Genomic DNA, 69,946 nt, shown 5'->3' with positions numbered 1-69,946 from the left:
AAAATAAACTTAACTTAAGTTACTCTGATATTTTAAAACAATTTATGTTGTTTTTGTTTGGAAATAACGTCTTCGCTTAAATAAACGTCTATTGACGCCACCGATAAATAGTTATCTAGCGAATGTCACTAGTTTATCTAAATCAGTACGAGGCCTTGATTTACATACTTTCCTCTAAATCAAATTGCTTCAAACTTAACCAAACAAGATCTGCGAAAATATGAGTTATACACAATATAGAAAAGTAAATGAATGAATTAGAAAAAAGAAAAAAAAACCTAATGAGCCTATCGACCTTAATTTTTTTTTTAATCAAAGGATTAGTTAGTGTCTATCTTTGCTTGTTCCAATGTAGTTTGAAGCTGAGAATAAGAATATCCCTCAACTGCTTGGTTGACAGTTCTTATTCTTCCTTTGGAGAGGCGTAGGACAGCTAATCATTAGCAAGATAAAGTTCCTTGGACACATCGTTGCTGGAGGATAAAGATGATGACCTGTGGTGTCTCATCTTCCTTCACCACCGATCATGAGAGAAAGAGAGAGGATCCAAACTCTGATTTCGGATAATGTTCGTTTGAACCTATATTATATCCAGAAATTTACAAACACTGCATAGGATACTTCAAATCCTATTCTATCCTTGTGCTATTCGACTTTATCATATTCGGTAAAAATGTTCGCACAATCAAACAACAGCCTTTTATATTTAATTCAATCTGGAAAAACTCATGAAGTGCTGAGGGAGCAAGCGTGAGATCGAATAAGAGCGAGAGAGAATAAAGAGAGAGTTACAGAGATAAGTTGGATATAAGTAAGTAATAAATCAATTTAGAATTCATTTACGATTCATTTAATACTCATTGTTATAATGTATGCACATGTTCATTATTTAGAAAACTTAGTTTGTATCGTCCTTAAGGAGGTGACAACGTCGTGTGGAGGTGGCGGATTTCCTCTGTTGACCGGGTTGGCTGCAAGTGCCGTTTGGAAGTCAATCCATTCAATATTTTGTCCTCGCCGGTCCACGTGCTCTTGCGAGCCCAATTCATATACACCGTTAGATGAAGCAAGTCCCACATAAAAATCATAAGATCTGACAGTGTACGCGCATTGGCTTCACGTGCGCCATGATCATTGTAATAACCGAGGAAAAATTATAAAAAAAAGTGCTAAATCTATTGAACTTTTTATCAATTTAGCCCCAAACCTTTTTCTTGCTTTTCTTTCGATTTTTGGGCGAGGCCAGAGAGGGCTTGGTAGCCCTTACCTGATGCCCTCGTTGTGGCCATTGAGGGCTTGGGCGAGAGCTCGCGTGCCCTCGTTTTGGCCAGCCAAGCCCTTGTTTGGCCACAATGAGGCTGTCAAGCCCTTGCTTGGCCATAGCGAGGGCCGCGATGCGAGCTTTCACCCGATCCTTAGTCAAAATCAAGGGAAAAAAAAATAAGGAAAAGGGAAAAAAGAAAAAAATCAGAAAATTCAAAAATATTAAAATATTATTTAAAATGTTTATGTTAGTGCCGATTATGCCGCATAGAACAATCGACGCCTACGTTAGCTCTCGATTTTCTCACAGTCTTTTGTGCAATGCGACCACCATGAGCTCACATTTCGACGGTTGCGCAAATCATGATAACAGCATTTCCCAACATAAACTCCGTCCATTTTGCGCTTTTTGTCTGTGTATCCATCGAATAATCATTTGTCCTTTACTAGGCTTCCATTTGAATGTAAAAAAAAAAAATTCTATGCGAAACTTCTTGCCCTCTCCCTGGAACTGAAGAAATATCGCCACATTAAGGCCTATTGTTTATGTTGTAACTAATATGCGAAAACTAATCAAGACCTTGTAATTTGTGTCAATGCTAGGAATTAGAGAAAAAAAAATAAGGAACAATAAAAGGACATAAAAAATTTACGTGATTCCATTCAAATATCGATATTTACATTCATGGAAAGAACCAACATCAAATAATTCACTATAACAGAGAAATAGAGTTTTGTTTACAAAAAAACTCACGGTGCAAATTCGTGTATTCGGTAGGGGTGAGCATGGTTCTAGTGTAGAACCGAGAACCTGAAACCGGAACCCGTAAGATCCAGTCTGGTTTCGGATTCCAAGGTATGCAGAGTAGATTCTAGGTTCCAAAAATTGAGGAACCTGTTCCAATAGGTAGGTTCCAGGTTCCACTACCCGGAACTTGGAACTTGGACCATAGATCCTGAAATATATTTTTATATTTTCCTTGGTATATATTTTTGCACGATCCGACAATGTTCCGTGGCGTCTGATGATGAATGTATAATCTAGAGCCAAACAAATTTTTAAGTTTCAGGTTCCAAAAAATGATAAACGTGTTCCAATGGATTGGTTTCGGGTGCTAAATGTAACCTATACGGAACTTAAAACCATTCACCACTACTTTCTCTTAGATGTTGTAGAGTTCACTCTCATTTTGCTTAACTAAAAATGAAAAAAGAAAAGAAAATAAAATAAAAGAAATTGATAGGTTCTCGGGTACCACGAAACCGACCCTAGAACTTGTGACAGAGTTGATTGTAGGTTTTAAGGTATGATGGGTAGGTTCTAGGTTCCAAGTTCCAGGTTTCAAGTTTCAGATTTCAGATTCCAAGTGGAACTTGTAAGGAACCTAGAACCGCTTACCCCTAGTATTCGGTGTCTTCATGCATCCCTCAAAGAGCCCTATGTTCGGCTTCTTTCCTTTCAAATAAAAACACACGAAAGGAAGTAGGGGCGGTTGCACTCCTAAAGTATATTTCCTTTTTTGTTTTTCTTTTCTTCTCACAAAGACTTTGTCCAGAGTGCTTTTCTCCACATCCTTTCTTTTCAGTTGTTTGGTATGAAAAATCCGATTTGATTTTTCTCCATGCACTTACTTTAATATATTTTTATTTTTATTTTAAAAAAATCAAATATTTAACGATTTTTAATTTTTTACGTTTTTTTTTTCTATTCATGTTTTCTGCTGGTCGCCAGCCATGACGGCAACCGGCGATTGACCGTGAGGCTCAAACTCACTAGTGAGGCCGGTAACAGCTTGCTAGGCCTCTTTCGAGGTTGTCGATGCCTCGCCTGTGGCCGGTCACTGTCCATGGCCGTGGCTGGTGACTAGTCAAAGAAGAAGGGAATAGAAAAAAAAGAAATATTAAAATTTTTAAAAAATAAATGAATAATGAAAATAAAGTAAGAAACTGTTAAAAATATGGGAAATGTGAAAGAGAGGAGGAAGAATACAAAAAGAGGAAAATATTTTCCCCACTTTTGAAGGAGTTTTTTCCATGGGTGAAAAATGTTTTGCTTGACTATCTTATTTCACTTGTGACATAAATATTAGTTTGGGGCAAATGTGGTATGAGTACACAAATTTAGGATAAATGTGGCACGACTGTACAAATTCGGTAGTTTTTGTGATACAAAAATTAGTTTGGAAGTAAATGTGGCACAGATGTACGAGTTTGGAGTTCTTGGTGGTGTTAATTCTAAAATTGATTTTAAACATTGCTATTCACTCTCTAAAAGACTAAAGTACCATCATTTTCAATTTTTTTTTAAACATGACAACGATTAAAGAGCAAATTGATATTGAGTATTTGTATCTCTTGGCATGAAACTCTGCGTGATCAAAACTAAGAGTGTACGTCGATGATGCTTTGTTCTAGTTTTCCAAGGTGGTCGACGTTATGCAATACATTGAACGCATGCGAATTAGTATTTAATTTCCCCCTCTCTTTTTTTAATGGTAGTCGTTTTTCTCCATCATAGACCGGTGGACCGTGTCACCGTGCGCATGCACTCCCGTTCGATGCATTGCGCCGTCCTAACTTATTTGTCCGCCTAAATGTAGCCGACTTCTACCAATTTTGATAAATGGATAAGTTCGAGAAAACTGACGCGTGATAAGTTCCTATATGAGTGGTGATGCGTGAACAAATTTTTAATTGTGGAAAGTGGATACATTCCATGAATTAATTGAGCAAAGTTGTAATTCCATCATTATTTACACAAAAAATCTCACGCTTGAGATAAGAAACAGAATTTGGGCAATCACAGAATCTCCTCTTCTTCTTATTCTTCTCTGGCATTTGTTGTTCTTGAGCGAGAGATTTGCGCTCTCATGAGCTTTTATGAACGTGGATATAGGGAAGGCGACAGACAGGAGATCTAGAAGATAACTGAAAACTGATTTAATCTACACAAAAGTCTGGCCAGACCAGCGATGCCGGCGGTTAGAAAGATTCCTGTCTTTGGGGAGCGAGGAGGAGGATTGGTGTAGGCTTTGACAGGTGGGCCGACTATTTTAAATATGACCAACTCTACAAAAGAACACGACCACACGTTCGCACGTAAAACGGAACGGGTGATCTGGCTCAACCAGCAGGAATGAACATAAGTTAGGTGCAGAGAGAGAGAGAGAAGGTGAATGAGCTTCGTACGTTTCGTCAGGAATTCACTCGGAGCCCCACGCGAACACGACCGCACCTCAGGAATTCACTCCGAGCCCCACACTGAAAATTTTGCGGAGCTATAAGAAAGCTTCTATCCTGGGGTTGTAGTGCTTGTGTCCGTGAGCCATTGATCAAGAATATGAATGGTGATTCTCTCCCCGAGAAGGCCTTGTCGCCTCGAGAATTCGTTCCCAACGAATTTGAGAAATTCATTTGCCACCACTGCGGCATGGTCAACGACCAGAATATAGACGCCCCAATATTGCCCAAAGAGCCGGAGACCTCTGTCGCAACGGACAAAGGTCCTAAGCGTAAGTCTCCGGATAGACCTGAGTCGGCCAGAGAGAGAGTGATGTCAACTCTAGCGCTGTACAGAGAGATTATCCGGGAGCTTTTTTTGGAAAAAACAAAAGCGGATAAAGAGAGCATCTTCGTCAGAAGGATAGACCTTTATGCCGCGAGAGAAGTCAAGAAACGAGTTGGATACGTCCACGGCACAGCTCGATTTATCGGAGATGTTCCAGGAGTGGAAGTGGGAGACCAGTTCCGATACAGGATGGAATTGGCCGTTGTTGGACTCCATCGCCCTCTACAGGGTGGCATCGATTACATGGGATCTCACCAGGATGTCCTAGCCACAAGCATTGTCGCTTCCTGGGATTATACAGATGATTTGACAAAACCAGACGAGCTGGTTTATTTGGGCCAAGGTGGAACGCTTAGTTACGACAAGAGGGCCGAAGATCAAAGTCTTACTCGAGGGAATTTAGCCCTAGTGAATAGCATGAAGAAAAACCAGCCGGTGAGAGTGATCCGTAAAGATATGGGTCACACCTTCACGTACGATGGGCTGTATGTGGTAGACAGGTACCGAAAGATACCCGGAGCTAGTGGAAAGATGATTTCCGAGTTTGTGTTGAAGAGACTGCCGAGCCAACTCGAGATGCTTCAGCATAAGAGGATGAAAGTAGTCGAGTCGTCGGGACAGGAATAGTCTATTCCGTTGAAAATAGTCATGGACGAAAGACCTTTCATCTAAGGATTGGTCTTTCGTTCTTTGACATTTATTAATGTAATATTTAACTATTGTATTATATTTTTATCTAACAGCTTAAGTTTTCGGAACAATTGATTATGCTCCGAAAAAATCTCACATGGTATCAAGGTTCTAAGTTCAAATCTAGCATGAGAGAGAGTGACATAATATTTAAATATTATACAATGCTTTTATTTAATAACTTAAGTTTTTATAACGGTCAATTCATGCCCAGCTTGCCGAGATGCCGGATATGAGGAGCAAGGAAAGTAGTGATAACGAAATGAGGAATGCTCGGGAAACCCATGGAAGGAGGAATCGCCTATCCTCTTTCGGGGCCCCTTTATCTATTAAAAAATCGACATTCTGCTGTTCACTTTTTCTCGTTAGATCCTTAGATGTTGCGAAGTTCGAGATAAGAAACAAACTTTTGCCAATCAGAGAATTTCCTCTTTCGTCTTGTTCTTCTCCAGCTTTTGTTGTTCTTGACCGAGAGATTTGCGCTCTCATGTCCTTTTATGTACATAGACAGACTTAATCTACACAAAATTTGGCCAGAGCAGTGCAATTAGAATGAATCCTGTCTTTGGGGAGTGAGGAGGGGGGTTGGTGTGGGCGCTAACAGGTGGGCTCAATATTGACATTTTCCCAAGTTGATGAAGATGGTGGTGGCGGTGGGAAACCATGGACGGCGCTCGCGGCTAGCCATGAGCCCTCCCTCACCCCCTGCATTTTCGAGGTGCCTTGCGGCTTCAATGTCTTCACCTCCCTCCATAGGTCGTCCGTCGCCCCTCCCGGTTCCACGAACAAGCCCAAGCCCCTCATCATCATCACATGTGACCCCAAGTGCTCCCTGTTGACACCTAAATTTTGACTAAACTTTTCAATCATTTTTGCATAGAAAATTAGAGCTAATCTTTTAGTTCTAGACAAAAATAATTAATTCATTTTTCATTCATGCATTGCATCAGCATTTATCTGGATCGGTGGTGCGAGATCGAGCTTAATTTGTCGGGCGATTTGGACTTAAACCGATGGGCAAATTTTTTAGCAATTCATGGACATATGTGCCGAAAATTTAAAACTATTTTGGAGCTTATATTTTAGGAAAAAGGTTTTATTTAAAATGCCAATTATTTGAAAAAAGCCTAATTAAGCTCACAATTGACATGAAAAATCGACTAGCCCATCTATATGGCTAGGCCAAAATTTTCAGCTCATTCAAGGATCAATTTGTGCAATTACACCCTTGGGGACTTAATTTAAGTTATATCTTGAGCCCGGGTTTATTTGACAAAAATTAAGAAACTTTAGGCACTTGATTTGGAACACTTTTATCTATAAATACAAGTATTATGCCTAGGGTTGAGGAGGCCAATTCATTGTCAAACACAGCACTTTTTGAGGTAAAAGAAAGAGAGAGGGTCCTCTGTCTTGCCGTTTTTTTTTTCTGCAGGTTTGGGGGCCAATCCTTTGAATATACGGCCATAGGCAACTGGAGATTCAAGGAACAGTGAGAGAGCTTCATAAACCAATGGAGAACTCGTGTTCTCCATGGTGAGATCAGAGAAAAGAAAGTGGTTGGGTGTTTCCATCGTTAAAAAATTCATTACGCAATTTCGAAGGTGCCAATTACAAAGAGAGAGGAAAGGGACAAGGAAGAAGGGGAAGTGATCCTTCATCAGTATCACGTTATTCCAATTCCTCTATTGTTTTGCATTTTCTCACTTTCTTTTAGGTTCCCTTTGTGGATTCCACTTGCAGCTTAATTGAGGTTAATATTATTTTGTAGGTGTACTGAGACCAACCACGCCCACATGGTGTGCTCTGGGCTGTGATTGCTTGAAAGAGCAAACAAAATAGAAAAGGCCACATTATTGGGAATCATGGCAGAGAAGAGGACAAAGTCTGGGCGGTTGATCGTGAATTCCGAAGCTCACTACTGTCCCTCTTGTGGTTTGCCTCTTTGAAAATCCTTGGTGATCTGTAGTTTTGTCCATGAATAAACGAGTTCAACAAGTCCTCGCTTCCATGGTCAAGATCAAGTGGTGTCCTTGCTTCCCTGAAGTCTACGGTCAAAGAAAGCAATTGGGGTTGCGGCTACTCAAGCTTAAATTCTATGCGATTATTGCAAGTTTTCTGTCCAGCAGCTTCCGCACCACTGTTCAGCTCTGCTCAGGGCTGATTTAGCATCGTTTTTGCTTGGAATTCAACGACTAACTTGTTTGCTATTTGGTGCTAGATTGCCTTGCTGTTTAGAGCCCGAATTCAGCTCAAAAGGAGCAAGCTTTTTGCGACTAATTGAGGTTTATTCGAAGCTGGTGGTTGTGAATAACGAGCACACGAGTTTACGGCAATTCGGAGTTGATTTTGAAGCTGTTCATCATCGTTTTAACAGCTGTCCATCCCAAAAACAGCAGCTGTTGTGCCCAGTTTATTTGCTATTTTGTGCAGATTTTTGTCTCACTGTTTAGGGACAATTACTTCGTTGTCTCACTCAAAAAGTTTGCTATTCGGTGCTGGATTGTAGGTGTATCCATGCTCAAAGTTGCTGTTGCGAAACAAGCCTTTACGAAAGCACAAAAATCACCCTTGGCGAAGCTCCTAGGTAGCCGATCAGTCCACTTTTCGAGCTTGGTATGCAATCTTTGAACAAAGTTCGAATTAGGAAATCGCAATCGCAAGATAAGGTAAAATTCTACCCCTTGAATGTTAAGATTATCTTGTTTTCCTAATTTGATTTGTTTGAATTATTTGAGCATATCTACAAGGATTTAATTGCCTAATCTGAATTGGATAATATCTATGTTGTGGATAATCCTTTTGCTCTAGATAATTATCTGAAGCTCATTGAATTGATTGAATTGAACTTATTCGTTGGCTATTTGATGTTATCTCTATGTTGCAGATGAGGTTTAATAAACTGAACTTTATCTAATCTTTGAATACATTTGAATTGGATAAAATCATATTTGCTATGGATAATTCTTGGCTTTGAATGTTTATCTTTAACATGTGAGTTAGTTGGATGCCTTGTTTGATCTTATCTTTTGTGGTTTGAATGGATATCTAATCTTAAGGATAATGTTTGAGTTCAAATAGACAATATCTGATTTCTTTTTTGAGAATTATCTGAAATTAAATTTTCAAATCCTAAAAATAATTTTCTCAAATTAAAAGTGGATCAAGTTATTTTAGATGAGGAAAGGTGGACCCCAATCTCATATTTTCGGCCACCCCTCTAAATTTTCGTAATTTCAAGCTCAATTGATTTTCATTTTCATTTTATTTTTGTCATGCTTGTTTGTTTTGATTGTCTATTTTTGATTTGTTATAAAATTTGCACATCTTTAAACAAACATGCCCATAATATACGCTCCCTATGTGCCTAGACCCTTCAGAAAAATTAAATCAACGCCTTAGCCACGATCTCGTGGAATGGGATGTGATTTAGTACAGAAATTCGTGTTCTGCCCTTTGGCGAGAAGGGACGTTGTTTTTCTATACACATATCCGCATACTGGCTCGAATCCTCGAGGATATAGCGGATAAAATCTCGCTCTAGCCCGGATCTTTGGGAATGAGAGGATTTTCGGAAAAATCGAAAATTAAAAGGTATATTATGGGCATTTTTGTTTATTTTTGTTCAGATTTTTGATTGCTTTTGTTTTCTTTTATTGCCGAAAATACCAAAAAAAAATCATCCTCTGAGCACTTAATATATGGTCCTCATGTAACATTTTTTCAATTAATCATCAAATTCACACCGATCAATCAGAAAGGCTTTTTCATGAAATTGGTACCGAAAGGGCGTTAATTTTTAATTAACGTAACCAAGTCCCCGAACCCAATCTCTCCGGTTCGTAGAGATAAAATAGTTCTCCCGCTATTTTATATAGGTTTCTAATCAACCTACCTTAAATGATTAGTGGCGGCACCAATTGAATTTTTTCGTGAATAAACCTAAGTTGCGATTCGGTAGGACTTGGGAGGGTCCGAATTAGGTTAGTTGATTTAATTGACCCGATAATCCGTTAGCCTGATTTTAGGTCGCGACACTCCCCCAATCGTCGCATCATTGAAGTCCCCCGGGGCTCCGATGTGGTTGCCTCCATCACAGCTTCCGGATCTGACGAGGCTGCCCTTGCCAAGCCGCGGGGTCGAGCCCTTGCTCTGGCCGTGAGGGTTGAGCCCTCACCAAATCCGGCGAAAGCAAACTTTGCCTGTGGTCAGCGGGGGCCGCGAGACCATCGCTGGCAATGGCCAAGTACCGGCCATAGATTAAAGGGAATACTAAGGAGGGATCCAGCACATATATGAATCAATAGGTAAAATGGTTAGAGGGTAGACAAGAACCGTTCTTCATGTGCCATGTTCATTCACAGCCGGTTTGTAAATTACAAATCGTTATCTACATTGTTGAGAAGATGTAAAAAGAAGATGGTAATACACCATGAAATAGAACGGAACCTACACATTTGATAGGAACAATATCATAATTAAAAAACTTGTAAAATCCACTTTGAAACGTTAGAAATGGCGAATCGATAGATATGTTAAGATACGGCATTACATAGATTCTCTTCAAAGATAGGCATTATTTAAATCTCGAATCAAATCGAATCATAGGTTGAAATTTATACAAGATATTGATAACAATTACGGTAAATGGTAAAACAAGACCAGAAAAAAATGACAAGCAAATGAGTATGATGTCCATTGAATGTTCAGGTAGTGATTGAGATGAGACGTTTAAACCTTTAGAGAGTTGGTAGTGACAAAGCTTTCGTTGTTTTTTTCAGCTTATCTTAAAAAACGTCTCCCCAACTTTAGAAATTTCTCCAATTAATTTATTTTTATTTATTAATTTTTAGATTGGCTAACAGGACCACAAATTTTGTTTTGCTTAGGATGGGCGACCGAAGCATTGGTTTCGACAAGTGAAAATCTATTTGTAAATTCTTGAAATACAACCGTAAATATCAAGTGCTAGCCAAGTCCTTTAAATGTCCAACGCTAGTTTCAAATGTGTTCTATTTCACGTCACACAATTTTAGAGAAAAGGAATAATGATATCTAAGAATTGATAAACGAGAAAAGTAAATTGTGGACTATCAATTCTTTCAATTTTTTCTGATCATGTACACGTCAATTAAATAAATGTACAGTTTAACTCTTATAAATTCATACATTTTATAATGTTTATATAAAAAAGCTATATTTAACGCCAGATTTTTAAACTTGTATAAAAGGAAAAATAGTAATGAAAGTATAATTCCTTAAAATGTGATTGAAGATTGATGTAAACAAAATAAAAGATAAATCACCCTAAAATTTATCACTACTATACTAAATATCATTTAATATAGTGAAAGTATACTTTTTTTTATCTAAAAAATAACTAAATATAATTTCATATTTGTGATTATCTAAATTTTTGTCATTAATATTTCTAGGTTCTTTTAGGAAAAAAAAAAAAGATTCATGGGAATGAAATCCCAACGAGTGGGATTTTGATTTTCCAAGAAACCGGAAAAAAAAGTTTTCTGATTTCCTTGAGAAATTGTGGGGGTGTAGATTGCACTGTTGCTCCTTTAACCAATCAATGCACAAGATATTGTACTTTATTTGGAGCTGATCTTATATGTAAAATCTGATCCCAATGTAAAATAGGAAAACTGTAAAAGGTAAAATGGGAATTCTGATTCCAGAGTGAAAGGAAACAAAAAGAAAAGGTTATATATGTAAGACAAGTTGACGACTTCCGGTATCCTCCATTCCGGTATTCTCATTAGTATCCTTTGGCTGAAAATTTCCTTTATCCCCCTCGCCTTGGCCAAAATTTTCTTTCGATTACCCTTGATATTGATTTGTTTCGTTTCCAATTTAGAAAACCACACATTGCGCATGTAAATTTCGGCTAGGCTAGGGAAAGGGGCGTGAGGTTAAATTCCTCAGGGGGGCCGGGCTCAAGTGGGCTAGACTCTGAAATTTCAATGAATTTAGAGCCCAATTTAAACGACGTTCACAATACCGCATTTGCTCAAATAGGATGGTGACACGCTATTTCTAAACAAATATGTTTCACATTAACATGATGAAGAACGCAGTGAAGAATGGAAATGCAAGACTATGCAGTATTGTTATTTTCTGTTTACGAGTGAAATCCTGTCATTATCCATGGATTTGATCCCTAATTTTCATTAAATGCAAGTCAGACCTCTATGTGTCAACAGCATAGTGCATTGCAATCCAAGCACGATGATCTCGGAGTCCAATATTTAACGAGCATATGGGGATTAGGATTTGAAATACATTTGTTTGGGAGGAAGGGGTTCGTTGGCGACTTTTCATGGTCGGATCAGTTTCTCAAACTTGATTTATCCAGTCAAAAGAGGGAAGGAAGAGCTTGCAACCTGTATTTGGAAGATCTCACCTAGTGGCTCGTGTAGGTTTCACATATACATCAGAGACTATATTGATTGTTATCCATGGAAGCCTATTCGGAGCAAGACATGTTGAGATGTTTAATAATTTGCTGGTTAACACTAGTCAAAAAATGCATTGCAAATCCAAGCAAGACAATTTCAGAGTCCAATACCTAACGACCATACAAGGATCCAGATTTAAAACCCATTTGTTTATGACCGGGTCAATTTAACTGGTTTGACATATATAAGCAACAGAGCAATGAAAGAGCTTTGCGACCTGTGTGTTTCAAAGATCTCGCCCAATGGTCATGGTAGGTTTGATATACACACCTGAGACTATACTGATAGTTATCCATGTAAGCTTGTTTGGAGCAAAAAATATGTTGGGATGTTTAACAATTTGCCGGTTAACACTACTCTAACAATGCATTGCAAATCCAAACAAGATGAACTTCGAATCCAATACGTAGCAACCATCTGGGGATTTAGATTCAAAACCTATTTGTTTGGGAAGAAGTTCATTCATGACTTTTTGGTGGCTTGGTCAATTTCACCGGTTTGACGTATATAAGCAAAAGAGGGATAAAAGATTTTGCGATCTATGCGTTTGGAAGATCTCACCCAAGGGTCCTTATAGGTTTGATATACACACCGAAGACTATACTGATTGTTATCCATGGAAGCCTGTTTGGAGCAAGACATAATTTGAGATGTTTAATAATTTGCCAGTTAACACTATTCTAAAAGTGCATTGCAAATCCAAGCAAGACAATCTTGGAGTCCAGTAAGTAAAGATCATTTGGAGAATCAGATTTAAACTCATTTGTTTGGGAAGAAGTCGTTCGTTTGTTAATTTTCATGGCCAGGTCAATTTGACCAGTTTGGCATATGTAAGTAAAAGAGGGACGAACGAGCTTGCGACTTGTGTGTTTGGAAGATCTCATGCAATGGTCCTTGTAGGTTTGATATACACATTGAAGACTGTATTGATTGTTATCCATAGAAGTCTCCTACACAAATGGGAAGGAAGACTTCTATGGGAAAAAAAAAAGAATCGACAGGAGGTAAAATCCTAAAGGCCTCTCTAATCAGCCTTGGGTGAGGCTCGTCGAGATTGGGCAAGCTCGGCCGATGGCCTTGAGGCTTGGCAGTGGCCATTGCCAACTAGTCGTGGCAAGGGAAGAAAAGAAAAGAAAAACAAAAAAGTACCAAGAAAATATTAAAATATTAAAAAATAATGAGGAGCAATTTCAGAAAGGGTTTTCACCTCTTTAGATTGTGGAATTTATGGTTTGTATGATAACGTTTATGTTCCTGAGAACATATTTGTAACATAAACACTTTTTTTGTGTTTCTGTTCCCAACTACGACTTTCAAGAGCAGAAATGCGTTTGGCAAGTACAAAAAAAAAAAAAAAACTTTTTTCACCAAAAGGAAGGATTTGCAATCGGTAGCTAGCGGCGGACGGCGGCGGAGGCCGGCGGGGGCGGGGCGGTGGTGGCGGCCGGCGACCGGCAGCGGGCTGCGTGGGGGTGGCGGGCAACGGCGGCAGGTGATGGCGGACGGTCGGCAACCGACGGTCGGTGATAGGCGGCGGCGGCTACTTCGACTCCTCGCCGACGATGGTGGGCGATGACGGCTTGCATAAGCTCGCCCTCGAGTTATTTCTATAAAGTATTCCAAAATCCAGAAATAAGTTTTTCTTGTTTCTTATTTTTGCTCTAAAAGTGCTTTTATTTCTCAAAAGTGTTCTCTTTTGGAACAATTTTTTACCATATGCGTTTCTAGAGTGTTAGGCTGTGTATGGTAACGTTTCTGTTCCTGGGAATATATTTGGAACAGAAACATTTTTTTTGTATTTCTATTCTCGGCTATGATTTTCGAGAACAGAAACGCGTTTGGCGAGTACAAAAAAAAAAATACTTTTTTCACCAAAAGGGAGGATCCGCAACCGGCAGCGGGCGGTGGCGGTCGGCGGGGGATCGGCGGCGACGGGCAGTGATTGGCGGTAGCGGGTAGCGGCGGCCATTTCAACTCCTCGCCGACGATGCTGGGCGGTGGAGGCTTGTACAAGCTCGCCCTCGAGTTATTTCTAAAAAGTGTTCCAAAATCCAGAAATAATTTTTTTTTGTTTCTCATTTTTGCTCCAAAAGTGTTTTTTGTTTCTCACAAATGTTCTCGGAACACTTTTGAAATAATTTTTTACCATACGCGTTTCTAGAGTATTACTATACAAACCCTTACTTTCCTGATTTTATACATAAACTTTCCATCAATCAAAAAGTGTTTTCCGTTGACTGAATCATTTTCCCATAACCAAACGGGTGAAAGTCCGGAAAACCGAGAAAACATTTTCCCTAAAACAAACACATCCTTAGATTCAATTAAAATCCATCATCCTTCGCAGGCCCTCGCCACCACCTGGTCACTTGCCTCCTCTACCGGTCGGGCACCACCGCCCAGTCACACTCTGCCGATGCCCATGGGTCCTAACTTAGGCAGCACTCCATTCAGATCTCATCATCCATTTCGTTTCTGAAGTGGGTTGAGACCCGAGGGTAGGGAAAGAATTGGGATTTTTATTTTTATAAATTTTGCTCTTTTTTTTATTGAAAATATGTTTGGACAAAAATGTTCTTGTTCCGGTTACCATGAAAATTGAAATCACGTATACGGACTTGTGATCTATGATCAACTGTAACTTTTGTTTCAATAAAAAAAATTGATGTTATAACTTCTTATGCATAGGGGATTATTACTCACACTCGAAATTAAGATTTTTATTTCCAAGATCATAATTCTTGCTGATACCCTCGGCATGATGTTCTTCTTTTTGCGCCATGTCATAGCTAGGTCAAGTTCATTGTTTCGACATTTATATGTATGGAAAAGGGGCAAAGATCAACACGCCGAGTGTCTCTGGAGTGTTTGATATTTTCTGTCCCAGCTCTCTCCCCTGGTGATGGACATGTAACGTCTCTGATCACCACGAGACAAGGAGATGATGATCGTGGCAGAATTTAGCAGGAAGGAAGGTCCGGCAGAGGCGGTGAAGTAGAGGTTTTTAGCGGGATTTTAAATCGGTGGAGAAGGGTGTACATAGGCAAAGCTAACAAAACTTCAACTACACATTAAGCATATCATAGTAATGGTCATGTGTCATATCATTCACAGCCGGTTTGTAAATTACAAATTTTTATCTACGTTGTTGAGAAGAAGTAAAAAGAATATGGTAACACACCATGAAGTAGAAGGAAACCTACATATTTGATAATTAAGTACAATATGACAAATATGAACTAGTAAAATCAATATCGAAACGACCGAATCAATAGTGAACTGATAAATACGTTAAGATATGGTATTGCATATATTCGCCGATAGATACGCATTGTTTAATCTCGAATCAAATCGAATTGTAAGTTCGAATTGATATAAGATATTGGTAACAATGTAGATAAATGGTAAAACAAGGCCCGGAAATAATAACAATCAAATGAGTATGATGTCAATCGCATTGTTTAGGTAGTGACTCAGACGAAATGCTTAAACATTCTAGAGAGTTGATTACCTTGGAATTGTCCCGAAGTTTTCTGAAATTCAGTGAAACTGATAGAGAAAGTTCTTACACCTCACAGAGAACCTCTATAGAGGGAGGATTGAAGATTCAAAAACCAATAAATAAAAAATACACAACAGTTGGTACAGTATATGGCAAAATTTCAACATATACTGTCTTGCATACAGGGATCTTGCTGTGGTGTGCAAGACTGGAATTCTTTCCTGCGATGTCAATATATGGAAATAACTAAAATAAAAGGTAACATGGCAATTCTTATGCGAGGGCAAAAGGAACGAGGTGTAAAAGGTGATATGGAAAAGCAAAAGGTAATTCGGAATTCTTACGCTCGACCAATAATGAAGGAAGAACAAGAGGGTATTGAAAAAAGTGATGTCTTCCTTTTCTCTCCTTTAACTAATCTATGCACAATATCCTATAATTGATTTGGCGCTGATGTTACTCTAGATAGAGTAACGGTGCAGTCAGCTAAGCATTTTCCAAGAAGAGTCCATTGTTTTCATTGTCTGTCCTTTAGTTAATCAATGCACAAGATATTATACTTGATTCGGAGCTGATCTTATGTGAATATCCAAATGTAAAAAGGGAAAAGTGTAAAAGGTAATATGGGAATTCTCATCGCAGTGTAAAAAGGAACAAAAGAAAAAGGTTATAGGATTATACCAAGTTGGCAACATCTGAGATCCTCTATTCTTGATTGATGTTGAAATTGGAGCAAAGTCAGCTAAGCTCATGTTTATTTGTTCTTTGTTGCTTACTAGTTATGCAGGAGATGTTTGGGGCTAGACAAATGTTGTGATCAAGAACTATTTGCCAGTTGGAACTATTCTAACAGTTCATTACAAATCCAAGAACGATGATATCAGTGTTCAACACATAATGAGTGAGTGGAAATTCTCATTCAAACCCAATATTTGGGGAAAGACTGTGACAGTCTGATTTTCCTGTCATTTCGAGATCTTTGACTGTAAGATATCCGTTGAAGTATTTCAGTTATATCTCACTCGGATCTGATCAATCGCAAGTTAACTAACTGAAGGGGAAAGGCTAACGCGTGACGAGATACGTGGACCTAGGAAATTCATTTCAAAAACGGCATTTTGACCATAAGGGTCGTTGAGGGAATATTTAGAGCTGAGGCTGATCCGAGAACGATTAAGGGATTCATTGCTAGTGTTATACGATTGGGACGCGGGTGATGCCGCATAACCAACGTATGATTTGCGAATTTCCCTAAATCGATTTATGACGATCGCGGCCGTCGGGGCTAGTAATAGACCATTGCGATCTCATGACAACCAAGATAGCCGTGATTTGAATTTTCCTAAGTGTGATGAGAATCACATAGTCAATACGCGTAATGTCCGCAAAAGCCGTCCGTTAGTTCGAGATAAATTGAAATTACGGACGACGAGAAATCGATCACGAAATGGGATTCTCAGAAATGGAAAAAAAATGTAAATGAAGATTTTTAAAAAATGAGTTTGGATTGGACGATGCCTAGTCGGGGATGAAAGTAAAAAAAAAAAAAAAAGAATTTTCGGACGAAGGGTGTGAAAAGACGATTTTGCCCTTGGAGCTTCGACCCTATTTTTATTAATTGGACAAGGGAATTCTTGTCATTTGATTATTCCATTTATATCAGCTGAAATTGGAGGGGCAAAATTGGAAGGAAAGTGTGATATTATGTGTATAATGCCAAATGTCATTAATTCATGGAGCTCAATTAATGAGCTTGACACCTAAGAGGATTTGGATGAGAATGAGCCATCTTCTTCTTCTACCTTCTGGATACTCACATTCAAGAGCATAACAGCACCACCATCACCTCCATTTTCTCCCTTCACTCCCTCACGCACAGAAACAGTCTGCCCTGACCAGTTCTGATCGCCAACTTCCCAGCCGTCCAACCTTTCAACCGTCGACAACCAGCCAGTGAGCCTCCTACCACTACGAAGATCAGCCTGTTGTCGAACTTTTCCAGGTGGAAGTGCGCCGTTTGAGCCACTGTGGAATTCAGGACGGCCAATCTCCCGCGAGTCGCCGGAAACTGACTCAACCGGAGGTAGGCTGCTGTTGGTATTTCATTGGACCACCAAACGGACGAATTTTGAGCTCAAATTTTGGTGATGTTTAGTAGACATGTATGTGATATTGCTGTAAATTTTTGGGCGAAAAAGAATGATATCTTGACCCTGAACCACTGTTGTGTTCAAAGGAGCAGAAACAGTCCAATGGCGGATTAGAAGGAATTAGCGCCAAACGAAGACCAACCGGTGTCGCCTTGAGCCAAAATTTTTGGTGAGGCCCCTTAATGCATATAACTTGGTGTTAACAAGAATATTGATGGATAAATTGAAGGATTAGGTTGAGTTGTGGACTGTTTGAGCTGGATTGAAACAGAACGTGGGGTACCCTGTTTCGGTTCTGTTCTTACTGAGTTAGAGGGGGCTGTTTGTGATGGAATTGAGATTTAATTTGATCCTTGAGGCTTGTTAGGGTGTGGAGTGATATGTTGAGGAAGTGTATGATCGATGATTTGGTGTTTAGGCGAAGGAATATTGATGAATTGATTGATTTTCTCTAGGCTGCTTGCTGTCCTGTTATGAAATTGAGGGAGCCGAGGTGTTTAAGTGCTAGGAAAGAAGTGTTTTGCTGATTAAGCTTAAAGTAAGAAAGTTCTTATACCTTGGCTAGAACGATTGGGTTTAATTGGTGAATACGATGAGGATTGTGCAAATTTTGGTGAGTTACGGTGATGTTATTTGATATATGATTTCGTGTTGTGCCAATTGCTTAAAGACTCATTGAATAGCCTTGTATTTATTGATTGCCTCTTGTTTGTTGAAAATTTATGTTCTCGCATGCCTTTTATTGTTAGCTCTATGTGTGAGCTATATTTGAACTTGAAGTCATGATTATGATGAATTGCTGGCATGCTTGAGCAACCGTAGTATCCTGATGCGTAAAGACGCGGGGTGGAAATGGCCAACGTCTTGATGCGTAAGTGACGCGGGATGGAAATTTTGATGTATCGACACAGGCCCGAGATGATTTGAAAACCTGAGGAGTATTACGTGGGTTTTATCGATGAGACGGTCTGATGCGTAAGTACGCGGACCTAGCCCGAGGCGTTTCACACGCGGGCTTGAATCGAATGAAGGTGGAAAGAAAGGAAGGCGTGGCTTGGTTTCGTTATGTGCACCGTCTTAAATAAAGTGATGAGATATATTGCCATGATTGAGTAATTGATACTTATCGTTATACATGTACTTTGTATGGTTGTTGTATGCATCACATTACTGTGCACATTGAGCTTATGTTACTTTTACCCGAATGAACTGTCGGTCTAACCTAGGGATAGGACTTGCCTTACCGAGATGTAAATCTCACCCCGTCGTGGGACCTTTCTTTTTCAGATCCTAGAAATTGAAGATGTTGCTCGTCCGATTGGGTGAACCCCAAGAAATGACTAGGTATATTGAGGAGTTTCCTGAAGGAGGAGATGTAGTATATGTTAGAAGGACGACCGTAGTTTGGGTAGATGAGCCTGAAGCACCTTATAAGCCTCATAGGTTCGAGGCATGATTCCGTAGAGTAAACGGAGTCGTATCTGAACAATTAAGGCCCCAAGATGTGTTAGAAGGGGTTGTGCCTTCTTGATGCCACCCTACCAGGGATGAAATAGAAGTTGAAGTGTCCACCGTAGGTTCAAGGAATATACCCGAAAAAGAACCAGTGGGAGAGGAAAATATAGAAGTAATAGAGATTTTGGATTCAGAGGATGACGAGGTGGACGAGGATTCAATCGAAGTGCAGTTGGAGTCTTTCTCCGAGTATGATCCCGACGAGGACGCGAGTCAAGCTGAGGACACTAGTACTTTCTAGAGTCTCCGTTGTTGGTCGACTTTGATGCTACTTTTTGTTGGAGACGGTGTTAGGTTAGGGCTTGGTGGTTTCATTTTTGGTTTGCCGTCTTGTCTCCATGACCTCGGTAGTGCATATGTTAGTTTTTTTTTTTGTATCGTTTGTACGGACCTGTATGTATTTATTTATTTGTATTTTTTTTTTATGGATAAAGTCTTTTAGTTTCCCCACATCTCATTAAGTGGATGTATTGAGACGATGGACTGGAGTTGGGTTTATTTTCTTTCGTTTTTCGCTTGCAAGTTTTATTTCATTCGCCGTACATGAAGAGTATCCTAGGATAGTACTTACGGCGTGTTATGGATGTACATGCTCGTAAGGGAAGCGGGGCGTTACAAAGACGTTCTTCTTTTGTAGCTTTTCATGGCCGGGTCAATTTCACAAATTTGATATATATGATGACCATAGGGACAGAACAAAATGTGATATGTGCTAGTCAAAGATCTTGCCTAATGGTCCTTGTAGGTTTGTGAAAGACACCAAAGACTACACTGCTTGTTATCCATGGAATCGTCCCACACAATTAGGGAGGAAGCCTCTCATGTAAATGTATGACAGCGAAAGAAGATGTTGTGAATTGATGCAATACAATTTAGATGTAATAAGAATCATCTTGTTTATGTTTTATACATATATATACACATAAACACATTTTCTTCTAATATCCACATCATTTCACTTTCGATTGGCCTCTCTTTCTTTAAATTGTTGTCTCTTCGTTCTTTGTCATTTTATTTGCACTTATTACTTGTATTGTTTCTTATCTCTATCCAAATTGTAGGCAATATTATTTGGAATCGAGTGCTGCTTGAAAATGTTTTGGCACAATCGTAAATGGCGCTATGCTTCTAAAAAAGAAAGGTATGGAGTTGGCATTGTCGTGCGTAGTAGGGGTGAGCATGGACCAGGTGGATAGGATCCATACCTAAACCTTGAAACCGACTTTGTTATAATTGGTTCTCAATTTTTAAACCGAGAACCACCCTATTTTTCAATCCGGTTCCTGGGTCTACTCGAGAATTTATTTTCCTTTTGTTTCCTTTTCTGATTTTATTTGTTCCATCAAAATAATATGAGTAACGATGAAATGATCCAAATTAAAAGGTGAATAATAAAATTCATTATTCGCCAAAAGCAACAATTCCTAATATTAGCAATAAAACGACAATTCATCAAAAGCAACAATCCAAAATATAATAATAGAAATTATAATCCACCAAAAGCAATAATGATTCTACAAAATGCTGAATTAACCAGTGCAATTCTTCCTATCGCACTACCACCAAAATCCGCTAATAGTCTCTCCTTTTTGTCCGGCAAGTCAAAAGACTCGAAGCCCACTTTGAAACTTGGAAAGTTGGCAAGGTTGGCAAAAGAAGTGAGATATGATTTTTTTTTTTAAAACAGTAGCTAAAACCGACTCTAAAATCGGTCCGGGTGGGTCTTCACCTAGGATCGGGAACCGGACCAGTTTCAATCGGTTCCAAAAAATTGGAACCAATTTAAGTAGGAATCGATTCCCGACCCTGTTTTTTGGGTGATCCAATCTGGGTTCCGGATAAATTCGGTCCGGTTGCACACCCCTAGTGCGCAGAATAGAAGGGATAGCTCTTGACACAAACGGTGCCATTGTCAGCCGTTTGAGACAATGATGAATGATAGTTTTGGAAAAATTGAAAAGGTCACAAATAGGGTGTTTTCTTGCTCTTATACAACGCTAAAATGAATTGGACATAGAGGGATTTAAAACAAATGATTGGATAACGATCTATATAGATTCGCTTGATAGATACGCATTATTTGAATCTCAAATCAGATAGAATAATAAGTTGGAATTGCGAATTATATGATATTAATAATAATGTCGGCAAAGGGCAAAAGAAGGCCCGGAAATAATGACAATCAAACTAGCATGATGTCACTTAAAGGGAAACATGTATTTATAGCTAGTTGACTGATTAATCTACAACCAAATGTAAATGGAAAATTCTCTTATATACACATATTCTTGTTAGCCAATGACCAAGTAGAAACATTTGAGCATCTTAAAAGTTGATTACACCTATAGTGAAAGTGACAAAATTGAAACTAATAGAAAGTAGGAATATACGAATTTGGATAAGTAGAAATATACAAAAAGGTGCTAATGCAGATGGAAAAATTTCAACAAATACTGTCTTGCGTGCAAGGATCTTGCGGCGGTGTACAAGACAGCAATTCTGTCGCGCGGCGTCAAAATAGGAGATCTTAACAAAACCAAAGCCACCGTTACTCTTATTTCTTAATCTTGAGTAATCTTGTAAACATCATAATTTCATTTTAAGAGTTGTGATTGACTAAAAATTTGTAAAAACACGGTGTGGTGCAAAGTAAATGGTTAACATTTAAATTTCGTCTTTACATTTTCCTATTTAAAAAAGGCAATTTATTGGGGGATATCAAATTAAACATTTTAATTTTTATGGTATAAGTAAATATAGTAGGCTACCGTCTTATACAAATATCACTTTTTCTTTCGTAGGTTCTCTAAAATGAAAACTGAGAGATTAAATATAATAATTGGTGATTTATGAAAAAATGCAGCTCTAAGCACAACATCAATAATCTCAAGTATTTTAATTCATTTTAGCGCGAATTATGTTGATCTGAAAGTGTTCCGTTGGTTCATTAATAATAGATAATGACGGCCCAAGAAATCGTACGCCGGTGGTGGATTGGCGACCACCTTAATTTGTAGCTAATTTACTTACTAAACAAGCTAAAAAAAATGACAAATGCAAGCACTACTTAAAAAAAATAACTACGAGGAATAAGAAGAAGAAGAAGAAGAAGAAAAAGGGCTCCTGTTCAAGAAGATGCTTTTCAAATGGCATTCTTGACAAAGTTAACAGCACAAAAAATGAAGACAAAGGGCTTAAATAGTTTGAAGACCACGAGCACTTTAATCTATAATCAAAGTAATTAAATAGTTTGCATCATCAATTTTCCCGGAGGTCGGCAAATCAGCTGGAACTCCTCCCGGTGGTCGTTCCTTGCATGGAGAGCTCGAGCGCGATCCTTGACGGCCTTACAAAGGAGGTACTTGACTAACGGAGTGAATTCCATATTCTTCAACTGATTCGTCCATTCCCAGTTGAGCACGGAAATCAGCAGCGCAGTCGATGTCCTTTGGCACGGTCTTTTTCGTCGCTGCAACATGTGAATTGAGGTTGGCATCGCCAGCAAAATCCAGGGAAGTGGGGCCACAAATGTTTTGCGGAACGACAACGTCATCGTCGTTGAAAGGCAGGGAAGCCGTTGGTTGAGCTTGAGTGGTGGCGGGAGTTGATGGAGGCGATGCGGCAGAAGGAATGTCGTCGGCATTTGTGCGATCATCATGGCGGGCGGGCGTGCCTTCTTCGCTTGTCGATTCTCTTCCTCAAGATGCACTCGGCCATGCGGATTCTGACACACCTTCGTGCTTGCTTCCTCGACGTGTTTGTTGCTGATAATGCATAAGACACGCTCCGTGTCCTGCATTATATATACAAACAAAATAAATCATTGTTTCTTTTGAGAAAAAAGGGAAAACAGAATATTAAACAACAAAAAATACGTGTATGAAATAAGAAGAGACTATTTGTGCCAAATCGAAATGTACATGCAATCTATAGCGAGAGCCAAATTGGTGCTACGACAAAAGCAAATTTTCTAGATCATCCACACCATAATGAAAATTGTTATTTGTGGCTTTTTTGCAATTAACCAATTGATCAAAGAACACATTATACATAAAAGATTGTCCAACATCGACAAACTTGACATGGAACGGTTATCGTGTCCAAGGAATTCATATACAAAAGTATTAAGGACGTGTATTTAGAATAATTAATAACCTAAAAGAAAAGGGAAAGAAACACATATATTGTGTGGATGCCTCGAGTACTCGTACATGATCCAGTGTCCATTATTGGCCTTGTCGGCTTCCGCGCTCGAGCTGGCTTTAGGTTCGAAAGTAAAGAGTTTCTTGTAGCCAACTACCTCACCTTGCGAATCTTTGATTTTGTAACTCCGTTCGCCCTTCCAAGTACCCGAGCCAACAGTCCTATCCACTCTCGATTTGCTCTTCTTCTTCAGCATGGTGAAAACATATGACTTCTCATCCCGATCTTTGCCAAAATTCTTCCAGGGATCGCCGTCGCCGTACAAGTCGTAATCGTGGATGACGTCCGGATCGGGCAGCGGTTCTCAGTGCAGACTCGGAATCAAGTAATGGAAAAAGAGTTCATCATCGGTGGGAAGAAAGCGGAGCCCGCGATACCTAACCGCCATCTTAATGAACTCAAAAATCTCCCCTTCTTCTTCGCTGGCTTTTGCTGCTTTTGATAGAGAGATTTTTGCTTGCGTTTATAAATGGGGAACCGAATGCGGACATCTCACCAGCTTAAAGTGAACCAAGTTTAGGAACTTTGTCCTCAAATGAAAAGCTTCTGGATGAATACTCTATGGGTTAACAAAAAATGTCTTTCCTTTGTTAGCAAGAAAACTTTTATTTAAATTCCGCTGATTATCTTCAAAATCTAGTCAATAACGATAAACGAAAATGCAGAGAAAAGTTTGCACTTTCTCGCTTTTTGTTCTTGATTGTATTTTTTTATATACCTACCTAATCCTCTATAAGGGATGACGTAAAAAAAAGGCTAAATTTGACAAATCAAATTAGTACTTTTATCCTATGCCCGCAGCGTGGGCCAGTGTGCCCAATTGGACCACCTTACGAAATCACTGCTTTGCTAAATTCGCAAACTTTAAGACACATAATTACAAACACGTAATGCTGGTCATAATTTCACACAAAAAGTACATCATTGGAACATTAGGAAGGTGCATGGAATGTTGACCGGTTTCAAATTTGAACGAGGGTCCATTATCATGGCATGGAAGGAGCATGTGTAACATTCTTTGATCCCTTGATAAATGCTTAAGTTTGCACAAAGAGAGAGTTCTAAAACTCTTACCATAGACATTGCTTATCAAATAACATAACTTTTTGACCACCAAAAAGAAAATAAACTTAACTTAAGTTACTCTGATATTTTAAAACAATTTATGTTGTTTTTGTTTGGAAATAACGTCTTCGCTTAAATAAACGTCTGTTGTCGCCACCGATAAATAGTTATCTAGCGAATGTCACTAGTTTATCTAAATCAGTATGAGGCCTTGATTTACATACTTTCCTCTAAATCAAATTGCTTCAAACTTAACCAGACAAGTTCTGCGAAAATATGAGTTATACACAATATACAAAAGTAAACGCATGAATTAGAAAAAAGAAAAAAACCTAATGAGCCTATCGACCTTAATTTTTTTTAATCAAAGGATTAGTTAGTGTCTATCTTTGCTTGTTCCAATGGAGTTTGAAGCTGAGAATAAGAATATCCCTCAACTGCTTGGTTGACAGTTCTTATTCTTCCTTTGGAGAGGCCTAGGACAGCTAATCATTAGCATGATAAAGTTCCTGGGACACGTCGTTGCTGAAGGATAAAGATGGACGATCTGTGGTGTCTCATCTTACTTCACCACCGATCATGAGAGAAAGAGAGAGGATCCAAACTCTGATTTCGGATAATGTTTATTTGAATCTATTTTATATCCAGAAATTACCAAACACTGCATAGGATATTTCAAATCCTATTTGGTAAAAATGTCCGACCGACCAAACAGCAGCCTTTCATATTTAATTAAATGCGGAAAAATTCATGGAGTGTGGAGAGAGCAAGTGCGAGATCGAGTAAAAGCAAGAGAGAATGAAAAGAGAGTTACAGAGGTAAGTTGAATTTAAGTAAGTTGTAAATTAATTTATGATCTATTTACGATTTATTTGATACTCATTGTTATAATGTATGTACATGTTCATTATTTAGAAAACATAGTTCGTATTGTCCTTGAGGAGGTGTCAACGTCGTGTCGAGGTGGCGGATTTGCTCTGTTGGCATGGTTGGTTGCAAGTGTCGTTTGGAAGTCAATCCATTCAATATTTTGTGCTCACGGGTCCACGTGCTCTTGCGAGCCTAATTCATATACACCGTTAGATAAGGCAAGTCCCACATAAAAATCATGAGATCTGACAGTGTATGCGCATTGGCTTCACGTGGGCCATGATCATTGTAATAACCGAGGAAAAATTACCAAAAAAAGTGCTAAATCTATTGAACTTTTTATCAATTCATCCCCAAACCTTTTTTGTGTTTTTCTTTTGATTTTTGGGTGAGGCCAGGGAGGGCTTGGCGGCCCTTACCCGATGCCCTCGCTGTGGCCGTTGAGGGCTAGGGCGAGAGCTCGCGTGCCCTCGTTTTGGTCGGCCAAGCCCTTGCTTGGCCATAGCGAGGGCCGGGACGCGAGCTTTCACTTGACCGTTAGTCAAAATCAAGGGAAAAAGAAATATGGAAAAGGAAAAAAGGAAAAAAAAAATCACAAAATTTAAAAATATTAAAATATCATTAAAAATGTTCATGTTAGTGTTGATTATGCCGTATAGAACAACCGATGCCTACGTTAGTTCTCGATTGTCTCCCAGAGTCTTTTAGCCAATGCTCACATTTCGACGGTTGCGCGAATCATGATAACAGCATTTTCCAACTTAAACTCCGTCGATTTTGCGCTCTTTGTCTGTGTATCCATCAAATAATCATTTGTCCTTTACTAGGCTTCCATTTGGATGTAAAAAAAAAATGTTGTAATTAATACGCGAAAACTAATCAAGACCTTGTAATTTGTGTCAATGCTAGAGGATTAGAGGAAAAAAAAAACAATAAAGGACATAAAAAATTTACGTAATTCCATTCAAATATTGATATCTACATTCATGGAGAGAGCCAACATCAAATAATTCACTATAACGGAGAAATAGAGTTTTGTTTGCAAAAAAAATCGAGACTTTGTCCAGACTGCTTTTCTCCGCATCCTTTCTTTTCCATTATTTGGTACGAAAAATCCGATTTTATTTTTATTTTTTAAAAAATCAAATATTTAACTATTTTTAATTTTTTACATTTTTTCTTTTTTTTTTCTATTCATGTTTTCTACCGGTGGCCAGCCACGACGGCAACCGGTGACCGACTGTGAGGCTCAAACTCGCCGGTGAGGCCGGTAATGGCTCGCCAAGCCTCGTTCGAGGCTAGCGATGCCTCGCTCATGGCTGGTCACCATCCATGGCCGTGGCTGGTGACTAGTCAAAGAAGAAGGGAATAGAAAAAAAAAGAAATTAAAAAAAGAGAAATTAAAAATTAACAAGAAAAAAAATTAAAAATTAAAATTTTTAAAAATAAATGAATAATGAAAATAAAGTAAGAAACTGTTAAAAATATGGGAAATGTGAAAGAGAGGAGGAAGAATATAAAAAGAGGAAAATATTTTCCTCACTTTTAAAGGAGCTTTTTCCATGGGTGAAAAATGTTTTGCTTGACTATCTTATTTTACGTGAACCAAATGCCAAAAAATCCAAAAAAAATATTTTCTTGAAAGTTGTTTCCTGCTAACAAGACAGAGCCTAAGTCATACTCATAAATCCAGTTGCCTTTTTACTTTCTCACTTTTCAAATGATATGCGATGATCTTATTATTTGGAAATAAAGTTTAGGGCACCTTTGTTCTTGATTGAGCAAAAGTGAAAGATATTTTTTCATATTTCCCTCCAACATTTGAAATACAATTCATATTTAGAAAAAAGTATGCCAAAAGTTTATGGGAATTTATGTTCGGATATTTGTACGTTGTGAAAGTTTAAGATGTTTTAGAATGAAAATAAGTCAATACATATTCTACTAACATTTATATTAAGAAAGTAAGGTACAAAATCAATCTGGCCATACACATCATGTTGTGTTTAAGTTACCGTGCACTAATAGATTCTCAATAGGAAAAGTATAAAAAAAAATCATATAAGCTTATTACACCTGTGCCAATTCAGCCTTAACTTTTCAATTCTACCTACTTTTTGAGTCAAAAATTGTATCAATTGAATTATAAATCTTTTGATGATTTGCTAATGTAGTCCACCAAAATATTTTTGGCCGAAAATCATTGACATGGACACCGGCAATTCTACATGGCACATTCAAAGCTGATGTGAACAAATTTTACAGTTTTTAAGTATTTTACTTAATTTTCTTTTCATATGATAACCGATATAGCATGTTTTCTTATGCATGGTAGAAAATCAATACCATATAATGGTATTGTATATTTAATATGGCTAATACTACCAAAAACTTCAAATTGGTACACTTGTGGCTTATTAGCTCTAAACTAATTTTTGTTTCATAAAAACTTCCAAACCAGTACACTCGTGTCACATTTACCACAACTAAGAGTGTACGTCGATGATGCTTTGTTCTAGTTTTCCAAGGTGGTCGACGTTATGCAATACATTGAACGCATGCGAATTAGTATTTAATTTCCCCCACTTTTTTTTAATGCTAGTCGTTTTTCTCCATCACTGACCCGTGGACCGTAGACAATGCCAAATGGACCCGTGGGCCCGGAACCGGCCCATTGACCGGCCCGGAACCGGCCCGTTGACCGGGCCCACGGTTCCAACCCGGTTTTTTTTTTTTTTTTTAAAAAAGGGAATAGGTTTGATAAAAAGAGTAATTGGGCTTTGGAACCGGCGGTTCCGAACCGGAACCTGAACCGGCCCGGAACCGGCGGTTCCAAACCCGGAACCGGAACCGGCTCTTCAAGGGCCGGTTCTCGAACCTGAACCGGCGGTTCCGTCGAACCGGCCCCCTCTAGTGGACCGTGTCACCATGCGCATGCACTCCCGTTCGATGCATTGCGCCGTCCTAACTTATTTGTCCGCCTAAATGTAGCCGACTTCTACCAATTTTGATAAATGGATAACTTCGAGAAAACTGAAGCGTGATAAGTTCCTATATGAGTGGCAATGCGTGAACAAATTTTAATTGTGGAAAGTGGATACATTCCATTAATTAATTGAGCAAAGTTGCAATTTCATCATTATTTACACAAAAAATCTCACGCTCGAGATAAGAAACAGAATTTGGGCAATCACAGAATCTCCTCTTCTTCTTATTCTTCTCTGGCATTTGTTATTCTTGAGCGCGAGATTTGTGCTCTCATGTGCTTTTATGAACGTTGATATGGGGAAGGCGACAAAGATAGGAGTTCTAGGAGATAACTGAAAACAGATTTAATCTACACAAAAGTCTGGCCAGACCAGCGATGCCGGCGATTAGAAAGATTCCTGTCTTTGGGGAGCGAGGAGGAGGGTTGGTGTAGGCTTTGACAGGTGGGCCGACTATTTTAAATATGACCAACTCTACAAAAGAACACCACCACACGTTCGCATGTAAAACGGAACGGGTGATCTGGCTCAGCCAGCAGGAAGAACAGAAGTTAGCTGGAGAGAGAGAGAAGGTGAATGAGCTTCGTACATTTCGTCAGGAATTCACTCGCAGCCCCACGTGGACACGACCGCACCTCAGGAATTCACGCCGAGCCCCACACTGAAAATTTTGCGGAGCTATAAGAAAGCTTCTATCCGTGGGTTGTAGTGCTTGTATCCGTGAGCCATTGATCAAGAACATGAATGGTGATTCTCTGCCAGAGAAGGCCTTGTTGCCTCGAGAATTCGTTCCCGACGAATTTGAGAAATTCATTTGCCACCACTGCGGCATGGTCAACGACGATGTCCAAATATTCCCCAAAGAGCCGGAGACCTCTGTTGCGAGGGACAAAGGTCCTAAGCGCAAGTCTCCGGACAGACATGAGCCGGCCAGACATAGAGTAATGTCAACTCTAGCACTGTACAGAGAGATTATCCGGGAGCTTTTTTTGGAAAAAACAAAAGCGGATAAAGAGAGCATCTTCATCAGAAGGATAGACCTTTATGCTGCGAGAGAAGTCAAGAAACGAGTTGGATATGTCCACGGCACAGCTCAATTTATCGGAGAAGTTCCAGGAGTGGAAGTGGGAGACCAGTTCCGATACAGGATGGAATTAGTCGTTGTTGGACTCCATCGCCCTCCACAGGGCGGCATCGATTACATGGGATCTCACCAGGACGTCCTAGCCACAAGCATTGTCGCTTCCTGGGATTATACGGATGATTTGACAAATCCAGGCGAGCTGGTTTATTTGGGCCAAGGTGGAACGCTTAGTTACGACAAGAGGGCCGAAGATCAAAGTCTTACTCGGGGGAATTTAGCCCTAGTGAACAGCATGAAGAGAAACCAGCCGGTGAGAGTGATCCGTAAAGATATGGGTCACACCTTCACGTACGATGGGCTGTATGTGGTAGACAGGTATCGAAAGATACCCGGAGCTAGTGGAAAGATGATTTTTGAGTTTGTATTGAAGAGACTACCAAGCCAACTCGAGATGCTCCAGCATAAGAGGATGAAAGTAGTCGAGTCGTCGGGATAGGAAGAGTCTATTTTGTTGAAAATAGTCGTGGACGAAAGACCTTTTGACCTAAGGATTGGTCTTTCGTTCTTTGACATTTATTAATGTAATATTTAGCTATTGTCTTTACCAAAAAAAAAATATTTAACTATTGTATCATATTTTTATCTTACAGCTTAAGCTTTCGAAATGATTGCTTATGCTCCAAAAAAAATCTTACATGGTATCAAGGTCCTAAGTTCAAATCTAGCATAAGAGAGAGTGATATAATATTTAAATTTTATACAATACTTTTATTTAACATCTTAAGTTTTTATAACGGTCAATTCATGCCCAGCTTGTCGAGATGCCGGATATGAGAAGCAAGGAAAGTAGTGATAACGAAACGAGGAACGCTCGGGAAACCCATGGAAGGAGGAATCGCCTATCTTCTTTCAGCGGCCCCTTTATCTATTAAAAAATCGACATTCTACTATTCACATTTTCTCGTTAGATCCTTAGATGTTGCGAAGTTCGAGATAAGAAACAAACTTTTACCAATCAGAGAATCTCCTCTTTCTTCTTATTCTTCTCCAGCTTTTGTTGTTCTTGACTGACAGATTTGTGCTCTCATGTCCTTTTATGAACATAGACAGACTTAATCTCCACAAAATTTGGCCAGAGCAGTGCAATTAGAAAGATTCCTGTCTTTGGGGAGCGAGGAGGGGGGTTGGCGTGGGCTCTAACAAGTGGGCTCAATATTGACACATGTGATTCATCGAATAAGATATTTTAAATATAACATGGCACAATAGTTGTATCCAATAATTTTCCGATTGCGAGTAAGGATTGAGAAAATATTAGGTACACAAGTCGTACGACATAGCCCATGTACAAGTCCACTCGTTGATTGCCACGCGTTCAAGTAGGGCTCACTTTCAAATTCTCTCTCTCTCTTCTCACTATTTTCTTGCTGTTCTTTTCGCCTTTTTAGGCCATGACCACGATGCTTGTGAGGGTCATCGGCCAGCCATGGACGACCCGCTCACGGGGGAGGATTGCTTGAGGCCTCGATGCAGTTGAGGGTGACGACGAGGGGGAGGACTAGTGAGGCACAACACGGTGAAAGATCGGGCCTTTGTTGTAGGGGTGGTGGTAGACAGGGACAAATGAGATTAGGGTTTTAGTGTCGCAAGATTTGGGGTATTTTCCCAAGTTGATTCAGATGGTGGTGGCGGTGGGCAACCATGGACGGCGCTCGTGGCTAGCCATGAGCCCTCCCTCACCCCCTGCATTTTCGAGGTGCCTTGCGGCTCCAATGTCTTCACCTCCCTCCACAGGTCGTCCGTCACCCCTCCCGGGTCCAAGAACAAGCCCAAGCCCCCCTCGTCATCATCACATGCGACCTGAGTGCTCCCCCAATCCTTGCATCATCGAAGTCCCCTGGGGCTCTGATGAGGTTGCCTCCATCACAGCTTTCGGATCTGACGAGGCCACCCTTGCCAGGCCGCGGGGTCAAGGCCTTGCTCTGGCCGCAAGGGTCGAGCCCTCACCAAATCCGGCCAATGCAAACCTTGCCTGTGGTCAGCGAGATCATCGCTGGCAATGGCCGAGTACGGGCCGCAGATTAAAGGGAATATTAAGGAGGCATCCGGCCCATATATGAATCAATAGGTAAAATGGGTAGAGGGTAGACAAGAACCGTTCTTCTTAAAGCGTCGAATGAACAAACCAACAACAGATTCTTGGATAAATAACCTATAGGAAAACCAAAGAAACTTCTTAAGGTCAAATAACGATGGACAAAAAATGATGAGAAAAGAGTGAGTGAAGATATTCGTTAATGGTTAATGCCTGGCCAACTAATTATAAGTATCTTTTCCAAAGTTTTCTTTCTGATATACGCAAAAATTAATAGGAGATTAGTGTGTCAATCTACGGTCAAGAATAACGGATAATACTGTCAGACCGTCAGAGAAGCTCTTTCTTATTTGAAAATAAGGTCAATAACGATGAACAAAAAATGCTGAGAAAAGAGCGAGTGAAGATATTCATTCATGGTTAATGCCTGGCCAACTAAATATGAGTATCTTTTCCAAAATTTTCTCTTTGATATACGCAAAAATTAATAGGAGATTAGTCTGTGCACGGTAAGAGTAATGTGGCTAGACTCATAAATTCTGGAAACTAATGGATTGCAAGTAAGAATGATTACATGAAAATCTTTATATATCTGTTTAAGTCGGACTCATAAATCCCAATTGCCTTTGTACTTTGTACTTTTCAATTATTGTTTTTTAACTTCTGGATGGCATGCCACTCACTTTCTTTTCATGCGCTAAATATGCTCTAATACGTGGTAAAAGCAACTTAGGCTCTTTTCTTTCGTAAAAAATGATTGATTTGAAAAATATTTTTATAAAAATTATCGCTCATGTCGCTCAAAATAATTAAGCAATGAAAATTGTCGACAACAATACTTGTCTAAATATTTTCATAAATGATAAAAAAAAAATTTGTCCACTTATTTTTCTAAGCGATATAAGCGATTATTTCTAGAAAAATATTTTTCAAATCATGTATTTTTCGGAAAATAAATGGAGCCATTTTACCCACCATAGTGTCTGTTATTATTGCCGGTTTGGATGTGTAAGGTACGAAAGAAATTCCTTTGTAGCTATAACGATACTAGTGACATTACGTAATATTCTTGTTTGTATATTGATGTTACGTATAAAGCTACTGTTCGAGAAGATGCTTGTCAAAAGGAATTCTTGACAAAGTTAACAATACACAAAATGAAGATAATGGGTTTAAATACGATGGTAAGTACTCAACGCCAATAAAAATAAGAGGCTGTATTGCTTAATGTATAATCCGGAGCTACATGAGCAAACCTATTTTGAAGATCACGAACATTTAATCTATAATCGAATCTGTAATAGCTTGCATCATCCGAAGGAGCAGAAAAATTAGTAATATTGCAATTAAGAACGTGATGTTCATCAATGCTCCTAATATCAGGCAAATTGGCTGGAACTCCTCCCGGGTTCGATTCAATGAGGTCGTTCCTTGCATAGAGAGCTCGAGCGAGATCCTTGAGAATTGTACAAAAGCGGTACTTGATTAACGGACTTATTTTCATGTTCTTCAACTGATCCGCCCATTCCCTGTAGAGCGAGGATACTGTCGTGCTCATCGTGGAAAGTGGACGGGCATTTGCGCCGCCAAAGGCCGGGAAATTAGCGATGCAGCGGATGTCCTCCGGTACGGCCATTATCGTCGCCGCAGGATGCGAATTGAGGTTGGCGTCACCAGCAAAATCCAGGAGTGTGGGACCGCAGATGTTTCGTGGAATGACAACAATCGTCTTCGTTGAAAGGCGGGGAAGTGGATGGTTGAGCTCGAGCGGTGGCGATGGTTGAGGGTGGTGAGGCGATGGAAGGAAGGGCGAAGGTTTTTGTCTGATCACCGCAGAACAGGCGTGCCTTCTTTGCTCGTCGATTCTCTTCCCCAAATTGCGCTCGGCCCTGTAGATTTCCGCACACTTTCTTGCTTGCTTCCTTGGCATTTTTGTTGCTGATTACGCATCAGACACAGTCCATTCCCTGCATTATGTATAGAGAAAATAAATTATCATTTTCCTTTGACATAACAGGGAAAACAAGATATGAAACAACAAAAAATTACTGTATGAAAAAATGACAGAATATTTATGCCCAAAAATTGGTGTCATGACAAAACGCACACTAGATCAACCGCGGTTATTTTGTGACTTTTTGCAATTGACCGATTGATCAAACAAGTCCTTCTATATCCTAATCTTTTTTTGCGGTCCACTGTCGATGGACCATAAACACATTTATATCATCGAAATCGTAAGGAGTTTAGGGAATTCATATCAACAAAAGCATTAACCGGGATATACCAACCAAGCCTGTATTTGGGATTATTAGTAACCTAAAAGGAAAGGGAAAGAAACACATATATTGTAGGGATACTTCGAGATTATCAGTCTTGTCAACTTCCGCGCTCAAGTTGACTTTCGGTGCGAAAGAACAGAGTTTCTTGTAGCCAACTATCTCACCTTGCAGAACCTTGATTTTGTAACTTTGTTCGCCCTTCCAACTACCTCGAGCTGGCAGTCCTATCCACTCGATTTGCTCTTCTTCTTCAGCATGGTGAAAACATAGGACTTCTTGTCCTAATCCTTGCCAAAGATCTTCCAAGGATCGCTGCCGCCATAAGCGTCGCATTCGCGGAAAAGGTCCGGATTGGGCAGTGGTTCTCAGTGTAGCCTTAGCATTAAGTAATCGAAAAAGAGTTCGTCGACGGAGGGAAGAAAATGAAGCCCGTGGTACCTAATCGCCATCGTAATGAACTCGAAAATGATGATTGAATCTCTTCTTTCTTTTACTCTGGCGTTATTTCCTTTCGAGAGAGTTTCGCTCTCCTGTGCTTTTATAAGCACGGACCAAATTCGGAAATCTCATTGACTTAAAGTCAACCAAGTTTACGAACTTTATCCGTAAGCAGATTCTTGGATAAATAGTTGGTAGGTTAAAGTAAAACGTCTTTCCTTTTAGCAAGAATCCCGGCACGACCAATAATATTATTGGAGTTTCTTTGATTATTTTCAAAATCTGGTCAATAACGATAAACAAAAAATACAGCGAAACATTCTAGAGATATGTTGCTTAAATAAGGGATTAAGAGTCTTAGATTGTTAGTATTCAACGAATGATAGTAATTTCTCAAATGTGTTAACAAATGTCAAGTGAATCGGTTACATATTACTAAAAAGGGTCTTGTTAATCACCGTTCTAGCGGTGCTCGTTAAATATGTTTATAGAAGAAATTTTCGATCTTCAATGTATTGACTGTGAATATCATGAGAACAATTAGTGCATTGAAAATGATAATATTTACTTAGTTGGTTGCTGAACGAATATTTTAAGAGCACTAAAAAAAAATAGATAAATGGGTGTCTATTTTTTTTTTATTTATTTATGGGTCAGACAATGAGCGTCTATTTGAAGATATTATTGATGAATACATTTGAGAAAGTAATTTTTGCATGGTTGGATCGGATACCAATAAATTGAACTGGGCAAGGCGCTCAGCTCACAAACTTGTTCTTGGGTAAATACCTTAATTCGTGTGGGTAGATGTAAATGACTAGTATGTTTAACAGGTGCCTCCAACATAGTCAGTAAATAATCTTTTAGATAATAAAATTACTTATACAGGAGTGACAAATTTTCCTCTCATATGATAAGACTTACCATATAGCATGTTTTTTCATTTTTTTTTTATGCATAGTAGATTTCAACATAATACACTTGGTACAACATAAAATCAAGGGCTAATACTATCGAAAATCTCAAATTGATACATCTATGCCACATTTATCATTAACTCGTACACCTTTATCACATTTACCCAAAATAAATTTTGTGTCATAAAAAATCCCAAACTACTACACCCGTGCCACATTTATAATCATATCACATTTGCCATAAATTCTTGTAAATCTGATATTGTTTTGGGGTAAATGTGGCCTGGGTGCACCGACTTGGAAGCAAATGTGGCTCGGATATATAAGTTTGGGATTTTTTTGTGACTTAAAAATTGGTTTGAAGGTCAATGTGGCATAGGCACACCAATTTAGGATAAATGCGGCACCAGTTTACGGGTTCAAGAGCTTTTGTTATACAAAAAGTAGTTTGCGGTAGATGAGGCGTGAGTTTACCAGTTTGGAGTTCTTGGTGGTGTTAATTTTAAAATTAATCTCAAACTTATCTATTCACTCTCTAAAAGACTAAAGTACCCTCATTTTCAAATTTTTAACATGACAATGATTAAAGATCAAATTAGAGTCTACTAACACAGCATTTTTTTGGTGACTGTGAGAAAAACAATATGTTGTGAATCCCAAATTTTTTAAACCACTGGGCCTTTTTTCTTTCACAAAGAATCTAGACCCAGTTCAATCTGGAATGGATAGTCTCACTACTTAGATGGATTCGTGAAAGTGTTCGGATTCATTGCTTCAGCAAAGGGGCTTCAGCAGTAATATGTTGGGAGATGAAAATTCTTGCTATCCAGCCAAATGCTTCTTGTGCACAGATTCCCGAGAATCGCCTATGAAGATAGAAGCAATCTTTGGGACATAGTCATCCTTTTCTCTTGAAGTTCATATCTTTTGCCATGAAACATAATATTTATTTGGCGGTGGCAAGTCTAATATTCCACTGGGAGAATTATTTTTTGTGACTGAAGGTGAGACCTATTGCCACGAAAGATCATTTTGTCGCACGGTGCAATACCTTAGAGTTGGTTTGGTTTAGCATTAGAAATGGGTTTTGAGAAATGCAAATGCTTTCAATCCAAAGGGGTTGGAAAAATCTTAACTGCATTTGGTAAAAATTCATTTGAAAATGAACTTTGGGTTAAATGGTGTTCGGTAAAAATAACTTTGCAAAGAAACTTTGATGGCCCAAGCTCAGCAAACGGTCATGCCCATCTTTGGCCCAGCCTGAAACATGGGTTAGATCCTAGTCCTGTTGTACTCATCCGCCGCTTCATCCATAAACCAGTACAAGTTCCAACCATTCACATAAGACACCTTACCATCACCCACCATGAACTAAGTCCCATTTCGTCTGACGAAGTCCATCTTATACTATGTAGGACGTGATATCGAGAATTGGGTACATCAATCGCTGTCCCACCGACATTGTTGATGGTTTATGGTACATTGCTTCACCGGTGAAAAATGGGTCTCATAAAGATTGCAACTTGGAGTCGAATCCAAATGATTTTCAGCTTCACAACAAGAAATTGACCAGATAATCAACTACCACAAAAAGATCTCAGCAACCCACAAGTTGAAAAGCTCAAAGCTTCGTGGGCATTTTTAGTTCTTGAAAATGGCCAAGAAATAGAGGAAGCAGGAAAATGTGGGATCTTGTAGGTCAAGTGTGTGCAGAGAGAGAGAGAGAGGGAGGAGAAGTCCAGAAGAAAGCACATGCATACAGTACAAGTGGTCTGCTTTTGAGCAAAACAGAGTCGCAATTCAGGAGAGAAGAATCATGAAAGGATCATTAGCATATAAAAGAGTCGCAATACAATATAAGTGGTTTGCTTTCGCGCGACCCAGGCACTATGCCTGGGTTCACTCGCCGGCCAGATCTGGTCTCCTCAACTCTGAAGAAGATGAACAGTAATAAAGAGGGGCAAGAACGAAAAAATTGGGAATTTGTGAGGGTAGTTTTGAAAGGAAAAAATAATCTTTAAGCATTTAGCCAAATACTAAAAGCCCCATATTGGTCTCTACCAGCGGTAGGCTTTCAGCATTCCCAAGCATTGGGAATCTTAGTGCTAGCAAAGACTGATTCAACTAACAAAAAGATCTGTCCAACAGCATGAAGAACTTTTCACTGAGATCAAGAAGGAGGGTTACTCGCCTCTGTCAATGTTGTGGCATCTACAACAACAAATGGGACACTCACAACGCGAGCTAGCGTCTTCGCCAGCAATGTCTTCCCTATCCTTAAAAGCACGGCAGCAGTAAAACAGTCCACAATCATACAAACTTATGACCCCCAACATGTCCTATAACTGCAAGACAAATATCACATATTACAAGAACTGTTCGTATCCGAGCCAGCGGGACCCAGCAACAGTACATTGCTTTTCTCTATCTCCACAGAAACATGTCGATTATCATCAGCAAAATCACCAAAAGATAAGGTCCCATATGACCTGGTAAAGACACCAATTGCTCAGAGACAAGTTTCAAAATGTAAACAAGATTTCGAAGCACACTAAACAGCGATAAATTGGAAGATCTGTGAGCTATAAGAACACTAACTGACGTAAATCGGGAAGAGCTGGAAAACTAACTCTTTCCTGACAGAGGAGTGATATATTCTCTTGTAGTGGTTGTACACTGCCACAGCAAGAACCTGTTCACGGGGGAATATTAGTGCTAGCAAAGACTGATTCAACTAACAAAAAGTGCAGTTCCAAAATGTAATCTTCATGATGCTTATCGTGCAGTTGCTGCGCAAATTCTCCACAAATTCGCTCACAATTATATGAATCCAAAACAAACCAAAAATAAAGCAAGAATCGGAATATGGTTTGAGTATGAATCGGGTTGGGTATTAGTCACTAATTTGCATTGTATGAAAATGGGTCAAAACGCGTTAAATGTGTCTATTTGAGTCGGACCAAACCTAACCTACCCCAACCGTTTAACGGTTCTAATCTTGAGGTTGTACTCTCGGTGAGTTCTCATACATCATGCTAAGCCTACTGTAAGGGTCAAGCCAAAGTCAAGTCATCAAGCCGCAATTAGGGAACCGCAAGAAATTACTCCTCCATGATTTTACACGGACTACTTGCTTTGAGTAGAAATTGAAACAGTCTTAGTAATACTTTGATCTATTAGACCATTAGTCACCCGATTCAGAGGAAAAGTACCAAAAAAGTCTTATACATATTGCATTAGTACTAATTCAATTCTAAACATTTCAATTTGACCAATTTAGTTCTAAACCTTTTTGCATTGGTACCAATTCAATACAGTTGACCAATTTTGGCTGAAAAATCGTTGACATAGGCGATGCCACTTAGGCGACCAACGCCGACGTTGACATTATTTAATAATTTTTAAAATTTTTTAAAATTATTTTTTTCCTAAAACTTAGGTTTGGTCGGTGACGGTTGGCTACGCTTGAGGCCACGATAGCCTTGGGTAAGGGTTGCAACCCTCGCTAGCGGCCACCAAGGGCATACCGGCCAAATTCTAAGTTTCAAAAAAAAGGAAAAAATAACTAAAAAATATATTTTTAAAAGATTATGACAAAACCATGTCCACATTAGCGTCGGCTGTCCTACGTGGCATCGTCGGCCTCCACGTCAGCAATTTCAGATCAAAATTAATTGGATAGACTGAATTAGTACCCATGCAAAAAGGTTTAGGACTAAATCGATCAAATTGAAACTTTTAGAACTGAATTAGTATCAATGCAATAGATTTATAACCTTTTTCGTTCTTTTTCCTCCTGATTTAGGAAAACCTTAATCGGGTGTGCTGTCGGTATTATGTGATGCTATTTCCTTTCTCATCACTGAAATTAAACAATCGCTCGCAATATCAGCCACACAAAAATATTAAAACACATTTTCCATCGAATAAACAAAAAGAAGTCAACAAACAATATGTCCAAAAGTTCGACCAAAAAAAAAACCAATATGTCCAAAAGGACTAACCTGTCTTGTAATTCCGAGACACTGATTTTTAATTTTTAATTTTTTTTTTGGGTGGTGGCTTTGTTCCCGATCCTTGGCACGAAACACTGAACTTGGCTGACCCCCGGATCACCAACAGAGGAGCCCTTGACAACTATTAGAGTCACTAATTAATCCTGGAATCGAGCCAATCAGTATCCTAATCACCTCCAAATGACAGTTTCGTTGTCGGGGTTAAGTTAAGGTTTCAAACAAATTGGTTCTAGACCCTGAATTATTTAGCTAATAAATAGGGAATTGCTATTGGAGGGCCATTTGTCATGTATGTAAGTGTGGTATAATATTCCTTGCGAATCTCCATGGTTTTGGCCTCCGCGATATGGTTGCATTTTATATATGATCCGACTTCTATATGTACGTGGTCCCGAGAGAGAATCCAACCCGTCAATTAGCAATCACCCTTGTTAAATATTGCGGAGGATATGGACTCCTCTAATGTAATTAACCCAATTCATCACAAAATTGTAGGAGAAAAAAAAAAACAAAAGCCCAGATCAAATGAAGAGCTGAGTTCGACACCACTCACTAACCGTATCGATTGCTGTCCCCATCACTTGATAAATTCGTGCACGGTGGATTGTTTCGAGAAGTTTAGTCTACGACGATCCTTCTCTCGATCCGGGCGACGGAATTTAGAGACGAGCCTCAAGCCCCATGCCACCACTAATCATACCGTAAAGCCTAAAGTCATGGCGAGCCGCATCAAAAGTAATAACAAAGAAGATCTCGCATGTTATAAGAGTTGAGAACATATTTTTAACTTTGTCCACGAAACGAAAAACATGGTGTAAATCTGTTCTTCTTCCGAAAATAAACATGAAAAGGAATTACACAATTGTTGGCAAAATTATACAATGATTTATGTAACGACCTGGGTGCTACTACTGTGTAATATTGTCCGCTTTGGATCGAGGCCCGCACGGCTTTGCTTCTCTGAGGGCCGCCTAAACTACCCCTAGAAAACACGTTACACAGGATAGGGGTGCCCAAGCCTTATAAGGCATCCTAAGGTCCCTCTCATATCCAATGTGAGAGTTTTTGGACCCTTCCTTGTATCATCACATTTTCCCCTATTTCAGTGCGTGGTTTGGTCCAGTCTTGTTCCTCCTCACCGTCCTATAAGTCGACCAGGAGCCGCTTCTTGTTCGGGCCCTCTGGTCTCGGCGTCCACTCCCTACCCTCGCCGGGCCAGAATTGTTATAATTTACCCCTGGAAAACGACTTAAACCATTAATCCAAAATGGATAAAATTGATGCCAAATCGGTAGATTCAACAGCAAGATATAATATTGCATAGATTCACATGATAGATACAAATTATTTCGATGTTAAATCAAAACGAATCAAAACCAACTAGGACCGAAAATAATTTATTTCAATTTCCAGATGATTTTTCCTCTTCCATCGTCTTCTTGTGATATTATGGTTCGGCCCTGCATATATTCGCCGAGAAGCTCGGAGCAATTCGTTCTCGTATTGATATTTCAGAACAGATCACTGATGGATGGAAATTTCAGAGGCGATTCCTTCGCTCGGCTTGCGTTTCCGGAGGCGACGACGAACGAGACGACTCATCCTTCTCTGACTCCTCATATTTTCGATCGCTGAATGATAGCACTACGGGCTTCTCCATCTCTCTCTAAATAAGATGATGGAGAGGTTTTTGTGAGGTTTTGGTTCTTATTCATCATCTTTCTGAGGCGGTCGATCGTTGCGGATTGCCATCCGGAATCGTCGCACGGCCGCGCTTGACTATCCAGCTTGGCTTTTGCTCTCTCCGGGCGACATCACCCGAGAAGAAATCGTAACTGACGAAGAAAATCGATCGGCGACACGATCTTTGTTCGATTTTGTTATTTTAAGAATTGGACTCAGAGGGATTTAAAACAAATGATTGGATAAGGATCTATATAGATTCTCTTGATAGATACGCATTATTTAGATCTCAAATCAGATCGGATAATAAGTTGGAATTGCGAATTATGTGATATTAATAATAATGTCGGCAAAGGGTAAAAGAAGGCCCGAAATAATGACAATCAAATTAGCATGATATCATTTAAAGGGAAACATCTCTTACTAGCTAGTTGACTGATTAATCTACAACCAAATGTAAATGGAAAATTGTCTTCTATACACAGATTCTTGTTTAGCTAATGCCCAAGTAGAAACATTTGAACATCTTAAAAGTGGATTACACCTATAGTGAAAGTGACAAAATTGAAACTAATAGAAAGTAGGAATAAACGAATTTGGATAAGTAGAAATATACAAAAAGGTGCTAATGTAGATGGAAAAATTTCAACAAATACTGTCTTGCGTGCAAGGATCTTGCGGCGGCGTACAAGACAGCAATTCTATCGCGTGGCGTCAAAATAGGAGATCTTAACAAAACCAAAGCCACCGTTACTCTATTTCCTAATCTCGATAATCTTTTAAACATCATAATTTCATTTTAAGAATTGTGATGGACTAAAAATTTGAAAAAACACGGTGTGGTGCAAAGTAAATGGTTAACATTTAAATTTCCTCTTTACATTTTCCTATTGAAAAAAGGCAATTTAGTGGGCGATATCAAATTAAACATTTTAATTTTTATGGTATAAGTAAATATAGCAGCTACCGTCTTATACAAATACCACTTTTTCTTTCGTAGGTTCTCTAAAATGAAAACTAAGAGATTAAATATAATAATTGGTGATTTATGAAAAAATGCATCTCTAAGCACAACATCAATAATCTCAAGTATTTTAATTCATTTTATCGCGAATTGTGTTGATCTGTGAGTGTTTCGTTGGTTCATTAATGACAGATAATGAGGGCCCCAGAAATCGTACGCCGGTGACGGTGGTGGATTGACGACCAACTTAATTGGTAGTTAATTTATTTACTAAACAAGCAGAAAAAAAAATGACAAATGCAAGCACCACTTAAAAAAAAAATAACTACGAGGAATAAGAGGAAGAAGAAAAAGGGCTCCTGTTAGAGAAGATGCTTCTCAAATGGCATTCTTGACAAAGTTAACAGCACAAAAAATGAAGACAAAGGGCTTAAATAGTTTGAAGACCACGAGCACTTTAATCTACAACCAAAGTTATTAATAGTTTGCATCATCAAATCTCCCGGAGGTCGGCAAATCAGCTGGAACTCCTCCCGGAGGTCGTTCCTTGCATGGAGAGCTCGAGCGCGATCCTTGACGGCCTTACAAAGGAGGTACTTGACTAACGGAGTGAATTCCATATTCTTCAACCGATTCGTCCATTCCCAGTTGAGCACGTGTGCCGCCGTGCTCGTCCTGGAATGTCGACCACCATTCGGGCCGCCAAAAGCAGGGAAATCAGCAGCGCAGTGGATGTCCTTTGGCACGGTCTTTGTCGTCGCGGCAACATGTGAATTGAGGTTGGCGTCGCCAGCAAAATCCGGGGAAGTGGGGGTCACAAATGTTTTGCGGAACGACGACTTCATCGTCGTTGAAAGGCGGGGAATCCGTTGGTTGAGCTTGAGTGGTGGCAGGAGTTGAGGGAGGCGAAGCGGCAGAAGGAATGTCGTCGGCATTTGTGCGATCATCGCGGCGCGCGGGCGTGCCTTCTTCGCTTGTCGATTCTCTTCCTCAAGATGCACTCGGCCATGCGGATTCTGACACACCTTCGTGCTTGCTTTCTCGACGTATTTGTTGCTGATAATGCATAAGATACGCGCTCCGTGTCCTGCATTATATATATAAACAAAATAAATCATTGTTTCTTTTGAGAAAAAAGGGAAAACAGAATATTAAACAACAAAAAATACTTGTATGAAATAAGAAGAGACTATTTGTGCCAAATCGAAATGTACATGCAATCTATAGCAAGAGCCAAATTGGTGTTACGACAAAAGCACATTTTCTAGATCAACCACACCATAATGAAAATTGTTATTTGTGGCTTTTTTGCAATTAACCGATTGATCAAAGAACACATTATACATAAAAGATTGTCCAACATCGACAAACTTGACATGCAACGGTTATCATGTCCAAGGAATTCATATACAAAAGTATTAAGGACGTGTATTTATAATAATTAATAACCTAAAAGAAAAGGGAAAGAAACACATATATTGTGTGGATGCCTCGAGTACTCGTACATGATCCAGTGTCCATTATTGGCCTTGTCGGCTTCCGCGCTCGAGCTGGCTTTAGGTTCGAAAGTAAAGAGTTTCTTGTAGCCAACTACCTCACCTTGCGAATCTTTGATTTTGTAACTCTGTTCGCCCTTCCGAGTACCCGAGCCAACAGTCCTATCCACTCTCGATTTGCTCTTCTTCTTCAGCATGGTGAAAACATGACTTCTCATCCCGATCTTTGCCAAAATTCTTCCAGGGATCGCCGTCGCCGTACTAGTCGTAATCGCGGATGAGGTCCGGATCGGGCAGCGGTTCTCGGTGCAGACTCGAGATCAAGTAATGGAAAAAGAGTTCATCATCAGTGGGAAGAAAGCGGAGCCCGCGATACCTAACCGCCATCTTAATGAACTCAAAAATCTCTCCTTCTTTTTCGCTGGCTTTTGCTGCTTTTGATAGAGAGATTTTCGCTTGCGTATATAAATGGGGAACCGAATGCGGACATCTCACCAGCTTAAAGTGAACCAAGTTTAGGAACTTTGTCCTCAAATGAAAAGCTTCTGGATGAATACTCTATGGGTTAACAAAAAACGTATTTCCTTTGTTAGCAAGAAAACTTTTATTTAAATTCCGCTGATTATCTTCAAAATCTAGTCAATAACGATAAACGAAAATGCAGAGAAAAGTTTGCACTTTCTCGCCTTTTGTTCTTGATTGTATTTTTTTATATACCTACCTAATACTCTATAAGGGATGACGTAAAAAAAAGGCTAAATTTGACAAATCAAATTAGTACTTTTATCCTATGCCCGCAGCGTGGGCCAGTGTGCCCAATTGGACCACCTTACGAAATCACTGCTTTGCTAAATTCGCAAACTTTAAGACACATAATTACAAACACGTAATGCTGGTCATAATTTCACACAAAAAGTACATCATTGGAACATTTGGAAGGTGCATGGAATGTTGACCGGTTTCAAATTTGAACGAGGGTCCATTATCATGGCATGGAAGGAGCATGTGTAACATTCTTTGATCCCTTGATAAATGCTTAAGTTTGCACAAAGAGAGAGTTCTAAAACTCTTACCATAGACATTGCTTATCAAATAACATAACTTTTTGACCACCGAAAAGAAAATAAACTTAACTTAAGTTACTCTGATATTTTAAAACAATTTATGTTGTTTTTGTTTGGAAATAACGTCTTCGCTTAAATAAACGTCTGTTGTCGCCACCGATAAATAGTTATCTAGCGAATGTCACTAGTTTATCTAAATCAGTATGAGGCCTTGATTTACATACTTTCCTCTAAATCAAATTGCTTCAAACTTAACCAGACAAGTTCTGCGAAAATATGAGTTATACACAATATAGAAAAGTAAACGCATGAATTAGAAAAAAGAAAAAAACCTAATGAGCCTATCGACCTTATTTTTTTTTTAATCAAAGGATTAGTTAGTGTCTATCTTTGCTTGTTCCAATGGAGTTTGAAGCTGAGAATAAGAATATCCCTCAACTGCTTGGTTGACAGTTCTTATTCTTCCTTTGGAGAGGCCTAGGACAGATAATCATTAGCAAGATAAAGTTCCTTGGACACACCGTTGCTGAAGGATAAAGATGACGATCTGTGGTGTCTCATCTTACTTCACCACCGATCATGAGAGAAAGAGAGAGGATCCAAACTCTGATTTCGGATAATGTTTATTTGAATCTATATTATATCCAGAAATTACCAAACACTGCATAGGATATTTCAAATCCTATTTGGTAAAAATGTCCGACCGACCAAACAACAGCCTTTCATATTTTATTTAATGCGGAAAAACTCATGGAGTGCGGAGAGAGCAAGCGCGAGATCGAGTAACAGCAAGAGAGAATGAAAAGAGAGTCACAGAGGTAAGTTGAATTTAAGTAAGTTGTAAATTAATTTATGATCTATTTACGATTTATTTGATACTCATTGTTATAATGTATGTACATGTTCATTATTTAGAAAACATAGTTCGTATTGTCCTTAAGGAGGTGTCAACGTCGTGTCGAGGTGGCGGATTTGCTCTGTTGGCATGGTTGGTTGCAAGTGTCGTTTGGAAGTCAATCCATTCAATATTTTGTGCTCGCGGGTCCACGTGCTCTTGCGAGCCTAATTCATATACACCGTTAGATAAGGCAAGTTCCACATAAAAATCATGGGATCTGACAGTGTATGCGCATTGGCTTCACGTGGGCCATGATCATTGTAATAACCGAGGAAAAATTACCAAAAAAAGTGTTAAATCTATTGAACTTTTTATCAATTCATCCCCAAACCTTTTTTGTGTTTTTCTTTTGATTTTTGGGTGAGGCCAGGGAGGGCTTGGCGGCCCTTACCTGATGCCCTCGCTGTGGCCGTTGAGGGCTAGGGCGAGAGCTCGCGTGCCCTCGTTTTGGTCGGCCAAGCCCTTGCTTGGCCACAGCGAGGGCCGGGACGCGAGCTTTCACTTGACCGTTAGTCAAAATCAAGGGAAAAAGAAATATGGAAAAGGGAAAAAAAGAAAAAAAAATCACAAAATTTAAAAATATTAAAATATCATTAAAAATGTTCATGTTAGTGTTGATTATGCCGTATAGAACAACCGATGCCCACGTTAGTTCTCGATTTTCTCCCAGAGTCTTTTAGCCAATGCTCACATTTCGACGGTTGCGCGAATCATGATAACAGCATTTTCCAACATAAACTCCGTCCATTTTGCACTCTTTGTCTGTGTATCCATCGAATAATCATTTGTCCTTTACTAGGCTTCCATTTGAATGTAAAAAACAAAATGTTGTAATTAATATGCGAAAACTAATCAGGACCTTGTAATTTGTGTCAATGCTAGTGGATTAGAGAAAAAAGAAACAATAAAGGACATAAAAAATTTACGTAATTCCATTCAAATATCGATATCTACATTCATGGAGAGAGCCAACATCAAATAATTCACTATAACGGAGAAATAGAGTTTTGTTTACAAAAAAAATCGAGACTTTGTCCAGATCGCTTTTCTCTGCATCCTTTCTTTTCCATTATTTGGTACAAAAAATCCGATTTGATTTTTCTCCATGCGCTTATTTTAATAATTTTTTATTTTTATTTTTTAAAAAATCAAATATTTAACTATTTTTAATTTTTTACATTTTTTCTTTTTTTTTTTTCTATTCATGTTTTCTACCGGTGGCCAGCCACGACGGCAACCGGCGACCGACCGTGAGGCTCAAACTCGCCGGTGAGGCTCGTAATGGCTCGCCAAGCCTCGTTCGAGGCTAGCGATGCCTCGCAGGTGGGCGGTCACCATCCATGGCCGTGGCTGGTGACTAGTCAAAGAAGAAGGGAATAGAAAAAAAAAAGAAATTAAAAATATAGAAATTAAAAATTAACAAGAAAAAAATTAAAAATTAAAAATTTTAAAAATAAATGAATAATGAAAATAAAGTAAGAAACTGTTAAAAATATGGGAAATGTGAAAGAGAGGAGGAAGAATATAAAAAGAGGAAAATATTTTCCTCACTTTTAAAGGAGTTTTTTCCATGGGTGAAAAATGTTTTTCTTGACTATCTTATTTTACGTGAACCAAACGCCAAAAAATCCAAAAAAAATATTTTCTTGAAAGTTGTTTCCTGCTAACAAGACAGAGCCTAAGTCATACTCATAAATCCAGTTGCCTTTGTACTTTCTCACTTTTCAAATGATATGCGATGATCTTATTATTTGGAAATAAAGTTTAGGGCCCCTTTGTTCTTGATTGAGCAAAAGTGAAAGATATTTTTTCATATTTCCCTCCAACATTTGAAATACCATTCATATTTCGAAAAAAGTATGCCAAAAGTATATGGGAATTTATGTTCCGATATTTGTACGTTGTGAAAGTTTAAGATGTTTTAGAATGAAAATAAGTCAATACATATTCTACTAACATTTATATTAAGAAAGTAAGGTACAAAATCAATCTGGCCATACACATCATGTTGTGTTTAAGTTACCGTGTACTAATAGATTCTCAATAGGAAAAGTATAAAAAAAAAAATCATATAAGCTTATTACACCTGTGCCGATTCAACCTAAACTTTTCAATTCTACCAACTTTTTGAGTAAAAAATTGTATCAATTGAATTCTAAATCTTTTGATGATTTGCTAATGTAGTCCACCAAAATATTTCTGGCCGAAAATCATTGACATGGACACCGGCAATTCTACATGGCACATTCAAAGCTAATGTGAACAAATTTTACAGTTTTTAAGTATTTTACTTAATTTTCTTTTCATATGATAACCGATATAGCATGTTTTCTTATGCATGGTAGAAAATCAATACCATATAATAGTATTGTATATTTAATATGGCTAATACTACGAAAAACTCCAAATTGGTATACTTGTGGCTTATTAGCTCTAAACTAATTTTTGTTTCATAAAAACTTCCAAACCAGTACACTCGTGTCACATTTACCACAACTAAGAGTGTACGTCGATGATGCTTTGTTCTAGTTTTCCAAGGTGGTCGACGTTATGCAATACATTGAACGCATGCGAATTAGTATTTAATTTCCCCCACTTTTTTTTAATGCTAGTCGTTTTTCTCCATCACTGACCCGTGGACCGTAGACAATGCCAAATGGACCCGTGGGCCCGGAACCGGCCCATTGACCGGCCCGGAACCGGCCCGTTGACCGGGCCCACGGTTCCAACCTGGTTTTTTTTTTTTTTTAAAAAAAGGGAATAGGTTTGATAAAAAGAGTAATTGGGCTTTGGAACCGGCGGTTCCGAACCGGAACCTGAACCGGCCCGGAACCGGCGGTTCCAAACCCGGAACCGGAACCGGCTCTTCAAGGGCCGGTTCCGGTTCCACCTTTTTTTGGAACCGGAACCGCCGGTTCCTGAACCTGAACCGGCGGTTCCGTCGAACCGGCCCCCTCTAGTGGACCGTGTCACCATGCGCATGCACTCCCGTTCGATGCATTGCGCCGTCCTCAGTTATTTGTCCGCCTAAATGTAGCCGACTTCTACCAATTTTGATAAATGGATAACTTCGAGAAAACTGAAGCGTGATAAGTTCCTATATGAGTGGCGATGCGTGAACAAATTTTTAATTGTGGAAAGTGGATACATTCCATTGATTAATTGCGCAAAGTTGTAATTTCATCATTATTTACACAAAAAATCTCACGCTCGAGATAAGAAACAGAATTTCGGCAATCACAGAATCTCCTCTTCTTCTTATTCTTCTCTGGCATTTGTTGTTCTTGAGCGAGAGATTTGCGCTCTCATGTGCTTTTATGAACGTGGATATAGGGAAGGCGACAAAGATAGGAGATCAAGGAGATAACTGAAAGCAGATTTAATCTATATAAAAGTCTGGCCCGACCAGCGATGCCGGCGGTTAGAAAGATTCCTATCTTTGGGGAGCGAGGAGGGAGGGTTGGTGTAGGCTTTGACAGGTGGGCCGAATATTTTAAATATGACCAACTCTACAAAAGAACACGACCACTCGTTCGCATGTAAAACGGAACAGGTGATCTGGCTCAGCCAGCAGGAAGAACAGAAGTTAGCTGGAGAGAGAGAGAAGGTGAATGAGCTTCGTACGTTTCGTCAGGAATTCACTCGGAGCCCCACGCGAACACGACCGCACCTCAGGAATTCACGCCGAGCCTTACACTGCAAATTTTGCGGAGCTATAAGAAAGCTTCTATCCGTGGGTTGTAGTGCTTGTATCCATGAGCCATTGATCAAGAACATGAATGGTGATTCTCTCCCAGAGAAGGCCTTGTCGCCTCGAGAATTCGTTCCCGACGAATTTGAGAAATTCATTTGCCACCACTGCGGCATGGTCAACGACGATGTCCAAATATTCCCCAAAGAGCCGGAGACCTCTGTCGCGAGGGACAAAGGTCCTAAGCGTAAGTCTCCGGACAGACATGAGCCGGCCAGACAGAGAGTAATGTCAACTCTAGCACTGTACAGAGAGATTATCCGGGAGCTTTTTTTGGAAAAAACAAAAGCGGATAAAGAGAGCATCTTCATCAGAAGGATAGACCTTTATGCCGCGAGAGAAGTCAAGAAACGAGTTGGATATGTCCACGGCACAGCTCAATTTATCGGAGAAGTTCCAGGAGTGGAAGTGGGAGACCAGTTCCGATACAGGATGGAATTAGCCGTTGTTGGACTCCATCGCCCTCTACAGGGTGGCATTGATTACATGGGATCTCACCAGGACGTCTTAGCCACAAGCATTGTTGCTTCCTGGGATTATACAGATGATCCGACAAAACCAGATGAGCTGGTTTATTTGGGCCAAGGTGGAACGCTTAGTTACGACAAGAGGGCCGAAGATCAAAGTCTTACTCGAGGGAATTTAGCCCTAGTGAACAGCATGAAGAAAAACCAACCGGTGAGAGTGATCCGTAAAGATATGGGTCACACCTTCACGTACGATGGGCTGTATGTGGTAGACAGGTACCGAAAGATACCCGGAGTTAGGGGAAAGATGGTTTTTGAATTTATGTTGAAGAGACTGTCGAGCCAACTCGAGATACTCCAACATAAGAGGATGAAAGTAGTCGAGTCGTCGGGACAGGAAGAGTCTGTTCCATTGAAAATAGTCGTGGACGAAAGACCTTTGACCTAAGGATTGGTCTTTCGTTCTTTGACATTTATTAATGTAATATTTAACTATTGTATTATATTTTTATCTAACAATGCCTTTATTTAACAGTTTAAGTTTTTATAATGGTCAATTCATGCCTAGCTTGCCGATATGTCGGATATGAGCAGCAAGGAAAGTAGTGATAACGAAACGAGGAATGCTCGGGAAACCCATGGAAGGAGAAATCGCCTATCCTCTTTTGGGGCCCCTTTATCTATTAAAAAATCGACATTCTGCTGTTCACTTTTTCTGGTTAGATCCTTAGATGTTGCGAAGTTCAAGATAAGAAACAAACTTTTGCCAATCAGAGAATCTCCTCTTTCGTCTTGTTCTTCTCCAGCTTTTGTTGTTCTTGACCGAGAGATTTGCACTCTCATGTCCTTTTATGAACATAGACAAACTTAATCTACCAAAATTTGGCCAGAGCAGTGCAATTAGAATGAATCCTGTCTTTGGGGAGCCAGGAGGGGGGTTGGTGTGGGCTCTAACAGGTGGGCTCAATATTGACATTTTCCCAAGTTGATGAAGATGGTGGTGGCGGTGGGCAACCATGGACGGCGCTCGCGGCTAGCCATGAGCCCTCCCTCACCCCCTGCATTTTCGAGGTGCCTTGCGGCTTCAATGTCTTCACCTCCCTCCATAGGTCGTCCGTCGCCCCTCCCGGTTCCAAGAACAAGCCCAAGCCCCTCATCATCATCATCACATGCGACCCCGAGTGCTCCCCCAATCCTTGCATCATTGAAGCCCCCTGGGGCTCCGATGTGGTTGCCTCCATCACAGCTTCCGGATCTGACGAGGCTGCCCTTGCCAGGCCGCGGGGGTCGAGCCCTTGCTCTGGCCGTGAGGTTTGAGCCCTCACCAAATCCGGCGAAAGCAAACTTTGCCTGTGATCAGCAGGGGCCGCGAGGCCATCGCTGGCAATGGCCAAGTACCGGCCACAGATTAAAGGGAATACTAAGGAGGGATCCAGCACATATATGAATCAATAGGTAAATTGGTTAGAGGGTAGACAAGAACCGTTCTTCATGTGCCATGTTCATTCACAGCCGGCTTGTAAATTACAAATCGTTATCTACATTGTTGAGAAGATGTAAAAAGAAGATGGTAATACACCATGAAATAGAACGGAACCTACACATTTGATAGGAACAATATCATAATTAAAAAACTAGTAAAATCCACTTTGAAACGTTAGAATAAATGGCGAATCGATAGATTTGTTAAGATACGGCATTACATAGATTCTCTTCAAAGAGAGGCATTATTTAAATCTCGAATCAAATCGAATCATAGGTTGAAATTTATACAAGATATTGATAACAATTACGGTAAAGGGTAAAACAAGACCAGAAAAAAATGACCATCAAATGAGAATGATGTCCATTGAATGTTCAGGTAGTGATTGAGATGAGACGTTTAAACCTTTAGAGAGTTGGTAGTGACAAAGCTTTCGTTGTTTTTTTCAGCTTATCTTAAAAAACGTCTCCCCAACTTTTTAGAAATTTCTCCAATTAATTTATTTTTATTTATTAATTTTTAGATTGGCTAACAGGACCACAAATTTTGTTTTGCTTAGGATGGGCGACCGAAGGATTAGTTTCAACAAGTGAAAATCTATTTGTAAATTCTTGAAATACAACCGTAAATATCAAGTGCTAGCCAAGTCCTTTAAATGTCCAACGCTAGTTTCAAATGTGTTCTATTTCACGTCACACAATTTTAGAGAAAAGGAATAATGATATCTAAGAATTGATAAATGAGAAAAGTAAATTGTGGACTATCAATTCTTTCAATTTTTTCTGATCATGTACACGTCAATTAAATAAATGTGCAGTTTAACTCTTATAAATTCATACATTTTATAATGTTTATATAAAAAAGCTATATTTAACGCCAGATTTTTAAACTTGTATAAAAGGAAAAATAGTAATGAAAGTATAATTCCTTAAAATGTGATTGAAGATTGATGTAAACAAAATAAAAGATACATCACCCTAAAATGTATCACTACTATACTAAATATCATTTAATATAGTGAAAGTATACTTTTTTTATCTAAAAAATAACTAAATATAATTTCATATTTGTGATTATCTAAATTTTTATCATTAATATTTCTAGGTTCTTTTAGGAAAAAAAAAAAGATTCATGGGAATGAAATCCCAACGAGTGGGATTTTGATTTTCCAAGAAACCGGACAAAAAAGTTATCTGATTTCCTTGAGAAATTGTGGGGGTGTAGATTGCACTGTTGCTCCTTTAACCAATCAATGCACAAGATATTGTACTTTATTTGGAGCTGATCTTATATGTAAAATCTGATCCCAATGTAAAATGGGAAAACTGTAAAAGGTAAAATGGGAATTCTGATTCCAGAGTGAAAGGAAACAAAAAGAAAAGGTTATATATGTAAGGCAAGTTGACGACTTCCGGTATCCTCCATTCCGGTATTCTCATTAGTATCCTTTGGCTGAAAATTTCCTTTATCCCCCTTGCCTTGGCCAAAATTTTCTTTCGATTACCCTTGATATTGATTTGTTTCGTTTCCAATTTAGAACACCACACATTGCACATGTAAATTTCGGCTAGGCTAGGGAAAGGGGCGTGAGGTTAAATTCCTCAGGGGGGCCGGGCTCAAGTGGGCTAGACTCTGAAATTTCAATGAATTTAGAGCCCAATTTAAACGACGTTCACAATACCGCATTTGCTCAAATAGGATGGTGACACGCTATTTCTAAACAAATATGTTTCACATTAACATGATGAAGAACGCAGTGAAGAATGGGAATGCAAGACTATGCAGTATTGTTATTTTCTGTTTACGAGTGAAATCCTGTCATTATCCATGGATTTGATCCCTAATTTTCATTAAATGCAAGTCAGACCTCTATGTGTCAACAGCATAGTGCATTGCAATCCAAGCACGATGATCTCGGAGTCCAATATGTAACGAGCATATGGGGATTAGGATTTGAAATACATTTGTTTGGGAGGAAGGGGTTCGTTGGCGACTTTTCATGGTCGGATCAGTTTCTCAAACTTGATTTATCCAGTCAAAAGAGGGAAGGAAGAGCTTGCAACCTGTATTTGGAAGATCTCACCTAGTGGCTCGTGTAGGTTTCATATATACATCAGAGACTATATTGATTGTTATCCATGGAAGCCTATTCGGAGCAAGACATGTTGAGATGTTTAATAATTTGCTGGTTAACACTAGTCAAAAAATGCATTGCAAATCCAAGCAAGACAATTTCAGAGTCCAATACCTAACGACCATACAAGGATCCAGATTTAAAACCCATTTGTTTATGACCGGGTCAATTTAACTGGTTTGACATATATAAGCAACAGAGCAATGAAAGAGCTTTGCGACCTGTGTGTTTCAAAGATCTCGCCCAATGGTCATGGTAGGTTTGATATACACACCTGAGACTATACTGATAGTTATCCATGTAAGCTTGTTTGGAGCAAAAAATATGTTGGGATGTTTAACAATTTGCCGGTTAACACTACTCTAACAATGCATTGCAAATCCAAACAAGATGAACTTCGAATCCAATACGTAGCAACCATCTGGGGATTTAGATTCAAAACCTATTTGTTTGGGAAGAAGTTCATTCATGACTTTTTGGTGGCCTGGTCAATTTCACCGGTTTGACGTATATAAGCAAAAGAGGGATAAAAGATTTTGCGATCTATGCGTCTGGAAGATCTCACCCAAGGGTCCTTATAGGTTTGATATACACACCGAAGACTATACTGATTGTTATCCATGGAAGCCTGTTTGGAGCAAGACATAATTTGAAATGTTTAATAATTTGCCAGTTAACACTATTCTAAAAGTGCATTGCAAATCCAAGCAAGACAATCTTGGAGTCCAGTAAGTAAAGATCATTTGGAGAATCAGATTTAAACTCATTTGTTTGGGAAGAAGTCGTTCGTTTGTGACTTTTCATGGCCAGGTCAATTTCACCAGTTTGGCATATGTAAGTAAAAGAGGGACGAACGAGCTTGCGACTTGTGTGTTTGGAAGATCTCATGCAATGGTCCTTGTACGTTTGATATACACATTGAAGACTGTATTGATTGTTATCCATAGAAGTCTCCTACACAAATGGGAAGGAAGACTTCTATGGGAAAAAAAAAAGAATCGACAGGAGGTAAAATCCTAAAGGCCTCTCTAATCAGCCTTGGGTGAGGCTCGTCGAGATTGGGTGAGCTCGCCCGATGGCCTTGAGGCTTGGCAATGGCCACTGCCAACCAGTCGTGGCAAGGGAAGAAAAGAAAAGAAAAACAAAAAAGTACCAAGAAAATATTAAAATATTAAAAAATAATGAGGAGCAATTTCAGAAAGGGTTTTCACCTCTTTAGATTGGGGAATTTATGGTTTGTATGATAATGTTTATGTTCCGGGGAACATATTTGTAACATAAACACTTTTTTTGTGTTTCCGTTCCCAACTACGACTTTCAAGAGCAGAAATGAGTTTGGCAAGTACAAAAAAAAAAAATACTTTTTTCATCAAAAGGAAGGATTTGCAATCGGCAGCCAGCGGCGGACGGCGGCGGAGGCCGGCAGGGGGGGTGGTGGCGACCGGCGACGGGCAGCGGGCTGCGTAGGGATGGCGGGCAACGACGGCGAGGGATGGCGGGCGGCCGGCAACCGACAGCCAGTGACGGGCGGCGGCGGCGGCTTCAACTCCTTGTCGACGATGGTGGGCGATGGCGGCTTGCATAAGCTCGCCCTCGAGTTATTTCTATAAAATGTTCCAAAATCCAGAAATAAGTTTTTCTTGTTTCTTATTTTTGCTCTAAAAGTGCTTTTATTTCTCAAAAGTGTTCTCGAAACACTTTTGGAACAATTTTTTACCATATGCGTTTCTAGAGTGTTAGGTTGTGTATGGTAACGTTTATGTTCCCGGGAATATATTTGGAACAGAATCATTTTTTTTGTATTTCTATTCTCGGCTACGATTTTCGAGAACAGAAACGCGTTTGGCAAGTACAAAAAAAAAATACTTTTTTCACCAAAAGGGATGATCCGCAACCGGCAGCGGGCGGTGGCGGTTAGCGGGGGATCGGCGGCAGAAGGCAGCGATTAGCAGCAATGGGCAGCGGCGGCCGTTTCAACTCCTCGCCGACGATGCTAGGCGATGGAGGCTTGTACAAGCTCGCCCTCGAGTTATTTCTAAAAAGTGTTCCAAAATCCAGAAATAATTTTTTTTTGTTTCTCATTTTTGCTCCAAAAGTGTTTTTTGTTTCTCACAAATGTTCTCGGAACACTTTTGAAATAATTTTTTACCATACGTGTTTTTAGAGTATTACTATACAAACCCTTACTTTCCTGATTTTATACATAAACTTTCCATCGATCAAAAAGTGTTTTCCGTTGACCGAATCATTTTCCCATAAGCAAACGGGTGAAAGTCCGAAAAACCGAGAAAACATTTTCCCTAAAACAAACACATCCTTAGATTCAATTAAAATCCATCATCCTTCGCAGGCCCTCGCCACCACCTGGTCACTTGCCACCTCTACCGGTCGGGCACCACCGCCCAGTCACACTCTGCCGGTGCCCATGGGTCCTAACTTAGGCAGCACTCCATTCAGATCTCCTCATCCATTTCGTTTATGAAGTGGGTTGAGACCCGAGGGTAGGGAAAGAATTGGGATTTTTATTTTTATAAATTTTGCTCTTTTTTTATTGAAAATATTTTTGGACAAAAATGCTCTTGCTCTGGTTACCATGAAAATTGAAATCACGTATAAGTACTTGTGATCAATGATCAAATGTAACTTTTGTTTCAATAAAAAAAAATTGATTTTATAACTTCTTATGCTTAGGGGATTATTACTCACACTCGAAATTAAGATTTTTATTTCCAAGATCATAATTCTTGCTGATACCCTCGGCATGATGTTCTTCTTTTTGCGCCATGTCATAGCTAGGTCAAGTTCATTGTTCGACATTTATATGTATGGAAAAGGGGCAAAGATCAACGCGCCGAGTGTCTCTGGAGTGTTTGATATTTATGTTCCATGGAGTCCTCCCACAAAACTGATATGGTTCTGAGCTCTCTCCCCTGGTGATGGACATGTAACGTCTCTGATCACCACGAGACAAGGAGATGATGATCGAGGCAGAATTTAGCAGGAAGGAAGGTCCGGCAGAGGCGGTGAAGTAGAGGTTTTTAGCGCGATTTGAAAGCGGTGGAGAAGGATGTACATAGGCAAAGATAACAAAACTTCAAATACACATTAAGCATATCATTGTAATGGTCATGTGCCATATCATTCACAGCCGGTTTGTAAATTACAAATTTTTATCTATGTCGTTGAGAAGAAGTAAAAAGAATATGGTAACACACCATGAAATAGAAGGAAACCTACATATTTGATAAGTACAATATGATAAAATATAAACTATTGAAATCAATATCGAAACGATCGAATCAATAGCGAACTAATAAATACGTTAAGATATGGTATTGCATATATTCGCTGATAGATACGCATTGTTTAATCTTGAATCAAATCGAATTGTAAGTTGGAATTGATGTAAGATATTGGTAACAATGTAGATAAATGGTAAAACAAGGCCCGGAAATAATAACAATCAAATGAGTATAATGTCAATCACATTGTTTAGGTAGTGACTTACACGAAACGATTACTCTGGAATTGTCACGAAGTTTTCTGAAATTCCGTGAAACTGACAGAGAAAGTCCTTACACCTCACAGAGAACCTCTATAGAGGGAGGATTGAAGATTCAAAAACCAATAAGTAAGAAATACACGAAAGTTGGTACAATATATGGCAAAATTTCAACATGTACTGTCTTGGATACAGGGATCTTGCTGCGGTGTACAAGATTGGAATTCTTTCGTGCGACGTCAATATATGGAAATAACTAAAATAAAAGGTAACACGGCAATTCTTATCCTAGGGCAAAAAGGAACGAGGAATAAAAGGTGATATGGAAAAGCAAAAGGTAATTCGGAATTCTTACGCTCGACCAATAATGAAGGAAGAACAAGAGGGTATTGAAAAAAGTGATGTCTTCCTTTCTCTCCTTTGACTAATCTATGCACAATATCCTATAATTGATTTGGAGCTAATGTTACTCTAGACAGAGTGATGGTGCAGTCAGCTAAGCATTTTCCATAAAGAGTCCAATTGTTTTCATTGTCTGTCCTTTGGTTAATCAATGCACAAGATATTATACTTGATTCGAAGCTGATCTTATATGAACATCCGAATGTAAAAAGGGAGAAGTGTAAAAGGTAATATGGGAATTCTCATCGCAGAGTAAAAAGGAACAAAAGGAACAAAAGGAACAAAAGGAAAAGGTTATAGGATTATACCAAGTTGGCAACATCTGAGATCCTCTATTCTTGATTGACGTTGAAATTGGAGCGAAGATACTCCACAACGATGAATTTATCAGCTAAGCTCATGTTTATTTGTTCTTTGTTGCTTACTAGTTATGCAGGAGATGTTTGGGGCTAGACAAATGTTGTGATCAAGAACTATTTGCCAGTTGGAACTATTCTAACAGTTCATTACAAATCCAAGAATGATGATCTCAATGTTCAACACATAATGAGCAAGTGGAAATTCTCATTCAAACCCAATTTTTGGGGGACGACGTTCTTCTTTTGTAGCTTTTCATGGCCGGGTCAATTTCACAAGTTTGATGTATATGATGACCATAGGGATGGAGCAAAATGTGATCTATGCTTGTGTAAGATCTTGCCTAATGGTCCTTGTAGGTTTGTGAAAGACACCAAAGATTACACTACTTGTTATCCATGGAATCCTCCCACACAATTAGGGAGGAAGCCTCTCATGTAAATGTATGATAAGGAAAGAAGATGTTGTGAATTGATGCAATACAATTTAGATGTAATAAGAATCATCTTATTTATCTTTTATACATATACATACACACAAACACATTTTCTTCTAATATCCACATCATTTCACTTTCGATTGGCATCTCTTTCTTTAAATTGTTGTCTCTTCATTCTTTGTCATTTTATTTGCACTTATTACTTGTATTGTTTCTTATCTCTATCCAAATTGTAGGCTATATTATTTGGAATCGAGTGCTGCTTGAAAATGTTTTGGGACAATCGTAAATGGTGCTATGCTTCTAAAGAAGAAGGGTATGGAGCCAGCATTGTCGTGCGCAGAATGGCAAGGATTAGCTCTCGGCACAAATGGTGCCATTGTCAGCTGTTTGAGACAATAGTGAATGGTAGTTTTGGAAAAATCGAAAAGGTCCCAAACAGGGTGTTTTCTTGCTCTTATACATGGCTAAAATAAATTGGACTCAGAGGGATTTAAAACAATCTTTGCTTGATAAATAAGCATTATTTAAATCTCGAATCAAATCGAATCACAAGTTGGAATTGAGAATTATACGATACTAATAATAATGTCAGCAAAGGGTAAAAGAAGGTCCCAAAATTATGACAATCGAATGAGCATTATGTCACTTAAAGGGAAACAAAAGAAGGTCCCGAAATTATGACAATCAAATGAGCATGATGTCACTTAAAGGGAAACATCTCTTGGTAGTTGATTGATTAATCTATGACGAAAAGTAAATGGAAAATTGTCTTGCATACACGATTCTTGTTTAGCTAATGACTAAGTAGAAACATTTGAACATCTTAGAGAGTTGATTACCCTATAGTGAAAGTGATAGAGTTTTCTGAGATTCACTGAACCTGACAGGGAGTAGAACTATATGAATTTGGAAAGCAGAAATATACGAAAGGTGGTACTGTAGATGCCAAAAAGTTTCAACAGATGCTGTCTTGCATGCAGGGATGTTGCCGGGGTGTACAAGACCGTAATTCCATCGTGCGACGTCAATAGATGAAATTAACTAAAATAGAAGGTAACGTGGCAATTCTTTTCACTGAATAAAAAGGAACAAGAATAAAAGGTAAGATAGAAAAATAAAAGGTAATATCGAAATTCTTACCCCCAACTGGAAAAATGAAGGGGTAATAAAAAAAATGTTGTCCTGATTTTCTCTACTTTAATTTATCCGTGGAGAAGATATTATGCTCGATTTGGAGCTGACCTTATATGGAAATTATTATCCCAATGTGAAAAAGAAAAATGTAAAAGGTAATATGAGAATTCTCATCGCAGACCAAAAAGAACAAAAATAAACGGTCATATGATTATGGCAAGTTGGCGACATCCAATATTCTCCATTCTTCATCCTTAAATAGCTGAATGATGTTGATATTGGAGAATAGATATCGCACAATCATGAATTCATCAGCTAAGCTCATATTTATCTGTTGCTCATTGCTAACTAGTTTTGTGGGAGATGTTTGGGGCAAGGCACATGTTGTGATCGAGAACGGTCTGCCGGCCGGAACTACTCTAATAGTTCATTGCAAATCCAAGCATGATGATCTCGGAGTCCAATACATAACGAGCAGCTGGGAATTCTCATTCGAACCCAATTTCTGGGGAACGACGTTGTACTTTTGCAGCTTTTCCTGGCTAGGTCAATTTCATTGGTTTGATATATATGTCCAACACAGGGATGAGAGAGACTGCAACACATGTTTTTGGAGGATCCAGGCCGATCGTCCTTGTAGGTTGGATGGACCCACTGGAGTGTATGATATTTGTTATCCATGGAATCCTCCTACCGAAACAGGGTTGAAACCTCCCATGTGAATATGTGAGAGAAAAATGATATTGTGAAATCACAATTCAGATGGAATAAGAATCATATTTGTTATTGTTTAAATAAATATGTCCTTATAAGTGCGTGTTTTTTCTTCTGATATCCTCACCATTTCCATTTCCATAGACATCTCTCTTTTAATAGTATTGTCTCTTTGTGTTGTGTCATTCTATTTGTGCTTATTATTTGTATCCCTTCTCGTCGCTGTCAAAATGTTTCAATGTAAACATTTTTTTAATAAAGAAATGTTTAATAAGTGTTAAGCCTTGTCGGTTTTTAATTTGTAATGCTGCTGGTGTATCAAGACTCAACAACCTTGAGTTCTTAAGCATGTACAATAAAATTCGTTCTGAAAGAAATTGTTGTTTAACACCAAGAGGGTAAATGGCAGCATACCTGACCTTCAAGGTCAAGAACCTATATGGGTTTTCACCATGTGTTCCTTGAAGAAGAAACAGTACAAAGATGACAAGAGATCTAAGAACCCTGCAAGTGAATGCTTTTGGACTTCGGACGATGAGGCTCTCTGTGACTTCTCTAACTATGTCTGCAAGTTTTTTCAGGTCAAAGTGTTTTAAGCCTCTCTCTCTCTCTCTCTCTCTCTCTCTCTCTCTCTCTCTCTCTCTCTCTCTCTCTCTCTCTCCATTTTGCCCTCGATTGTCTGTCTATTTTGTTTTCGTACTTTGTCTATGTGTGACAGGCCACAATAGATTTCTAGTTGGTTTGTGAGCTCGAGAGGCAGACAGAAATGGAACATGAACAGGAGTTGAGAGAGAGAGAGAGATATATGAGCTACATGGAAAGTGCATTATTTTCTGTTCATCAGTATTTAAGAGGAAAGGATTTTGCTGCGATATACACGATAGAAATTATGTTGTGCAACGCCAATAGATGGAATAAATCCTATTATAATATTTTGACCAGGTTCTACCGATGAAAGGCAAGAATTTCAAAATTGTTGGATTAATGGATTTAAAGTTTAAGAGGCTCTTCTAAATCTTCAAGACAGAATGTGGTGATGGATGTAGGAAGTGCGCAGTACAAATTCGATACCTTCATTCGGGAAGATTGTTAAGAGGAAGCTCAAGTCCAAGCCTATTAACATATTCAGTTAAACCTACCTTCACTGAAAAGCTTAAATCAATGAGTAATGTATTAACTTGAATATATTAACTAGTCCACATCATACCAATTCTCTGACATGGGATTTCTCTAACATAACTTACACGTGCATCTTAACAATCTTCTCCTCACGTGTGAGCTCTAGCGTTAGGTTTGTTCCCTCTTAATTTAGGTATCATTCTGCACTAACATATTTCAACTTGAATCTTTATCAACCCCCAACTTCATCCCTCGTCTCTTTCTCCAAACCGAACCATGAAGTCTGCCATCGAACTCTCATTGCTACACCACAACGCCCATCACTTAGAAACCGCGTTGGCCAGCCTACTAATCAACCATCGGCTCTCATACCATCTATTGAGAATACACAGTAGAAGTTCGATACATTCATCCAGGGAGATCACCAAGTTTGAGCCCAAGTTTGAGTCTGTCAACATATTCAATTGGACCATCTTAATTAAAAAGTTTAAGCCAGTGAGTTGTGAAGTAACTTAGATAAATTAACTTTTCCACACCACATAAATTCTCTGAGTGACAATTCTCTAACACAACTCACACGTGTATCTCAACAATGAAACTTCTATAAGAACTCATCCAAGCTTCCCTCTTCTTTATGCATTTGCTAGTTTGTTTCATTACAGATTACTTTCATGGTTATTAGAATCGTACACATCAATCCGATTTAAGGCCCCAGATATATGCGTCTATTAGATGAACTGCTAATCATTTGAAATCGCAAGCGAATCTCTTGATTCAATATCGAATATACAATTGGATGCTTATCTATTAACCGAAATAATTCATTTTTTCATATATCTAACCATCGAAATGTTGTAACTTTGGCATATTTTATGATGCATGTCATACTCTGATCGTTACATAATAATAAAATATAAGTTTGCTCTTTATAATGCAATGATAAATGGAATGGTGTATAATTTAGCAGTATTTCGCAGGAAGGAAAGTTCAGCGATGGCAGGTGTGAATTAGAGTTTTTTAGCGCCATATGGGAGTAGTGGAGAAGGGTGTACATACGCAATGATAACACAATTTTAAGTACTCGTTAAGCGTACCATAGAATAGGTTATGTGTCATGTAATTCACAGCCGGTTTGTAATTTACAAATCATTGTCTATATTGTGGAGAAGTTGCAAAAAAAGGATATAGTAATACACCATGAAATGGCATGAGCCTACTCCATTTGATAGGTAGAGCAAATAAATGGGTAATATTTATATGGAATCGTTAGATTCAACATGAAGGTATAATATTATAGATTTGTCTGATAGATATATACTATTTAAATCTTGAATCAAGTGGAATCATAAGTTGGAATCGAGTATTATAAGATATTAATAGGAAAAATTGTCCAAAAAGTTGTGTTAAACCTATTGAACTTTTACCAATTTAATTCTAAACCTTATAACTGCATCAATTTTTTTTTTTTTTTTGTGGTGAAAACTGTATGAATTGAGTCCTAAACATTTTTACATTTTCTCAATTGAGTCAATCCGGCCAATTTTGGTCGGAATCAATGATGTGAATGCTCACCATCTTATATGACATGATCGACACTAACGTGGATAATTTTTAATGATATTTCAATATATTTTTCTAACTACTTGTTATTTTTTCTTTTCTTTTCCTTTTTTATTTTATTCTCTTTTCCTTCTTTAGTTTTTCTTTTATCTTTTTCCCTTTTTTCCCTGTCTGTCGCGGGCCTGATAAGGCCAAGGCAACCCTCGTTAGGCCTCCTGTCGACAAGGCCTATCTGATTGGGAAAAAAAAAGTTAAGATACAACCAAAAAATAAGAAAAAAAAAAGAAGGATAAGAGATGAAAACAAAAAAAAAATCGAAAAAGAACAAAAAGAAATAAAAATAATAATAAGTGATTCGAAAGAATGGAAATATATTAAAAAGTATCAACATCAGTCCTGGGCATGCCACATAGGACAGCCGATGTCCACTTCACCAATTTTCGGCCAAAATTTGCCGGATAGACTCAATGGGCAAAAAAAATTAAAAAGTTTAGGACTAATTGGTACAATTATAATGTTTAGAACTGAATTGATAAAAGTGTAATTGATTTAAGACTTTTTGGACAATTTCTCGATATCAATGACAATATCAATGAAAGATAAAAAAAACAACGCCCGGAAAATAATGAATCAAATGAGTATGATATCACTGAAAGAGAAAGACCTCTCACTAGCAAGTTGACTAATTAATCTGCAACCAAAAGTAATTGGAAAATTGTCTTGTGTGCACGATTCTTGTTTCCCTAATGACTAAGAAGAAACATTTAAACATCGTAGAGAGTTGATTACCCTACAGAGAAGTGACACAGTTTTATGAGATTCACTGAAACTGATAAAGAAAGTCCTGATAGAGGACCAAACGATTTGAATTCTATTTGGTTGTGTTTGAGAATCCAACGGAGGAATAAAAAAGAAGCTCGTAGAAAAAGTAAAGTGAATAAATGAAATAAGAACTGATTATATGCCGCTACTGTCGGTACCAGCCGCAAAGATAAGTAGTTAATAATAAACTGGTCAATAAAAAAAAATTGGAGGGAAAACTACTTCGTGACTTAGTTGTTGTTGCTTTATTAGACAAATGTCCGCAACGCAAAGGGTTCCGTGGCGCACCGACGTTTCTATGCTTGTAGCTCCAAACATCTTGGTAAATTTTTTTAATTACAAGAATTTATAAAATTTTGTGAAATCACTATCAATTATTTTAAAAGCTTAAGTTAGGTGTCATTTACTTTTTAAGTATTTTATCATTCTCCTCCATGCTTAGTCTGATTTTTTTTTTTTTTTTGCCTAAACTAAGGGAGACTCGGGACTTTCTGCTCTGATATTATGTGAAATTTTGTGAGATCAATTCTATTATAAAAATTTAAACTTGTAGATGAATGCATAATTTAATGTCTAAGAATTCTATCACAATCCAACTATGTTGGCTTGTTTTGACTTGGGCAATACACGCACATATAAAGGTTTCACAAATTTGACAGGTTACTTTTTTTTTTTTTTTTGGTAATCGAGGTTTGTCACATGCAATGGACTATTCCTCGAGGTGGTGGAGGTATGAGCGCCAATACCACCGGTTAAATCTCCCAAGACGCAGCTGGGGAGATTTGAAAAGGTTACCTTTTTTTTTTAAGATGCTATTAGTTTAGAAAGCTAGATTTTCATCATTTACGATGATAAGATCCATGCAATATTCCCTATATATAGAAGGGGCCATTTGGGCCCGTGGGCCCGGAATCGGCCCATTGACCGGCCCGTTGACCGGGCCCACGGTTCCGGAATCGTGGGAACCGGCCCGGAATCGGCGGTTCCGGGCCGGTTCGGAACCGCGAAAATTTAAAAAAAAAAAAAAAAAAAGCCGGGGCGAGAGCCGTTGGGCTCTCTCGCCCCGGGCCCGCCACTACCCCCTCCCCCCCCTCTTCTTTGGGCCGTTGCCAACGTGCAACGGCCAATTTGGCCGTTGCTTTATAATAAAAAAAAAAAAAGAATTAAAAATAATTCTTGCCTATAAATACATATGCTTCCCCTTTCATTTTTGTCACAAATTCTCCGAACAATCTCTCGAATTCTCTCCTAAATCCTCTCAAATCGCTCAAATTCTCCCAATTCTCTTAATCCCGACTCAATTCTCTCAATCGGATTTCCGATCAATTCTCTCAAAAATGGCAAGTGGAAGCAGAAATGCCGACAAGGGCAAGATGACTATGGGAGATTCCGAGTATCCCATTCCCGAATATGATCCTCGTGAGTATGCAAGTTGGGAAGACGACGACGATAATATCAACTATGTCCCGATTCCGAACGTCGAGCACATCCCAACACAAGAAAGTCTTCATCCTCCCACTGGTGTTGAAGAAACGTCAACGGCAAATGAGCCGGAACGGAAGGGCCGAGATAATACATCGGACTTGTGTCTACACTTCAACAAGGTACGTGATGAAGTCGAAGGTAAGTATAATGTAAAATGTAAATATTGTTCGCAAACATATAAATTTACCAAAGGAGACGGCTACGGAACATTCCGTCGGCATTTGACGAAAAAACATCCAACGCAAGCGGGGATCGACAATACGCAACAACAAATTTCCGGGTACGCCACTTCTAATCCTCATCCTTTATTTCGTTTCACCGAAGCACTTTATAAACAAACATTAGGTGAATATGTTGCCCTTGATCATGCTCCGTTTAATACTGGTGAAAATTTTAATATGAAATATTTGATAAATACTGCGTTGGTTCCGCAAGCGCCAACTATTCCAAAAAATACTCTTAAACGCGAAGTTTTTCATCTTTATAAAAAAGGAAAAAAATCTTTAGCAAAATTTTTTGCGGAATTCAATGGACGTGTGCATATAGGTAGCGATATTTGGAGTGATCCTTGGCAAATTCATTCTTATATGGGTGTCACGTATCATTGGATAGATGACAATTGGATGATTCAAAAAAGACTTATTGCATTTAGAGTTTTTGATGAAAGCCATTCGGCTCATAATATTTATAGAATAATTAGGCAAGTTTTAGAAGAATATAATTTAATAAATAAAGTATTTTCAATTGGTTTTGATAATGCCGTCGCAAATACCGCTTCTATTCCCGAATTAGAAAATATTTGCAAACCCACTTTTGGCGGACAATTTTTTCACATTAGATGTGATTGTCATGTTTTAAATTTATGTGTACAAGATGGTTTACGAACTCTTGACACTTCTCTCGCCCCAATAAAAAGTGCAATTAAATTTTTATGAAGTCGTCCCCAATGTATGAAATCATGGGGAAAATTTTGTAAACAAAATGGGAGAAGGGCAAGAAGATTTCCAAAAGATATTCCGACTCGTTGGAATTCTACGTACGAGTTGCTTCAGAAAACTTTTGAATATAAAAATTTATTATGTATGTTTATTTCACAAAATATTCCCGAAATTACTTTACTTCCTCAACATTGGGACGTTTGCAAGAAAATTTTAGATATTTTGAAAATTTTTAATGATGCTACTAAGACTTTATCTGGTATTTATTATCTTACAACGCATTTATTTTTAATAGAGTGTGTTAATATTGGTAGTGTTTTTAGTGAATATGAAAATGATACCGAATTAGGTCGAACTATGTTAGTGATGCGAGAAAAATGGTTGCATTATTATTTGCAAATTCCTCTTGTCTATTTAATTGGTATTGTTTTTTATCCACGTATTAAATTAGAAGGTTTACAAGATTATTTGAATGTGTATTATCATGATTGTTTACATTTGGAAGATTCAATAGATATTTCAAATATATTAGGACATGTTAAAGAATCTATAGTAGCATTATATGGAGAATTTTGTAGTAGATATGATTTAAGTGATTCCGGATCTTTACAATCTACTGCCTCACGTAGCGAAGGTGGTAGTTCACTTAGTAGAGGGTATAATATGCTTAAGAGTAGGCAAAAAAAAAAAAAAAAGGGGCAACAGGTAGTATTTCTGAATTAGAAAAATATTTAACCACTCAATTTGAGTTTCGTGATGCAGAACATAGTACAGATTTTGAAATCCTGAAGTGGTGGAAGAGTCACCAAATCGAGTATCCAGTTCTCGCCCTCATCGTTCGTCAAATATTAGCAACCCCTTCTTTAACGGTTGCAGTTGAACAAGCATTTAGTGCTGGAGGATTAATTTTGGACGCTCGCCGTTCAAGATTAAGCCCGGACTCTGTGGAAGCTCAAGCTTATGTCAGCGATTGGACGAGGGCGAAATATCGACACCAAGAGTTAGATCGTGAACACGAATTTTTTAGCGATGATGTTGGAGATACCACCGCCACGGGTACCACAACGGGTAGTGACGATTGATGATGAGGTAAGTTGGGGTTCTCAAAGGTAAAAGAACTATATGGGCTTTGATTCTTCTATCCCCAAGAAGATATGTAGGCGCTTAATGATAATTCATTAAGTTCAAGCCCATTCCTTCTTCTTTTTTTTTTGCCCATATTTTATTACAATGTACAATTTAATTATATTTTATAATTTATAATTTATTATATTTATTTTATTATTTATTATTTTAAAAATTATTATTAAAAAGGAATCGGAATGAACAGACGGTTCCGAAGCGGAAGCGGAACCGGTTCCGGTTCGAACCGGCCTGAGAACCGGCGGTTCCACCGAACCGGCCGTGTCTACCTATATATATATATATGTGTGTGTGTGTGTGTGTGTGTGTGTTGAAAACATTCTGTACAATAAAGCTGTTTATCTTTATTGATTAGAGGGAGCTTAAATGTTGAGATTATATCGTTCCGACTTCAACCATCCGAGTGATCATACTTGTGTTAGAACTTGACATTGAACAAGAAAATGAAGTTCCCCAAAAAGGGTCTAACAAAACCGGCTATCTAATATGTTTCAAATCGTCAGCATCGGCTTACTAATGGTCATGTCGATGGTTTCTATCATTTTGTATTTCCAGATGTAATGAACTCTAAACCTGTGTAGGCTAAAACCTCGTATAGACACCCGTCTAAGTCTGCCCTTCGTCTTGCATAACATTGGGTCTAGGGAATCAGGTAAAAAGGCCTAGTGGTCACGTTATAAGGGGACGGACGTGGTGGAGGTAAACACCTAGGGAAGACAATCATGACGTAACCCTTGAAATCTCATTATTATGGAAGTGGACGGACGTGTTTAATTCAAGATTTGGTAATTAACCCTCGTCATTATGGCGTATCCGATTCGATTGACTTGCATTTAGTTTACCTTTTAGAGCTTCCATTAACGGGTGCCAAATGACATTGACCGAGTCGATTACCATGTCGAAGTTATATTGTAATATTGTCAAAATGTTGTTTTTTCTTTTTAGCCCCTAGTTTCATGCGTAAGTGTATTTAGCAATTTGTGGAATAATAGATGGAAAAAATTGCGTCCACTAAGATTTGAACCTATCGTGAGTATACCATGATTCCCTATTTTATTTTACCTAAATATGAGCATCTTGCTTAACAATTTCTTAAAAAATATTTGAATTTGATACCTCTTTCCTCAATGAAAAAAAAAAAAAACTGCAGAGGAGAGCATTGAAGATTGAAAAACCAATATTCAAACTTTTGGATAAGTAGAAATACACGAAATGTGGAACTGTAGATGGCAAAATTTCAACACATATTGTCTTATCGTGCGACGTCAAATACGGAATTAACTGAAATAAAAGGTAATATAGCAATTCCTATCCAAAAATAAAAAAGTGACAAGAAATAAAAGGTAATATGGGAATTCTTATCCCAGACTAAAAGGAAGAAAAATAAAAGGGTAATGAAAAAGAAGTTGTCTTCAGTTTCTCTCCTTTAATTAATCTATGGATTTACTCGATTTGGAGCTGACCTTTATGGCAAGTTGCGATTGGATATCCTCCATCCTTAAATAGCTGAATGATGTTGATATTGGAGGATAGATATCGCACAATGGTGAATTAATCAGTTAAGCTCATATTTATTTGTTCTGTATTACTAACTAGTTTTGTGGGAGATGTTTGGGGAAAGAGCATGTTGTGATCCAGAACTATTTACCAGCTGAAACTACTCTAACAGTCCATTGTAAACCCAAGGACGACGATCTTGGAGTCCACGACATAACGAGTAGCTGGGAATTCTCAGTCAAACCCAATTTCTAGGGGACAATGTTGTTCTTCTGACAGATTTTTATGGCCAAGTCAGGGAGATTGCAACCCGTGTATTTGAGGATCCGGCCCGATCGTCCTTGTAGGGTTGATGGACCCACCCCAATGTATGATAAATGTTACACATGGAATCCTTCTCCACCATTCGGGAGGAAACCTCTTATGTGAATATATGACAGAGAAAGATGATCTTGTGAATCATTATGATTACAATTTAGATAGAATAAGAGTAATCTTCGTTACAATATAAAGAAATATATATTTATATATGTGTGATTTTCTTCTAATTTCCTCGTCATTTCGATCTCAATTTTTTTACAGGGTTCCCTTTTCATATTGTGTCATTATTGTGTCGTTTTAATTGTACTTATTATCTGCATCGTCTTTTATCGCTATTAAAATGTGTCAATGTAAACAAAAAAGGTTAATATGTGCCCAGCGGTGTTGATTTCAAATTTGTAATGCTAGTGTTAAAATATGTCTCGAATTTGAGCCCCGCAAACAAAGTCGGATGTGAAATTATCTATTTTCGTCGACGTTCGAATATTTTCAAGTTGGAGAAAGTTATCTTGATTTGTTTTGATATGAAATCAGCCAAGGAAAGGATAAGAAAAAATATAACAGAAAAGTCAAAAAGAGAAATCATCTTGGACTTCTTTTGTTGACCGACTTCTAAAAGGATTCGGTGAATGGAGTTTTCTTCTTTTTCTTTCATGCTGATGCCGTCCAAGGAGTCTGACAACTATATATTGTGCACGAGTCAGAGAGGCTTAGACCAACGAAGTCTTGAAGCGCCACTTTTATCGTGAGTGCTTGATATCCCAAGAAGGACATGCCGTTGTTGACGTGAGAGGAATTTCTTGAAGCGCCATTTGTCGAGTGCTTGCTCGTGGGATTTATTCCGTGGAATTACATCAAGTGTTCAAGTGTCAAAGCCGATTAAATCTTGTGAGTCTAAGATTTGTTTTAATTCCTTTGCGAGATTGAGAGATTATTTCGTTAGGAATTTGAGGCTAAATACCGTGTGCGTTCTTGAATGTAATTGGGGCTTGAGAAACACCGAGAGTGTTTGAGTGACTCGAGTGTGGGTTTGTAAGCTCCGTGTATCGCTCGTTCTATAGTGGAATTCGTTGCTGCTCTTCCCGTGGACGTAAGTCTCTACGACCGAACCACGTACATCCGGTGTCCGATTTATTTTCTTATTCTGTCTATTTTATTGTTCGATCGCTTGTTCCGCGCAACAATTGGTATCAGAGCTAAGCTTGTCGAAGTTGAAGCGAATCGATGGCGACGGAAGAAGTAAAAGTGAAAATCGACAAATTTGAGGGGAAGGACTTTGGTTTCTGGAAGATGCAGATTGAAGACTATCTATATCAGATGAAGTCGCACTTGCCCCCGTCCGGGGGAGAAACCGGAGACGATGAAGCAAGCTGATTGGGAATTGCTGGATAGACGAGCGCTGGGTGTTATTCGACCGACGTTGGCTCATAACGTCGAGTTTAATATCGTCAAAGA

At 38.8% G+C, this 69,946-nt stretch overlaps 1 protein-coding gene, 1 long non-coding RNA gene and 1 pseudogene across 2 annotated transcripts; 2 read left to right on the top strand and 1 right to left on the bottom strand.

The window, feature by feature from the left end:
- The first annotated feature begins 29,023 nt into the window (after positions 1-29,023).
- LOC125315266 (histone-lysine N-methyltransferase, H3 lysine-9 specific SUVH6-like) lies at positions 29,024-29,863 on the top strand. The gene has a single exon (XM_048279718.1). The coding sequence runs from the start codon at positions 29,024-29,026 to the stop codon at positions 29,861-29,863; it is 840 nt and encodes a 279-aa protein (XP_048135675.1).
- A 5,896-nt stretch (positions 29,864-35,759) lies between these two features.
- LOC125315112 lies at positions 35,760-38,318 on the top strand. Its single transcript, XR_007198477.1, has 3 exons — positions 35,760-35,857; positions 36,109-36,156; positions 38,309-38,318. It is a non-coding gene; the product is annotated as an uncharacterized LOC125315112 (long non-coding RNA).
- A 3,806-nt stretch (positions 38,319-42,124) lies between these two features.
- On the bottom strand, positions 42,125-43,645 carry LOC125315265 (annotated as a pseudogene).
- Between the last annotated feature and the right edge of the window lie 26,301 nt (positions 43,646-69,946).

This window comes from Rhodamnia argentea, chromosome 5 (assembly GCF_020921035.1).
Source record: "Rhodamnia argentea isolate NSW1041297 chromosome 5, ASM2092103v1, whole genome shotgun sequence".
In the NCBI taxonomy this organism is placed as follows: domain Eukaryota; kingdom Viridiplantae; phylum Streptophyta; class Magnoliopsida; order Myrtales; family Myrtaceae; genus Rhodamnia; species Rhodamnia argentea.
The sequence above is the reverse complement of the archived record's forward strand: the minus strand, read 5'-3'. Positions and strand labels throughout refer to the sequence as shown.

Coding starts and splice junctions, on each gene's coding strand:
- LOC125315266 (XM_048279718.1), top strand. CDS start 29,024: ATGAATGGTGATTCTCTGCCAGAGAAGGCCTTGTTGCCTCGAGAATTC.